This window comes from Miscanthus floridulus, chromosome 1, assembly GCF_019320115.1.
Source record: "Miscanthus floridulus cultivar M001 chromosome 1, ASM1932011v1, whole genome shotgun sequence".
Taxonomy (NCBI): domain Eukaryota; kingdom Viridiplantae; phylum Streptophyta; class Magnoliopsida; order Poales; family Poaceae; genus Miscanthus; species Miscanthus floridulus.
In genome coordinates, this window is record NC_089580.1 from 27,228,325 (window position 1) to 27,300,161 (window position 71,837).

The 71,837-nt window shown below is 46.8% G+C and overlaps 3 protein-coding genes and 1 pseudogene across 3 annotated transcripts; 3 read left to right on the top strand and 1 right to left on the bottom strand.

Annotated features, from left to right (window-relative positions):
* The first annotated feature begins 14,840 nt into the window (after window positions 1–14,840).
* On the top strand, window positions 14,841–21,704 carry LOC136468630 (mitotic checkpoint protein BUB3.3). The gene is made up of 9 exons (XM_066467153.1): window positions 14,841–15,017; window positions 15,271–15,401; window positions 18,210–18,292; window positions 18,827–19,081; window positions 19,465–19,537; window positions 19,960–20,040; window positions 20,174–20,252; window positions 20,655–20,752; window positions 21,337–21,704. Exons 1-9 carry the CDS (start codon window positions 14,916–14,918, stop codon window positions 21,401–21,403), a joined length of 969 nt encoding a protein of 322 aa, XP_066323250.1. The 5' UTR covers window positions 14,841–14,915; the 3' UTR covers window positions 21,404–21,704.
* Window positions 21,705–24,429: 2,725 nt separating this feature from the next.
* Window positions 24,430–27,212, top strand: LOC136468729 (eukaryotic translation initiation factor 5A-like). The gene is made up of 6 exons (XM_066467210.1): window positions 24,430–24,691; window positions 24,804–24,951; window positions 26,122–26,244; window positions 26,674–26,730; window positions 26,825–26,899; window positions 26,987–27,212. The coding sequence occupies exons 2-6, from the start codon at window positions 24,826–24,828 to the stop codon at window positions 27,089–27,091; spliced, it is 486 nt and encodes a 161-aa protein (XP_066323307.1). The 5' UTR covers window positions 24,430–24,691; window positions 24,804–24,825; the 3' UTR covers window positions 27,092–27,212.
* A 20,733-nt stretch (window positions 27,213–47,945) lies between these two features.
* LOC136453609 (uncharacterized) lies at window positions 47,946–48,862 on the bottom strand (annotated as a pseudogene).
* Window positions 48,863–51,684: 2,822 nt separating this feature from the next.
* Window positions 51,685–54,169, top strand: LOC136476626 (uncharacterized). The gene is made up of 7 exons (XM_066474547.1): window positions 51,685–52,252; window positions 52,363–52,457; window positions 52,663–52,783; window positions 52,884–53,002; window positions 53,086–53,281; window positions 53,374–53,520; window positions 53,857–54,169. Exons 1-7 carry the CDS (start codon window positions 52,016–52,018, stop codon window positions 54,145–54,147), a joined length of 1,206 nt encoding a protein of 401 aa, XP_066330644.1. The 5' UTR covers window positions 51,685–52,015; the 3' UTR covers window positions 54,148–54,169.
* The last annotated feature ends 17,668 nt before the right edge of the window (window positions 54,170–71,837 follow it).

Genomic DNA, 71,837 nt, shown 5'->3' on the forward strand with positions numbered 1-71,837 from the left:
CGTCGCTAGCGATGACCGAGCATTGAGGAGTGAGGAGTCTCCGGCGTCGCTGGCGATGACCGAGCACTGAGGAGTCCCTAGCGTCGCTGGTGACAACCGAGCACCGAGGAGCGAGGAGTCCCTGGCGTCACTGGCTGTGGGGGTATTAAGCCCTATACCCTTACGGCTAAGCTTGGGCCGGCCCGGATCGATGGGTCCGGTCCACCAAAAGACGACGTGCGGCCCAGCCAACCTAATCGCAGTCCCGCACAAGGAGTCAAGGCGAATTTGGCGATCAAGCAAGATCCTGGTCGGTTAGAATAGGAATCCTTATCTGGCCACATATGGCAATTGTAACTGGCTAGGATTAGTTTCTAGATCTGTAACCCTGCCCCCAGACTATATAAGGCGGGCAGGGGATCCCTCTAAAAAACATCTCTCATTGACATACAGCAATATAAATCAGACACAGGACGTAGGTATTACGCCTTCTGGGCGGCCGAACCTGGATAAAACCTCATGTCTGTCTTGCGTCACCATCTTGTTTGTGGCTTGCGCATCTGTCTGCCGACAATCTACTACCTTGGGCATACCCCTAGGTAGACTGCCGACCATATTTCGTTGACAGTGGCGCACCAGGTAGGGGGTGTGCGTACTGCTCTCCAAGCAAACAAGATGGTCATCGTCTCTGGCTCCATGGCAACGCCGAACGGCCTCATGTTCACCGTTGGCTAGATCACCTGGACCACCGACTCCGACGACTTCATCGCCATGACCACAGAGGAGGCGTGGATTCAGTCTACGCCGACCACTGCTTCACCTACATCGGCTACGGCTCCGACCACGATGGATCTGGCTCCGACCATGGTACATCTGGCTCTGACCACACCTGCATCATCTTCAGCCACGCTGATGACTCGTCGTCCACTTCCCCGCTACAAAGGGAAGCAGACTGACAACACCGACCTGCTCGACTCCATCGATCGGGTCGACACCAAACTCACTGAAACCCTAGCTCTGGTAAGTATGATTCAAAGTCAACCTAACGAGCAGGTAACCGCTCCCCACAATAGATCTACCCGACCAGCTCGGACCAGTCGTCCTGCATGACTTGGTATAGATCTCGTGGTCGTATCTACTCCTGAAGGGCGCTCCGCTTGTCGTCGACCAGCCTCCACGATGGGTCTCCGGCTCTCTGAGTACAAAGCCTTGATGGAGAACCACCAGGTCCAGCCCTATGGCCTGCGAAATGCTGCCTCCAGCTACGTGTATAACCTACAACGCCGCTTGGATCTGTGTTTTATGCATCAACCTCGGCCGAAGCCATGCAACTTCGTCAACATGATCCGGACTGAAGATTATCAAGAAGGATCCGTCCACACAGTCCAAGAGGGCGACTCCAGCTCCTCGTCTAGCATCGCATCTAATGCATCTGTCCACACCGAGCTTCAGCATCACGAAAATGACGGCGCCAAGTACGATCTGGATCACGAAAATTTGATCCATGTTGTCAGCAATGATGAACTACCAGCAGTTGGCAAAATAGAACAAGAAAGGACTGCACGCGAAGCACGCAATATTGACCGATTTAATCGCCGACAAATCGAAGCCGAAGCATACCAGGAGGCGCGACGCATAAGGGTCCAGCCATGCGACCTCAACGATGCTTTCGATAGGGTGGGGGACAAATAGGTCTTTAGGACTCCAAGTGCCAACGTAGCCGTCGCCATGGCGACAATGCAACGGCTACCCAACACCCCGGAAACCCAAGCGGTTCGCGATGAAATACAAGCCTATCTGACGGCTGCCATGGCCCAGACCGTAGAGATTGTAAATCAAGTCTGGGCTCCATCCATCTCAGTCAAGTCAAGCCACAGTCGCCAGCTCCCAAGTTGCTCACAGCCACTCAACCCACGTGGCTCGCACAATAATGACCCATCAGACAACCGTCAAGGCGAAAATGGTGACCATGATGGTGGTCAGGATGACAACCGCCGTTGGGAGGACAACCATCGCGACATCCGAGACGATAATCACCGAGACAACTACGACAATCGCCACGATAACCACGGTCACAGGGCTAATCCAGATGGCAATCAAGATCACCGCAATGGCAATAACGATCTCCGCCATTACCTCGGTGGACGCGATCTGTGCGCTCGCATCAACCAGAGAGCCGATGATCGAGCATCGTATGAAAGCTATCGCCGTATGGAGTATGACACTGCCCACGGTCTGCCGGGTTTGAAGCAGTTTACTCCGCACCTTCGCCAAGTCATATGGCCCAAGAATTTCAAGCTCGAGAAACTTCAGAAGTACGATGGCAAGGAAAACCCTGAATTATGGGTCATGCTCTACGAAACTGCGTGCAGATCAGCCATGGCTGACGAGCACATCATGTCTAACTACTTCCCAGTCGCTGTTGGCCATGCAGGTCACCAATGGCTGGTCAGCTTGTCGGTGAACTACTTTGATTCTTGGCAGGAGATTAAGCAAGCCTTCATCGACAATTTCGTCGCTACTTGTGAACAACCGGGCAACAAGTACGACCTGCACCGGATTCGAGATCGGAAAGATGAGCCACTGCGTGAGTACGTCCGGCATTTCTCAAAGATGCGCACCAAGGTCCCATCAATCTCCGACAACGAGGCAATCGAGGCTTTCATCACTGGCCTCCGCTTCCACGATGCCCTAAGAGACAAGCTCCTCCAGAAGAGACCTAAATCGGTCACAGCACTCCTAGCCACCGCTAATAAATATGCGGATGCCAACGACGCTAAGAAGATAATTATTGAAGAAGCAGCAAGGGTTCCACGCTCCGACCACCCCCACACCGCGATGACTACCGCAGCAACCATGGTTGGAACGACAATTTTGACCGCCACAACCAGCGCAACGACTCCCGCGACCACCGCGACCAACGTAATCAGCGACGTAACCACCGTGACGATTATAGGAGCAAGCGTGCTTGGGAAGACAACGACGAGGTCAATACCGTTAAAAAGGGTGGCAGACATCGTAATTACGAAGACGACTACGCCAAAGCATTGAAAGGGCCCTACCAGCTCCATCCTAAGTCAAACCATACCATGGAGAATTGTCACGTTCTCAAGTCTATCTATACGCGTCAACAGGCTCCGGATACATCCGACAAGCCCAACGACGCAGGGGAACAGCGCAACGAGGATAACGACGACGACGATGCAGACCCTCGTCACAAGTACGTCAAGCCAACCGATCGCGTGCACACCATCATCAAAGGCAAAGTGTCCATCGAGACCAAGCGGGAACGCGAGCTGCTCGCCCGTGCTTGCTTGAACATGGCCAACGCCGACAACCTCCTCGCCGATCCACGGCTCCCTCCGTGGTCTCACCATGAAATCTCTTTCAGCAAAAAGGACCAATGGGCCGCGATACCTAAGCCAGGATGTTTTCCCCTGGTCCTCGATCCTTGTATCAACAAGGTCTAGTTCGACAGAGTACTGATCGACGGTGGTAGCTCCATTGATATACTGTTCAAGAACAGTCTACCCGCCCTGAAGATAGCTCAGGTGGATCTCAAGCCATACGAGGCATAGTTCTAGGGTGTTCTCCCCGGACAGAACTCTACACCTCTCGGGCAGATCACGCTACCTGTGCAGTTTGGGACCCCAGATCACTTCTGCACCGACTACGTCAACTTTGTGGTCACTGACTTTGATGGCACCTACCATGCTATTCCAGGTCGACCGTCGCTCACCAAGTTCATGGCCATACCTCATTATAGGTATCTGGTACTCAAGATGCCTACCGAGAAAGGAGTCCTAACCCTCTGAGGTAACGTGTACGTAGCTTACACCTATGAAGACGACAGTTTCAAAATAGCAAAGGCCCATGACCTCTCTATTCGCATGGCCGAGACCATGCTCGACGCTAAGAAGACCTCAGCCGACCACCTGGAGATCCCAGAGCTTGAGGCTCCACGCAAGAACATCAAGTCAAAGGAGCATAAGGTGATCCAGCTGGTCGACGGCGATTCCAGCAAAATGGCCCTTATCGGGGCCAACCTGGATCCCAAATAGGAAGACGCGCTCGTCAGGTTCTTGAGGAGTAACGTGGATGTGTTCGCATGGAAACCTGCCGACATGCCCGGCGTACCTCGGAACTTGATCGAGCACTCCTTGAATGTCAACAGCAAGGCCAAACCTATCAAGCAGAAGCTACGACAGTTCGCTCATGACAAAAAGGAGGCGATTAGGGTAGAAGTTACACGGCTTTTGGCAGCCGGATTTATCAAAGAAGTGTATCATCCGGAGTGGTTAGCCAACCCGGTTCTTGTACGCAAAAAGAATAATGAATGGAGAATGTGCGTTGATTACACTAATCTCAACAAACACTGCTCTAAGGACCCCTTCGGCTTACCTCGCATAGACGAGGTCGTAGATTCTACCACCGGTTGCGAGCTCCTTTGTGGATGATGTAGTTGTCAAAACCAAGGAAGCACATACCCTTGTTGATAACCTAGAACACACCTTTGTAGCCCTCAATACATTCCAATGGAAGTTAAACCCAAAGAAGTGCATCTTTGGTGTTCCTTCTGGTATATTGTTAGGCAACGTCGTCAGTTACGACGGCATACGCCCTAATCCAGAGAAAGTTAAAGCTGTCTTAGACATAAAGCCTCCCAAAAAGGTTAAGGATGTCCAGAAGCTTACCGGATGCATGGCCGCTCTCAGCCGTTTCATATCAAGATAGGAAGAAAAAGGACTACCGTTTTTCAAACTACTCAAAGCATTCGAGAAGTTTGAGTGGTCGGATGAAGCAGACGCTGCCTTCATGCAGCTAAAATAATACCTTACATCACCACCGGTCCTCACTACTCCTAGAGAAGATGAGACTCTCCAACTTTACATTGCGGCAACCAATCGGGTGATTTCCACTGCCATGGTGGTCAAGCGCGACGAGCCGGGCCACGTCTATAAGGTACAGCGGCCGATTTATTTCATCAGTGAGGTGCTCAATGAATCCAAGACCAGGTACCCACAGATTTAGAAACTGCTCTACGCCATACTGATAACATCCCGCAAGTTGAGACATTACTTCGACGGATATCGTGTGGTGGTCATGACCGAGTACCCTTTGGGGGACATCATTCGCAATAAGGATGCGAATGGGCACATCGTCAAATGGGCAATGGAGCTATGCCCCTTCTCCTTGGAATTTGCAAGCCGTACTACAATCAAGTCTCAGGCACTCGTCGATTTCATCGTCGAGTGGACAGACTTAAGCACGCCTGCCTCCCCGGGATTCGACGAGTATTGGACGATGTACTTCGACGGCTCTCTCAACATTGGCGGTGCGGGAGCAGGAGTCCTCTTTATGTCACCATCCAAGGAGCAGCTCTAGTACGTCCTCAGGATTTATTTCCCAGCATCTAACAACGCCGCCGAGTATGAAGCATGCCTGCATGGTTTACGCATTGCGGTTGAGCTTGGTGTTAAACGTTTCTATGTCTATGGAGACTCGGCTCTAGTCATCAACCAACTCAACAAGGACTAGGATATGACCAGCGAAAAGATGGACGCATACTGCAAATCGATAAGAAAGCTGGAAGGCAGGTTCTATGGCATCGAGTACATACACGTGGTCTGGGACAAGAACCAAGCAGCAGATGCGCTGTCAAAGTTAGGATCATCCCGAGCCAAAATCCCACATGGTGTATTCGTTCAAGACCTGCTCACGCCTTCCATCGAAGAGGAAGATTCCACGGCAGACAAGCCTCCAGACCAGTAATTGGTGGCTATGGTTCCGGCGTCGAGCACCATCAAACTGCCTCTGACCACTCATGAGCCCAATTGGAGAATACCTTTCATCAAGTACTTAACAGATGGCAGTGGTTATAGTGATCAGACAGAAAACGAGCGCCTGATACGTCGCAGTAAGCAGTATCTGCTCGTCGATGGCAAGTTATGGCGCAAAAACACAAAAGAGGAAATCTTGATGAAGTGTATAACCCAGGAAGAAGGCGAACATCTCCTAGACCAAAACCACTCTGGCTCCTGCAGCAACCATGCGGCCTCAAGAACACTAGTCGGCAAGGCTTTCCGAGCAGGGTTCTATTGGCCATCAGCAGTAGCCGACGCAAAAAAGCTAGTCCGCCACTGTGAGGGTTGTTAGTTCTTCGCCAAGAGAATCCACGTACCAACACATGAGATCCAGACAATACTAGCCTCCTGGCCCTTCGCATGCTGGGGACTGGATATGATCGGGCCCTTCAAACCGGCTCCAGGGAAATTCACATGCATCTTTGTGCTGATCGACAAATTTTCTAAGTGGATAGAATACATGCCTTTGGTATAGGCATCCTCAGAGAAGGTTGTCACGTTCCTCGACCAGGTCATCCACCATTTCGGCATGCCCAACAGCATCATCACTGATCTAGGTACTCAATTCACCGGGAATACTTTTTGGGACTTCTACGATGAAAGGAGCATAGTAGTAAAATACGTCTCGGTGGCGCACCCTAGAGCTAATGAACAAGTCGAGCGGGCAAATGGCATGATCTTGGATGCTTTGAAGAAGAGGATGTACAGAGAAAATGACAAAGCTCTCGGAAGACGGCTCAAATAGTTACCAGCCATGGTCTAGGGCCTCAGAACTCAGCCCAGTCGTAACACCGGCGTCTCACCGTACTTTATGGTTTACGGCGCTGAGGCAGTCCTTCCAGTAGATATAGCTTTCAGATCAGCACGGGTAGAGAACTTCAATGAAGGAAGGGTCAATAAAGTACAGGAACTAGAAGTGAATAGCGCAGAAGAGAAACTGCTCGATTCTTGCGTACGTACGGCCAAATACCTTGCTGTTTTACGCAGATACTACAACAAGAACGTTAAAGAGCGGTTCTTCATGGTCGGGGACCTGGTCCAGAAGTGGAAGACGAACCAGGCTGGTGTCCATAAACTCGCAACCCCATGGGAGGGTCCTTTCATGATCAAGGAGGTCACACGACCAACATCTTATAGATTAGCTCACCTAGACGGTACTGACGTACCAAACTCGTGGCACACCGACAAGCTTAGATGTTTCTATTTTCTTAACTACTGAGATATGTACCCCTCTTATACTTTCAATTTACTTCAATAAAGCTGTTATGATTTCTCCGACCACTCTAATGCGTCACTTTGAATTTTATGGTTATTCTAACTTAGCCAGTAAAAGCCGACCACCACTCCTTCTATGGTTTTCGGAGCAGTCCCTGTCTCCGGTTCCTCCCAACATGTGCATGAGATCCGCTCTCTACGTTATGGGTGATCGGCAGGTCCCCCTTGGTTTGACTTGTCCGCGTCTACGTGTGCACAGGTCACAAACCTCACACTCCGACCACATGGCAAACTAGGGCCGCACAAACTTTTCGGGATGATGTGTCAAGCAAAATGGTACAACTAAACAGAACATTAACATGTTCTCACTTAGTTACACCAGCATAAGTTTCAAGCTTAAAAATGTTTTATACAAAGCAAACAAGCTTATAATGATATACAATTACATTATTACAAGCTTGCCTGAAGAGGCCCAAGTTTATAATAACACAACTATTCCCCTCTTCTACAGCTCTAAGCCTATTACATTGGCTGGTCGAGGTGCGTGGCAACTACTGCTCGCTGCTTTCGATACCCTACTTGGGTCTTGAGGACTCTTGTGCTGGTCGAGCTGAAGGGGATGGCCCCACCGATGCCTGGCTAGTCGAGACCGTAGGCTTCGTCGGTTGGCTCGCAACTGATGGCGTTTCCAGCTGACTTGTCGATGGCGTTCCCTATACAGGTGCTGTCCCACCTCCACACAGGTTAATGTCACCAATTATCTTTGACGATAGGTCTAGCTGGGCCATCCGAAGTTCCTCCGCCTTGTCTGGGTCTACCTCCTTCGGGTATCCAGCTTCCAGGCGCTTGAGATCGATCAGGGGGTAGTGGGCACGCACCATGCTTAGCACTTGGGCACCCGTGTACTCACCTGCCTCCTTCACAAACTCTTGGAACCATCCCCATGCTTGTCTACATCTCTCGACCAGTTTGAGCTGGGGCGTCCTTGACTCTTCCTCTATGAACGCCGAGTCGATAAGGTCAAGGATAGGCATAATGCCAGTGGCCACTTCCTGTCATCAGTTCTTCCATGTGTCCTGATCCTCGATGGCCTCGAGGCATCTTGCTTTCCAGCCGTCACGCTCTTTGATCACGGCTTCTAGATGCCTCCTGGCATTGACTTTTAAAACTGAACAACGCACAAGACATCAAATGTAATGGCACGACAAGACAAGGCGGGCAACATAATGAGAAAGGTGGTCTGGAATACTTACTTTTTAGTTCCTCCTTCATTTTGGTGGTGTGGTCCTAGAGTTGAGACTGGTTGCGTGCCAGTTTCCCGTTGTCCTCCTTTAAACGACCACACTCTGTAGTCACGCGGCTATTCCCCTCTTGGAGGCGGGTTACTTCAGCTTCTAAGCCTGCATTATAGCTGTCACTACCAACAACGCAACAATACGTGTTACACACCTGCTGTGATAAAGTGACAACTTACTTATTTTTTCCCGCTCTTTGTTATTAAGCTGGCCGACCAGGTTCCGGTTCTATGCCTCTAGCTCTGCCCTCTCCTGGTCGGCGGCTTCAAGTTGGCGGCGCAAGTGTTCCACCTCGGCCGCCAGTTCTTTATTATTCACCATGATTCCCTCAATCTGGTCGAAGCACCTCTTTCGGTACTTCGCGGTCTTCATCAGGTCCTGCATATAAACAAGCTAAGTCAGATAGATCGACTACATAATAGGGTCAAGTGGTCAAGCCAAACATACCTGGACTTCTGTCACCAGACGATTTGCCGCCTGTTCAACTCTTTGGGTCTCTTCGACCTCTAGGATTTCTTCGTGCATAACCCACTCGTCGTTCCGCCAGCGTGACACATATACACGTTGTCGTTTATCTTGGGGATGGCTTAGGATTTCTTCTACTTCGTCCTCTTCGGCCTCTTGTTCAGGGGGCGGCGCTGGTCTAGAGTCTGCAGTCACCGCGACCACCATGGTTTTCCCACGAGCTGTAGCATCAGCTAGCGTGCTCTGTGCCAACCCTGGTTGCTGCTCCTCGGCCTGGACTGGTTCCTTTGGTGCCAAGGTACTTGCTTCAGCAAGGTTTGTGCTCGGAGCACTTATACTCTGCTCGGCTGTCTTCTCGACCAGCTGCTCAGGGACTGACGTCTGGTCGCCCGTCTACTGAGGCTCCGGTGGAATTTCTTCTTCAGGTTCCTCCACAACTGGCCGCTGAGCAGCTCTCTCCGCTAGTACTGGCGAAGCCATGCCACATCCGGCTAGCTAGTCGAGATTTTTGGTGGACGCCGACCTGATACACCAGGGAAAAGTTTAGAAGACAATAATATTCAATACAAATTATAAGCTTATATTAAAGTTACAGATACTTATAGCTTGGAGGCACGAAATGACGTGGTGAAGGAGCGTCTCTTCGATCGCGCCTGCTCCACATGCTCGGCGGGGTCCACCGGGTCTTTTCCGATGACCAGCACTGGCGCCAGGGTTTGATGCTCGACACTTCCCTCGCTTGTCCTCTATGTTGTAGTGGTCGGTGACACAATCACTGCTGGCACAGAGGAGCCACCCTGCTCCGTCGACCCCATTTGTCTCCTCCGCCTTCGAGGGACGAACCGGAATATATCCGCATCCTCTGCTTTGTCATCTGAAAGGGGGAAGATGGCTTGGCGCCGTTTGTTGGCTACCGGCCGCTTGCCAGCAGCTCTGGTCGATGCATCCTCCACAACCTCGAGTGCCGCCCAGTGGACGTCTTCGGTCCTGGCACTGGTCTGGACGGCTGGGCCGGCAACTTGCGGCCAATCCACACCAGGGGGCGGAGACACGAACACTGCTGCCCGGTCACGACCATTACTCTGAGAAACATAAAGGAGGCAACAGTCAATTTCTTGTTACAACATGATTCTACAGGTACAAGGAAGTATCATTTACCTTTGGGGGAGGTCGGGCCAGCTTGAAGGCGTGCTCGATGTTGTTTAACCTGACATAATTGGGATTGGCCAGGTTGAATAGCTCCCCAATCCTGGCCTTGATTTCTATCTTGTCGAGCGCCTCTTTCCTGGTCCTTGTTGGATCTGCGCTTCCCTAGTACTCGAAGCCAGGATGTACCCTCTTCTGGTAGGGCTGGATTCTTCGGCTGATGAAGTTCCCGGCCACGCTTGGGCCATCTAGACTTCCCCACGGGATCATCCCAAGCAGTTCCGTGATCTGCTCCAAGTTCTCGGGTTTCTCCGACCAGCTGTTCTTCTTCTCCGGAATTAGCCCCACGTCGCACAGGGTGATTGTGTTCGGCTCTTCGCGGATGTAGAACCACTTCTTGTACCACTCATCTAGTGAGGTGTTCTAGGGGCAGTGCAAGTATTGGGCTTTCATACCATCGCGCAGATTGAGGTAGACGCCTCCGGCTATCTTCGAGCCGCCGCTCCCTTTCTTCCGCAGACAGAACAGGTGGCGAAAAAGGTCAAAATGGGGCTGGAAGCCACCATAGGCCTCGCAGAGATGGATGAAGGTGGAGACAAGAAGAATCGAGTTGGGATGCAGATTGCAAATCCCAATCTCGTAATACAAGCAGAGACCCTGAAGGAAAGGGTGCACTGAAACCCCAAAACCCCGCTTGAAGAAATCCTCAAAAACCACAATCTCACCTGGTTGTGGATCGGGGAAGCTTTCTCCTTCTGGCGCACGCCATCCCGCGAGTGCCTTGTTGTGGAGCACTCCCATGGCGACGAGGTCTTCGATGGTCTGCTCATTGCTCCTTGACTTCCACCACTCCTTCACCATGACTCTGCCTTTCTTCTGGGCGTCTCTCTTCGCCATTAGTCTATCCTTACTAAGGGGGTGGATGCGGTGGCGAGGGGATTGGTGATGATTTTCGGAGGAATAGGGTTCGGCAAGAGGAAGAAGAAGGTTGCGGCGGCGAATGACAATGGGGATCGGTAAAAGTAACTTACCAGATCTATATTATAAATAACAAAGAGCTCCATTGTTTCGTCCGCTTGAGATTCTTGGGAGACGTGCGCACGTGCCGCAGACGGTTGTTCACACAACCTCGAGATCTACGCCAATAAACGCGCCCCATCGTTACCAGTGTACGCGCCTCTTCGTTGATAGTGTAAGAGGGCTCACACTGATGCACCTCCATACAGGTGCCAAGCGACTGTTTGCCAGAAAAGAGCAAGAAGACAGAGTGATGTACTATACCCATCTGCTTTTTTGACCAGACGTATCAGACTGGACTTGACAGAGAAAGGAGATAAATAAATACACCAAATAATATTACAAGCGGCGTTCGTATTTTCGCTGCATGTTTTGTGCTTAAGGATAGATCAGACTACTACAATGCTCGGGGACTGCCCAGACCACTACAATGCTCGGGGACTGCCCAGACCACTGCAATGCTCGGGGACTGCCTAGACCACTGCCGTGCTCGGGGACTGCCCAGACCACTGCCGTGCTTGTGGACTGCCCAGACCACTACCGTGCTCCGGGATTGCTCCGATCACTGCCGTGCTCGGGGACTGCTCCGACAACTTATGTGCTCGGGGACTATCCCGACCACTGCTCGAAGAATGGTTCTCCTTGGCTACATGTGATTTGTACTCACATACAGTTGAGAGACATTTATTTAGACCTTGCTACAAGGCTCATACCTCGCCTTACAGCAAGCTCGGGGACTATGTCGGTACGATGCACCTGCCGGTGCATCTCGTTTTTGTTTGTACGATAATTGGGTTCTCAACTTAACTAGGAATTCTTTTTAGACCCTGGCACCACGTGCCTACGTCATCTACTACCAGGCTCGGAGACTAAGTGGGCACACTTCACCTTACGGTGAATGTGTTTTAATCGACCCCTATGCTTTGAATGATTGTAAGGATTATTAATGTGCTCGGGGACTGTCCCGACCACTGCTCGGAGAATGGTTCTCCTCGGCTACATGTGATTTGTACTCACATACAGTTGAGAGACATTTATTTAGACCTTGCTACAAGGCTCATACCTCACCTTCCAGCAAGCTCGGGGACTACGTCGGTACGATGCACCTGCCGGTGCATCTCGTTTTTGTTTGTACGACAATTGGGTTCTCAACTTAACTGAGAATTCTTTTTAGACCCTGGCACCACGTGCCTGCGTCACCTACTACCAGGCTCGAGGACTAAGTGGGCATACTTCACCTTGTGGTGAATGTGTTTATTTTTCGACCCCTACGTCTCTGACGTTCAAGGACGCTATGCTTCAAGACTGCTTACATTTCTTTTCAGAAATACAAGTGGGCACACTTCTCAGGACGGAAATCTTTTTCTTTTTTCTTAAGAGCACCATACATTCTTCGGACAACTTACTTCTCTGGCGATGACGGTGGTCAGAGGTATAAAGGACTCAAGCCTTACTTGTCGGAGAAGGTTAAAATGGCGTGTCACAGCATAATACATGGTGCTCGGGGACTAGCTGTGGGGGTATTAAGCCCTATACCCTTATGGCTAAGCTTGGGCCAGCCCAGATCGATGGATCCGGTCCACCAAAAGACGATGTGCGGCCCAGCCAACCTGATCGGAGTCCTACACAAGGAGTCAAGGCGGATTTGGCGATCAAGCAAGATCCTGGTCGGTTAGAATAGGAATCCTTATCCGGCCATATATGGCAATTGTAACTAGCTAGGATTAGTTTCCAGATCTGTAACCCTACCCCCCGGACTATATAAGGCGGGCAGAGGATCCCTCTAAAAAACATCTCTCATTGACATACAACAATACAAATCAGACGCATGACGTAGGTATTACGCCTTCTGGGCGGCCGAACCTGGATAAAACCTTGTGTCTGTCTTGCGTCACCATCTTGTTTGTGGCTTGTGCATCTGTCTGCCGACAATCTACTACCTTGGACATACCCCTAGGTAGACTACCGACCATATTTCATCGACACTGGCGATGATCGAGCATCGAGGAGCGAGGAGTCCCCCGTATCGCTGGCGATGTCCGAGCACCAAGGAGCGAGGAGTCCCCGGCGTCGATGGTGATGTTCGAGCATCGAGGAGTCCTCGGCGTCGCTGGCGATGTCCGAGCACCGAGGAGCGAGGAGTCCCCGACGTCGCTGGCGATGATCGAGGACCGAGGAGCGAGGGGTCCCCGGCATCGCTGGCGATGACCGAGCACCGAGGAGCGAGGAGTCCCCGACGTTGCTGGCGATGACCGAGCACCGAGGAGCGAGGGGTCCCCGACGTCGCTGGCGATGACCGAGCACCGAGGAGCGAGGAGTCCCCGGTATCGCTGGTGATGACCAAGCACCGAGGAGCGAGGAGCCCCCCGCATAGGTGGCGATGTCCGAGCACCGAGGAGTCCTCGACGTAGGCGACGAGGTCCGAGCACCGAGGAGTCCCCGACGTAGGCGGAGAGGTCCGAGCATCGACGTAGCTGACGACGTCCGTGCGGTGAAGTGTGCCCACTTAGTCCTCGAGCACGAAGTATCCGTGCACTGAGGAGTAACCGGTGTAGCCGGCGATGAAGCACGAGCGACGAACAGTCTGGTCAACTGGTCGTCGGTGAAGTGAGCATTGAGTAGAAGCAACCGGCAAATAGTCCGATCATCTGGTCGGCGACGAAGTCCATGAACCTAGTAGTCCGACCAGTTGATCGGTGGAGAAGTCCGAGCACCAGGTGGTCCGATCACCTAGACGATGATCCTACAACACAAACATGTAGAACGGGTAGTACATGATGTAAAAATAAATGAACTCGGTAGAAAAATCAACAATGGCGATGAAATAGCGTAAATAGCTGAAGATTTATTGAATATAAACCGCCCGAACAGTTAGTGTGTAGTTGAGTCACCTGTCCTAGCTAGCCTGTTAATCATAACGCGGAGCGCGGAGCCCGTGCACATGTAGGAGGAACAAGCGTCGCTAAGGAGCCACTGCGACCACCCATAACGTAGAGGACAGACGCTCGTGCATATGTAGGGAGGAGCAGGAGACATGGCCGTCTCGGGAGGCGTCCGAGTATCAATAGGACCGTTCGGGGGTTCAGAAAATCGTTTGGAGAGCAAACATGGAGAAAACAGTTCAGAAAAACATTATGGCGATATACGAAAATTAGAGAATATTTAGAAGAATATTAAAACGTGACTTAGCTTTAGACAAAAAGTCTGATCGGTGACGTATGGCGTTATCTGGTCGGCGTTGACGGCGAACACCCGGCGGGCGGTGAGTTGTTGGTGAAGACGACCTCGAAGGTGATTCCGAGATCGGATCTGCTGTCACGGGGGCTGGTGTAGCAGCGATGAATCGTCGTCGTGGACCGGCATAGATCTCCACGAGATTGGTGACGAGAACGCGCTGTTGATTTGAGGTCCATCTCACATTAAACCTTAAAACTAAGCTAAAGTGTTTTAAAGTTTTAGAGCTCTAGAGCAATTCCAAGAGACACTATATCATTTATAAATGCTAGGAATATAGATTTTGGTGAAAAACTACCGTCCAACAGCTTTTATAAATGGTTATCCAAATATAGCTATCTTCTATTCCAGATTTTTCGCTATAAAAAATATAAGATAAGAATGGCTCTCTAGAGTACACATGAGATATAAAAAAACTGTTGGAGAGTGAAAAGATATAGAAAATAATTTTTATGCAAATGAGTCTCCAAATAATAATTTAGCGGTAACTAATCTCACGGCTAATTATTATTTTTTAATTATTGTTTTTTTAGCAAAACTAATCATTGGTACCGGAGGCCCGGAACTACTGGGCCTAATCCGCTTCAATACTCGGCCCACGACGCAACGGGCCCGTTCGGATTTCGGAGCCTTCCACTCCCCGGTTCTGCAGTTCGCACTACCCAGCTTGCCGAGGGGCCGCGCCGCGCTCGAGACCGAGATGGCGAGGCGGAGCCAGGCGGGCGACGCAACTGCAGGCGCAGCATCCCGGGTTCGGTTCGCGCCCACCTCCAACAACCTGCTCGTCTCCTCATGGGATTCGGTGAGAGCTCTCTCCCCGCCTCGCGGTTCCTTGCGGCTTAGGCATCCTCTCCTTGCCACTTCTGGCTGGGTCGAGTTTGAGGGAGATGGGAACAGTTCTAAAATTTATTTGAGGTTGCGGGGTTGTATTTTCAGTAAATCGCCCGAGGTTTAGCTCATTTCGGATTCCAATTTGGGCGCGCTCAGGTCGATTTGAAATTTTGGGGGAGATCGTTAGCGGTGTCTGATAGGTGTTTCCGTCCGATTCGTCGCAGGGGCTGCGGCTGTACGATGCCGACGAGGGCACGCTCCGGGTCAACGCGGAGTCGGAGGCGGCACTCCTCGACTGCTGCTTCGAGGATGAGTCTTCAGCGTTTGCTTGCGGCTCCGATGGAACTGTGAGAAGGTAAATTTAAAAACGGTTGCAATTCGTTTCTGGATTGTATCTTGAACTCGCATGCCCTTATAGCATTTCCATTTACTGTCTCTGGCTGCATGATAGCAGGAGTGAGAGTATGCTTTTTGTACTGATAGCCAAGTTCCACATTGTAATTCTGTGCATTACTGATGCAAATAATGTAGAGTTAAATGCATGAGAGGTCCTTGAACTTGTGAATGGGTGTCACTTAGGTTCATGAACTTGCAAAATGCATTTCTGGATCCATAAACTTGATAAGTGGTGCATCGTAGGTCCAGATTGGACACGTGGGCGTTTCATCCAATGTGGCATTGCCACTGTGGCGGTGACAGTGTCTAACGCTTTTCCCTCATCTTTTATTTTTTTTATTTTTTTTCTCCCCTCTTCTTTCTTCTCTGAAACTCGGAAACCTGCCGATGCAATTGGCCGTCAGCCGTCACCGCTGTAGCCTCCAGCGCCACTATTGCTGTCGTCGCCTCCTCTCACGACCTCCTCGGCAACCTCCATAATCACCACTGGCGCCTCTCTCCTATGGGCCCCTCTGTGAAACCCATCTAACCGCATCGGCACCCTCGCGCGTTCCTCTTCAGTGTGCCCTACGCGGTGCACAACGGCTATGGACGACGACGACGACGGCAGCGAGGTCACGCTCGACTTCGCTTCAACAACCTCATTGGGCCATCTGCCCATCCTGCAGACGGGCTCCCTTGCCCCCGGGCTGCACGGCACTAGGCCGAACAACCGCACGTCAAAGTAAGGTCGCCGGCGAGAGCGTTGATGCGGTCACGAGCCCACGACCGGGGAAATCTTCGATGACAACAGGGCGTTCATGGAGTGCGTGGAGAATCCTCGACCTGGAGGCCGGAGTAGCGGTGGATCAGCCTTGCACCGGCACAGCGCGCGCTGGTTGACCGCTGGTGGGACGCCGAGCTCGTCAAGGAGCTCGGCAGCTCACCCCGTGCGACCTCTGGATCAAGGACCTGATCGCGCTCCCGTTCCAGTTCTTCAAGCAGATCGTGCAGGTGCTACCGCGGCAGGGCATGAAGGAGAACTATGTCAGCCCCATCGTACTATTTTACGCGACCAATTTGGTGCTCTCCAAGAAAACTCACAAGTTCTGGGCGACCACGGCCCATGGACGAAGCCATCAACGGCGAGACCGACGCGAACAGGAGGGTCGCTGCGATCCTGGAGGGCATGATCGGGCAGTCGGTCTGCTCCGCTGCTCCCGGCCGATTCAGCAGCAGTGCCTGCGTGCGGTGCCAAACCTGTGGCGTTCTACTTTGCTCGCTCGTGCAGTTCGCTGGTGATCCGAAGCTCCAGCCGGAAAGACTAGGTGAGCTGATTAGAGTCATTCTCGGCCGGCGACTGAAAGACCCACAACCACTTATACGAAGCAATCAACACATATTTAGCAGTAATACAGGTGTTGAATCCTCGATCATGTGACATGTTTGAATTGTTGGCTTGTTGCTAACAAAGAAGAGGATGCCATACTCTTTTTGTTATGCTGTATAGCAGCATCGGGGTTTCATTTGTTCGGGGAGAAGGGGACGTTGGGCAGCCACCTCGATTGCCGAAAGCTGTCTCATGCATGCATGAGGCCGTGGACAACGAGCGAATGCTGCTCGGAGAGAGTGTTCTTCCGGTAGATCCGCACGGGCGGCCATCCCACCACGGGCCATGGCACCAGCTGCGCTCTACACAGATCGACATTTGATTTGACAACACCAGTTAAGCCTAGCGATTGGGGCTGCCCGGCCTAGGGGCATGCGGCCAGTGTGCGGCCTCTGGGATTGAGAGAGAGCGCCTTTGCAGGATGGCCCGATGAGGTTGTTGAAGCCAAGTTGAGCGTGACCTCACTGCCGTCGTCGTCGTCCATAGCCGCTGTGCGCTGCGTAGGGCACACTGAAGAGCAACGCGCAAGGGAGCCGATGCTGTTTGATGGATTTTGCAGAGGGGGCCGTAGGAGAGAGGTGCCGGTGGTGATGGAGGTTGCTGACCAGGCTGCGAGAGGAGGCGACAACAGCAATAGTGGTGCTGGAGGCTACCGGGGTGACGGCCTGAGTTTCAGAGAAGAAAGAAGAGGGGAGAAAAAAAAAGAAAGGTGAGGGGTTAAATGCAAAGTGTTAGACACTGTCACTGCCACAGTGGCACTGCCACGTTGGATGAAACGCCCACGTGTCTGATATGGACCTACGGTGCACCACTTATCAAAGTTTATGGATCCAGAAATGCATTTTGCAAGTTCATGGACCTAAGTGACACCCGTTGACAAGTTCAGGGACCTCTCATGCATTTAACTCAATAATGTATGTCTTTTGATTGAAGTGGTTACAATTAAGCAAAGGTCTACCAGTTACAATCTGTTAAGAACTAATCACAAATCTACAGTTTGACCTTCGGTTGCTTTCTTCAGATGACATTTAATGCTAATGCATGACAATGCAAATAAGGTATGGTAGTTCCATTTATCCTTGTTTTGTTTGCATATTTGCATTCATGGCATTATTTCAGTGTGACATTTATAGGATAAACAATAATAGTACTTTTATTTGGGGCAACTGCTGATTTACTCCACTAGCAGTCTAGCACTACTATATGTGCAACTGCAACTACATTGAATTAGAGAAGATTGTTGTGTGCCTGCTGCTGCTACTGATTTACTCTATCAAGTACAGTCACATTCTCCATGTTAACTTAGTTTAACTTCCTTTAAAAAAAATCCTTTTAAAAAACACTTAGTTTAACTGGAACCGTATACCATGCCCATTACGTTACGGGCAACATTGTCAGGTACGACTTCCACTCAGGTTCGCAGGATACAGTGGGGCACCATGAAGATGTGCTTGCCTGCATTGAGTTCTCTTTGATGACTGGTAAGGAAGATAGTAAACAATCTTATATCTTGATGATTTTGTGTTTGATTCCCTGGTAGTTCTCTGCAGCACCAAATAGCTCTATAGAACTGTATGTACATGTTCTCATCACCTGGTTCTGAAGTATTTGTATTGACCTGACATTTTGTTTGCACAAAATATTTTATTGTACTCAATTTGAACACCAATGTTGTATCTGAGCCACCTCAAATGAGTTCACTGAAATGAGCTGGATAGATTGTTTAGGTGCTATAGCTTTAAGTTTATATTGCCTTCTATTTATATTAGTACAGAATAGCTAAGGTCGGTTGCTGTGGGCTGTGGCAGCCGACATATTACAGCCCAAAACTAGTTTGACTAACTTAGCAGCTAAGCAAATATGTGTAGCGGAAACAAGAAGTATACTAACACAAGCTTTATTTTATAGTGCCACATTTAGAAAGGATTTTTTTTTTCATTCTTGAATCTTTATATGTAATATCACAACTGCCAAAGTTTATGTTTACTATTAGTATTGTGTTATATGTTTTTCAGGTCAGGTTATGACCGGCAGCCTGGACAAGAAGCTAATGCTTTGGGATTTAAAAACAAGAAATGTAAGCCCGAGTGGGACTATAATCTTAGATTCAGATGTGGCATCACTTTCGATATGTGGCATGTATATATTAGCTGCAGTTGCGAGAAATGTTTATTTTTATGACATGAGGAATCTAACAACACCAGTAAATGAAAAAGACTGTCCTCTGGAATATCCAATTCGATGCCTTCATGCTTCTCCAGAATGGAATGGTATATGCCCCCCTACCCCACCCACCACTATCTTCTTTTAATATTTCTCTGTTGTGTTTCTTCAAAGTAAGGTCTTGAGTCTGTCTTCATGAAAGCACTCACAAGAATCACTAAATTTTTGCAATATGTCATTTAACCAAGAATCACTAAATTTTTGCAATATGTCGTTTAACCTTTGTTGTTTAGCAAAAACTAGTGCATAGTTAATCATTTTGGGATCTTGTATGAGTAAATTGTTGGGTTTTAATCCTTACCTTCCAATTTTTAACAAGTGACACTGTCAAAAAACTGCACTCTTTATTCAGCCATAGATTTTAGATCCAGGTTTGACACCGTATTAAAGTCATTAATGCTCAGTCTTTGTTACTGTTCTTTTTTCTTAGCTTATGTTGCTGGCTCTGTGGATGGAGCTGTGGCATTGAAGTATCTTGATCGTGGAACCGATAGAGATTTGGGGTTAGTATTGTTACATTCTTCCATCTCTTTAGGTTATTATTTTTTTTTCTGTATCTTCCTATATATAATGATTAAAGACAGGGTATGGAAAGCTACCATGTCATGGAAGAAAAAAATTCTTATATATTGAGGCGATATATAAATTGCAGTTAGCATTTTAAGTATATTTTCTCATATATCCTATCATTTCTTATTAACCTGGTGAATTGTCTTTTTTTGCATTCATGTAAAACCTTTTCATACCTATAGTTGATTTCTATTCATATGTTTTGTAAAAGGACCAATCAGAACCAATATAAGCTACAGCCTCAAATTTGGACATCTTAGAGGTAGAGGGAACAAAGTAAGTCCCTGGAGAAAGTAATAGGCATCAAAGTGCAAGTGATCCTTTGTAATTCACTGGGATACCTGTGTTCTTGCAGATATGCATTTCGTTGTCATCCAAAATCCAGAAATGGAAGATCGAATCTGGTCCCTGTAAATTGCATCGCAGTTCATCCCTGGTAAGCTTTGTGTAAAGAAGTTCTATAGCTTTCTCAAACAACAACAACAACAACAAAGCCAAGTCCCAAACAAGTTGGGGTAGGCTATAGCTTTCTCAAAGTAAAGATAAATTCATATGTTTCTTGTCACCAGCAAGAAAACCTTTGTTACTGGAGATGATGAAGGATGCACTATTGCCTGGGATGCTCATTCGAAAAAGAAGCTGATTGAGGTGATATCAAGTTTTTCTTGAAAATATACATTTATTTCTTAATCTAAAAGAAGTTTTTGTGAGTGGTACTTAGATAGATCATTTGAGTGAGACGACTCTACTCTCTACTCTCTACCCATATTCTCGCCTGCTAAATCGTGTGTTGTATACTCTCCTTTTTCATACTGATTATTTTGTACCTTCCAAAAAATACTATTACTATCTGTCCCACAGATTCAGGGGCAAAAGTTATTTCTTAGTAAGAAAAGGATGAAGCGCAACAACATTGACTCCCCAGTCCCCACCCCCAAGTCTTTTCTCCTTGCGCTAATGTTTTCTTTTTGCACTCATTTAATTATTCACAAGTGCACTTTTTTGTTCTTTGATTTAGTGACTTAAAAATAACAGTGTTTACGATCACAGCTTCCAACCTATTTGGGCAGTGTGGCGTCAATGGCATACAACCATAATGGCCAACTTCTGGCGGTTGCCTCAAACTATTTTTTAGAAGTGGATAAAGAGTGAGCGGCTTCTAAACTTACAAGATGTTTATTAATTTTACTCATTACCATCAGATTTATCTTGAATGTTGTAAAAAAGGCCACAAACCAACATAATGTATCCATGCTCACACTTGAATCGTAGACAACTCCAGCAGGGGTGCCTTTGAGCTATCAGCTATTTAAATACCTAAATAGGCGCTTTAACACAAAAGTCACTTTTTCTTGCCACATGCAGGATATACTGCGCTCTTATTTTGTTGTCTTCAAGTCTAAGAATAGCACACCCCATTAGCCATTGCTTTCTCTTCTCCCTAAGCACCCATTCTTTTGTAAGCATCTCGCCTTCTACGTTGGGGTATGTGGTAGTATTTGACAGTGCAAGGGTAAAGTAATAATAACCATTTCTGAAAGAGTGATATCCTTCAATTGTTTGGCGAATCGTTGGCTTCAATTAAGTCATGGAATGCACAGAGGAGTTTTGTTTCTCGCTTCTGCAGCAGATTTTTGCATCCTAACTTAAAGCATTATATGTCTTCATCTCAAAGAAATCACCGAGCGTGTCTGATATTCATTTCATTTACTTCCACGTTTTCTTTGGCCAGGGTGAGCGACCACCACCAGATATTCATTGAAACTGAGGACTTCAAAGGCAAGTCCCGTGTGGGATAGAGCCTTCTAACAAAAAATGTTCTGTTGTATTCTTTGTCTAACATACATATTCAAGGTCACGAAGATGTAACAGCATGTTGTATTATGTTGTATGGCGAAGTTTTTTTTTTTTGGAAAAATATAGTATGGCTAAGCATTAGTTGTATAGATTAGTTACATCTAGTCTAGCTAGTCTGAGACAGTTGTGGTGTGTTGTATCTCTTTGAGCTTTTGAACCTGTATTGCTGTGCTGTTACCGCAGCCATCCCTGTTACGTTAGTAAACTGTCATTTGCTTTCAATAGGACCTGCGATGATCTCCTTTTCTTTTTTCTTAAAAAAACTTTACCCCCTCGATTCTATTTATAGTTCACTTCAGTTTTGTATGTCATAATTTTCTTTGATCAAGTTTTCAGAAAGATTATAGTTCACTTCAGTTTTGTATAAGTCATAATTTTCTTTGATCGAGTTTTCAGAAAGATATATTACCATATACAAGATCAATGAACTATTATATCTCATGAATAATTTAATGAAAATAATTCATTGCTGTAGATGGTTGTGTATTTTTTCTGAAAACTTTGTCAAAGTTAGAAACATTTTGACTTAGAATAAAACTAAAAAGTGACTTATATTTTGAAATGGATAGGTATAAATTAGTTGTTTTGGCCTCTTCACTGTTTTAATTTTTGTACTCGACAAGTGTTTAGTTGGTGGGTGAGGTTATCTTGGTGCTTGATTTAGCGAGCTTTTTGGCTTGCTTTCTCAAAAGATTAAAGCTTGCTTTCTCAGGAGAGAGATCCTGGTTCACCTGGGCTGGTAAGGTAAGGATCTATTTGGTTTGAACCTAGGCAAGACATGAATCCCAGACGTCCAATCAGTGCCGGCCCTAAGGGTAGGCCACCAGGTGCGACGGCCGAGGGCCCAAGCGGAGGAGGGGCCCAAGCCCAGGTATACAAACCCTCAGGTCCTATAGTCCATTAGGCATTAGCAAACTAATAAGAACAGAGACATAGAACTGGCTAGGCGGTCCAAGAAGACAATATTGACATTTATTTCCTAGTTTTCTTTCTCCACGACCCTCGGGTAGAGAGGATGCGAGGAGTCACGCTGCACACAACACACTCTGATCGTGAGTTCGGGACGTACGCCTTACACGCGTGGAGTTGGCGAGCCACGCCGTCGCGAAGGGCTAGACTACCAAAGACACGGACACGGTGCACGAGGACGGCAACTAGGCATGGCTCCACGACGACGACATCTTGATTCTTTGCTTCTTATGAATTGCGATCACCGATTAGTTGTTTAGGCCCAAGGTATTTTTTTCTTTTTTATTTTTAATTCAAATTAATTATTTGTATAGTATTGCACACTTCTAGTACTTTGTACCCATATAGTCATATTTTTTCTTCTAATTTACATGTTAGAATTTTATAATGTTACCTAATAAATGTTTATCATGGGTGAGAAAAGAAAACGAATATATTATTTTTTTTAATCTACATCATTCCTTGATAATTATTATACATCTACAAATATATTTCTTAATCTATATTGTTCCTCAATAATTATCAGACATGTTAAATTAAAAATATGTTATTGAATTTGCTTTCGTTTTGCAAGTAAAATTAGCGCCTATATATTATAAGATTTTATATATGATCAAGAGGGGCCGTTACGACGAGATCGCTGGAGGGCCCTTAAAATCCTAGAACCGGCACTGCGTCCAATTTTAGAGGCCTAAGGCTGAGATTGCTGCTGGCTGGGCTAGCCCTAAGTCTTGCTTGCACGGGCGAGGCAAGGCAAGCTCCAAACATGCCCTTAGACTTACACTAGGGCCTTGTTTAGATTGCTTCAAAGTTTTAAGTTTTTTCACTCTCTCTCCATTACATCGAATCTAGGGACACATGCATGCAGCAGTAAATGTAGATAAAAAAAATAATTAATTACACAGTTTGATTGTAAATTACGAGACGAATCTTTTGAGCCTAGTCCATGATTGGACAATAATTATCAAATACAAACGAAAGTGCTACAGTGCTAAATTTTTCTAACTCTTACCATCTAAACAAGGCCTAGAGTGTTTTTTTAATGAACATGCTAGAGATTATGGTTGCGCTTAAAAAATTAGGAGTCGAAGCTAAGCTATGACTTATGATTCTTGTGCTGAATCATAGAAAAAAAAAGATGGCCGGTAGCAGGACAGTGGCATAAAAGGAATATTGCTCATTTGCTCTTTGGAAGATGTTGTCTGGAGTCTTTGTCGCGTTTCGGACTTCCGGTGCAGTGGGCATCAGGGCATCCGCATCCGGCAGATGTGCATTGGGGCTGCCCTGGCGTGCGGCAAACTGCTGTTTTCAGCGATGAAAGCACGTTCGGCTGGTATTAAAGTCGACTGATAAACTGGTTGAAGTTAGTTTGTTGTGAGAGAAAAACATTATAGATTCTAGCTGATAAGTTACATTGCCTTGTCGCATGCGGAAGGGATTGGATTGTTCTCAGTTGTGTTTGTGTAGGTTGCATAGGGAATGGATTGGATTGTCTGAGCTCTGTTGCTCTCTTTATATAAAGGATTATGTACATCCGAATCTCTTATTTAGGCCACGTTTAGTTGCAAAAAGTTTTTTTAAAAAGTGCTATAGTAGCTATCACATCGAATCTTGCGATACGTGCATGGAGCATTAAATGTAGACGAAAAAAACTAATTGCACAGTTTGATTGGAAATCACGAGACGAACGTTTTGAGCCTAATTAGTCCATGATTGAATACTAATTGCCAAATAAAAACGAAAATGCTACCGTAGCCAAATTCCCAAATTTCACCCAGCTAAATAAGGCCTTACACAAATTTATGATATTGCCTTGTGAAACTTGTGATTAGCTACTTATTTTCTGGCTGATAAGTGCGGCCACAGAAGACTCACAAGTCACAACTCACAGGTCAGTTCTTGTACAGAATCAGATATTTGCATGCTTCTCCGATACGCAATCTCAAAGAAGATAATGGGCGGCTTCTCCGTGCCGCGAAAAGCCGGTGGTGCACCGGCACCGGCACCAAATTGCCGGAAGCGTCCAAGTCAAGAAACGTGCCGCCAGCCGCCACTGACGACGCACGGACGCAGCCGTTGACGTCGCGACGAAAGGGAGGCCCGGACGGGCCGCCGCACTGGGCTGCGCCGTGAAGCCCACGATCGGCACGCGCAGCCACGCCAGCGTCGCCGCATATAGGACTCGCGTGCTGCGCCCGTGCGGAACCCTAGTCAGCCGCTGCGCCGCCCCTTTCTCCCACCTTCGCGCGGCGCTTTACTCGGTGAGCGTCTGCCCTCGCTGTCCTCCTCTCTCTTTCTGTTCCCCTCGATCTAATCCGGTGAGCTGGGAACCGAGGGGTTCTGATGTGTGTGAGATTCTGGTTTTGGTGGCAGGGGCTTCGGTCGGTCTTGGGAGATGTCGGATTCCGAGGAACACCACTTCGAGTCGAAGGCCGACGCCGGCGCGTCCAAGACTTATCCGCAGCAGGCCGGCACTGTGCGTAAGAACGGCTACATCGTCATCAAGAACCGTCCGTGCAAGGTACATATCCTGCTTCTCGTCTCCCCCTTAAGTCCTCACTGTCGTCAGATTCAGTACATTTTGGACATGCTCCGTTTCAGCGATGTGCTGCTCTGCTTGCGTTGCTTATTGGTAACGCTGTTTTGTGCCTTCAGTGTGCTGGTTGTATTGGGGGATGTGTCGTTGCACTGGATATCTGATTGATGGTGCCAGGCAGTAATTGTGTGTTCCGAGTCAAGTTCCGTGGTCTGGTGTTATCTGTTGTGTGAGCCTTTGAGTTGTGACTTGTGAGGTAGCAGGTCAGTTTATTTCAAGCACCAAAATAGTGGCGTCTCGTTACTAATTTCCAACCCTTTTTCTTCCACGTCCTTAAATTTGAATTTCATTTGTCTTTTGCTTACTATGCCATGTGATTCCTTAAACTATTCATGTTCTGAGATCCTAGCTTCTATTGCGATGTCCTTTCTGTGCCCACTCTGCATTGAAAGGTTTAGTACTACCTTTTTTTTTAATCTTGGCTGCCATATTATTATATAGGATTTGTATTCTGTTATGATAGTTCGGATGATTATGTTGTCTCTTGGCTCCATTGTAATTGACATTCCTTGAGTTTGACTAAGTTTATAGAAAATATTATTAACATTTATGACTCCAAATAGGTATACTATGAAAATACAATTCATGGTGAATCTAACGATAATTATTGGGTATCATAACTAATATTATTTTTCATATATATTTAGTCAAAGCTGAGATAGATTGACTTGGTAGAAAGTTATAATTTTATCCTTTTTGGGACAGGAGTAGTACTCACATACCGTTTCTATCACTATACTTCGTTTCTGAATTGCCATGTTCTATATGTTCTGCTGATGTCATTCACATGCTCATGTTGGTGAATTGTGAGCTTGTAATTCTGTCTTGATCATTGGTTGGTGTTGACTAGTCTTTTGGTTCCTTAATTCTTGATAATTAATCAGTGTTGCTGCTCGATATCCCATTTGCATTTAGGACCTGTTTGGCACGGCTCCTCCTGAGGGGCTCCTCTGTTTTTTACTGAAAAACGGCTCTTTCAAGAAAACGTTTGGCAGGGCTCCTCTGGAGGAGCCGGAGCCGGAGCCGGAGAGGAGCCCTGCCAAACAGGTCCTTACTTGAATGTTGTAGAATCTGGACTTAAGGTCTTTATTGCAGGTTGTTGAGGTTTTAACTTCCAAGACAGGGAAGCATGGGCATGCCAAATGTCACTTCGTGGCCATTGACATTTTCAATGGAAAGAAGCTTGAGGATATTGTGCCCTCGTCGCATAACTGTGATGTAAGTGTAAACCATGTTTAGGGGGTGTTTGGTTCCTACAGGAAAATTTTAGTCCCTGTCCCATCGGATGTTTGGACACATGCATGAAGTATTAAATATAGACGAAAAAAATAACTAATTACACAGATTGTGGCTAATTTGCGAGACGAATTTTTTAAGCCTAATTAGTTCATGATTTGACAATGTGGTGCTACAGTAAATATGTGCTAATGGTGGATTAATTAGGCTTAATAAATTCGTCTCGTAAATTAGTCTCCATCTATATAATTAGTTTTATAATTAACTCATATTTAGTTCTCCTAAATAGCATCCGAACGTCCGATGTGACATGGACTAAAATTTAGTCCATGGAACCAAACACCCCTTTAGTGTTGTTTGTTCAGTTCTTACAATGTAATGTGTTTGACCATCTTTTATTGTACCATGTAGATTCCCCATGTCAACCGTACCGACTACCAGCTGATTGACATATCTGAGGATGGATTTGTATGCTTCTTTTGACTCTTCTAGTCACAGATGAAAATCTGCTCGTATTGATTTCTTAACTCTGTACATGGTCCATGGTCAACACATAATGCAGGTCAGCCTGCTGACTGAAAGTGGAGGCACCAAGGATGATCTTAAGCTCCCTACTGATGAAACTCTGCTTACCCAGGTTAGAGCTCTGAATCATATTTGGTTGTCAGCAGGAGCCTCTTGGCAAACTGTTTGGTCAGTTACTCCCCTGCTTTGCTAAGCACAGATTAAAGATGGGTTTAATGAGGGGAAGGATCTGATCGTCACGGTGATGTCTGCTATGGGCGAGGAGCAGATTTGTGCTCTGAAGGATATCGGCCCCAAGAACTAGAGCTGAGCTGCATTGCTTCTGCACTGGTTATTTATCTTGTCGTCTATTTATTTGGGAGGTGGTTGAGTTGATATATAAACGTTTTGATTGAGGGTAACATGAGACTTCTGTACTGTCGCTTTGTCTTTGTTCTCAGCGTTCATTTACATGTGATGAGTAGGCTATTCGGGCTTTTGTGTTGTCCAGTTTTTCTTTCTCTCTCTCTCCATCACATCAATTCTTTGACACATGCATAGAGTGTTAAATGTAGATAAAAAAATAACTAATTACATAGTTTGATCATAAATTACGAGACGAATCTTTTGAGCCTAGTTAGGTCATGATTGGACAATAGTTGTCAAATACAAACGAAAGTGCTACAGTGCCAAATACTGATTCCTAACCTCAATCTAAACAAGGCATCAGATAACTTTTGGGAGCGATTAAACTCTTGGTCTCTTGTACGATCTGTGTTAGACTGTCTCCAACAAGGAACTTATGTGGACATTTAAACCTAAAATGAGTAGCAAGAAATCTAAAATCAGCCTTCAACAGAGTACCTATACGGGAGGTCTATTTTGAGTTGCCTGAGAGGCACAACCTAAATATGGTCATCCTCTCTTCTGGAAACCTATTATAGAAATAATTCTTTTTTGGGTCTTGTTGGAGAAGATGTTGAATATGTATTGAATCTTTTGTCTGTAGCGTTATCAAAAAGATGAATGAGTCTTGTATTTTGGGTGGTGTTAGCCTTACCTGTTGGGGATGCCAAATGCCATGTTCACGTTTCCATTTGTGGCCCGTACGATTTCAGCCTGTTCGGTTGGCTGGTTCGTATCATTGCTGGTTCATAAAGAAGTACTGCTGACTGGTTTGTAAGAAAAAATACTATTCTAACTGGAAATTTACGATTATTTACGATAAGCCACAATCAAATGAACAAGCTGTTTGCTTTTCTGTCAGAAGAGGTCGACAGCAGCGCGCACAACGGCCTTCTAGGCTCACGCCCTTCCTTCAGACCACGCTCTCCCCTTCTTCATCCCACGTGATTACGTGAGTATTGTTCTAAATATACATCTTTTGATACTCATCTAGTATACATTATTATTATATATTTTGATACTCATGTAGATATATATTATTTTTAGATATATAATTTCTACTACTCTCTTTAGTGGGGGATCTAGGATTTCGTAAAGACGTATCAAATTCTACATCATACTTATATGTGTGTGTTGTATATAGAAAACAACTATTGTAAAGGAAAGTTTTCAAATTGAGAAGTTCAATTACCTGCTTAATAGTGCGATAGAAAGAACGTAACATGAAATTATACAATAATAAATACCTAGTAACGATCCCAATCTAGAAAAAATTGTGACCGGGGTCAGACTCAATCCTCATTGGCTAGTATTTTCTCCATTCTAAATTATAAGATGTTTTAATTTTATTAGATATGTGAGTTTTGGTATGTACTTAGATATATACTATGTCTAGCATAATAAAAGTAGTGTATATAGCAAAGCTAAAATATTTTATAATTTGAAATGGAGGAAGTATAAAAAAACCCATTCTATGGTTTGCTTTGAATTCTCAATTTTGATTATATTAATCAATTGGAAAAAAAAAATACTAAACTATAACATCCAACATGAGCTAGTATGGGCATGCGTCCAGGTGTATCTATGTGCACAAACGAAGATTTGCTGCGTGGCAGCGAAGAGGATTAGAGACAGGAGACTCGAACGTCACGCCGGCCGGGTGTATCCATGTGCACGGGGTTGTTTGAATTTGGAGGCTATAGAAGTGTCATATTAGATGTCATATGGTGATATCATATTGAGTTTTTGGATAGGAATAGTAAAATAAATTATAGAAATCTTCAGTAATCCGCGAGATAAATTTATTAAGCCTAACAAATTCGTCATTAATACATGTTTACTGTAGCACAATATTGTTAAATCATGAACTAATTAGGCTTAAAAAATTCGTCTCGTAAATTAATATCAATCTATGCATTTAGTTTCGTAACTAGTCTATATTTAATACTTCACGCATGTGTCTAAACATCCGATGTGACAGGAGCTAAAGTTTAAGGGTGGAAAACGACCACATCCAAGTGTGTAGCGATGAAGAGGATTAGAGACAGGAGTCTCGAACGTCACACCGGCCGGGTCGGCGTTGGTACCCATGAGAAATATAATAACAGGCTATAAGCTAGCTAAATGCTGAGGTAGAGAAGGGAGAAGAAGAGATAGAAGAGAAACGGACGGTAAGGTTTCAGCCGGCTTAGGTAAAAGAACTCAGAAACCTTATGAGAGAAAGACATGTGAGCCATTATTAATAATGAAAAGCTAACTACTATATGAATAAACTAAAAAAAAACTATCAAAAACTTTACGGCCAGCCAGCCGGTTATATTATTAGCGTTGCTGGAAGCGAGACGACGAGAAGTTGAATCGGAAAGACCAAAGGACAAGGGCACCGTGTCTTTTGTGAGTGCCTGAAGAGCAATCGATCGGTTATTTTTGGGTTTGTGTTGGCTGCTTGAGTCAACCAAGTGGGCTTTGCGACCTGCTCGTCTTTGCCAAATACGATACTTCCTTAGTAAAAAAAAAATACAATTCTTGTTTTTTTAAAAAATCAAACCATTGAAACTTTAATTAAATTAATATAAAAAGGTATAAATATTCGTGATACAAAATAAGTATTATTAGATTAGTTATAGAATATATTTTATAATAAATTTATTTAGAGACATAAATGTTAATATTATTGACTAAAAACTTGATTAAACTTAAACTTGTTTGATCGACACGAATCTTATAATTGTATTTTTTTACGTATTCTCTCTGGACTAGCTCCAGCTGCTGGGATGCATCTACTTTTACTGGAGTCTAAGCTGGTGAGAAAATAGATGATATAGGAGAAGCTATCTGAAGGTCATCGAGGTCGACAGACCCCGACAAAATACTGTAGTTTTGCCTCTAACGATTTGGTGTATTCGTTGTTTAGAGGAATCGATCTTCTTTGGTGAGGACTAAGGTATCTAAATCGTTGCTTCGACCTTCGTTAGCAATGTGTACGTGCGTTACAACAGTAAGTACAACCCATGTGTTGTAAGGGCAAATGTAGTAAAAAAACATCATTAGGGTCGTTAGGGCCAGCTTCATTATTTGACAGAGATCTTAAGTTAAACTAGTATTATGCTAAAGTATTTACAAATTTTGTCGAGTCGGCAGACCCTGACAAACCCCATCCACCCTAACCGTTACAACAGTTCAGAGTTCTATTTAGTCGGGTTCATAAACCCGGGGTCCCTAATGGGCCAGCTTCCCAGCAAAAGCTCGGCCCAGCAGACGACATTACAAACGACGCGCAACTCTTGGGCCGGCCCAGATACCTAACGATAGGCCAGAAGAGCGATCCAGTCTCCGACCGGAAGGCCTGGCCAAAGGAGGGGACGTCGCTCGCTTCCGACTCCGACCCGCTTCTCCGATCGGAAGGTCTGGCCAAGGAGGGGACGACTCTCGCTTCCGACTCCGACCCGCTTCTCCGAGGCCTGACCAAGGAGGAGACGACGTTCGCTTCTGACTCCGACCCGCTTCTCTGACCGGGAACACATTGAACCTCTGCGTATGGCTCTTCTCCGACCGGCGCAGTCGGAGCCAACTGGGAACGACCGGCCGGGGACGTCCGCTCGGTGAGGGCCCAAGTAATCAGGCGGAGCAGATAAGGTAAGGCGCTCAAGTCAACCGTAATACCGAGGACCGTACCCTGCATACCTGCGGGACAGTATTGTCAGGCCATGCCAGAAGGGTGCTTTACAGCCTTCCAGACATGTCAGAACACAAATAGTGTTGTAGGCTCCGACATTTGTCCTACAGTATGGTAGGCGTCGACATTTGCCATACCAGAAGAACACGCCACATGCATCTGGGCAGCAAACAGTATTATGGGCGCCAACAAACTGTCTTGTACCCGACGGTGTGAGCAACAAGACTAGGGCACACACTCTCTCTCTCTCTCTTGGACTTGTAAGGTCGTCCCATTCATCTATAAAAGGGGATGCGCTCTCTCCCAACAAAGACGGTCATTCTGACTCTCTCTGCTAGCTTTAGACATTTTGAGCACCCGAACAGCTTCGTGGCTCTAGAACTCTAAAGCTACACAGAACTCACATTCCAATACTTAACGCACGTAGGAGCTCCCGTCACTCTCGGTCTTTCAGTCCAGAGTCCGATCGGACCTCTAACACCTCTATCTTATTCCTACTCGTTTGTAACCCCACAACAAACTTCCAGCACCTGGGCTCAGGAATAAAGTCACCGACCGACTTAAACTGGACATAGGGCACGTTGCCTGAACCAGTATAAACCCTGTGTTATTGAGTGCTAGGTCACATCCGATCACAACATACGGCAAAATGACAAATATTTACTTGTTGGTCACTTTTCGTACCAATAGTTGGCACCGTCCGTGGGGAGGACGCCGTACGTTCACGCTTTTGGTCATCGGATGGCCCATCTTCCCACCATCTTCGACATGGCGGGCTCAAGCGACATGACTTGCTTCGGCTCGCTGGAGTTTCCCACACTCCCACCTGTTGGGATGTGGATTTCTCCCGTGTTCAAGCCGTCCCAGACCTTCCTCTTCAAAAGCCTAGACTTCGTCACCGACCAGCTCGGCGTGCTTTGCCTTCGCGAGGAGGCACTTGTCCCAGCGTCGGTCAGAGGAGGAGGGCCCTCTATCGGCTCTGGGACACCCGGCGATCTCAACGACGAGACACCTACGCTTCACTCTGAGCCCACGCTGGGCTCAAACCCCACTGTGAGTAACGGACATATTGTTCTTTAGTCGCTATTTAATATTTTCCACTGACTCTCTGGACGGACCCCGTTGTCCCCACCGCGACCACCATGTGACCGGTTCCCCTACGGTCTCACGTCCCCCATGGATGCGTACGTGGGGGGACTTTGAAAGATATGGACGCCACCCCCTCCCACATCTGAATTTATGGGGATGGCGGGCTACGCTCCCACCTCTTTCCACGACCTCATGGATGACGAGGTTGAAAGCGACGGCTCTAGCATCGACGACGTCGTGGCACCTAGCCACCCTCTGTCCCGAGAGTGTGCTATGGCGGACACTCTAGGATAGGCATCAGTGGTAGCGGAGTCTCTACAGACTCACACCCCTCTGGACCCTCGTGCGGAGGTACTCTCGCACGCATAGGAGCACGGTGAGGAGTTACGACAAAGGCGACTAAGCCAGCCACCACCTGCGTCGACACGCTCGGCACAGCACGCGACGCCTTGCATGCGTAACCCGACGAGCGGTGCCCGAGGTCGCGCCCGCCTTGTCCAGCGTAACATCATGGATGGGGGGAACGATCCCCCACAGTTTGCTCGGGCTGGCCAGAACATCACCGCTGCGACAATGCTTCTGCGCGGCCTTCCTGAGCCTATCGACCTCTAGGAGCAGGTGATCCACCAGAACCTCTGGGGGCTAGTAGAAACCACCGACGTTCAATAGGCAGAGAGGTCCACGTCACGACACCAACTTGCGGCCTCTCTCCCCATCGAGGGAATGGGGGCGCACCAGTCGAATCGCTCCATCCGCTCACCACTACAGTCACCGAGTGCGGAATAGGAGGTCGTAGCTTCACCACGAACTAACCTAGCACCCGCTCTACGCTGACCACCTGTGCGCGAACACCTTGGGCCAAACTGAGATGCTCGTAGCATCATCAACAATCAGCGTCAAGCCTGACGTGATGATGACGTCCATTAAGGGGTGGTGAGAGCAAGCGGCATGGGCCCTAGCTAGACCATCGAGGGGGGCGAGGAAACGCACCCCAGGCATGGTCGCTGACCAGACGACCGAAGCCCCAACCCGGACGACCCGGGACCATGGGCCTTTGGCCGTCGCGTCCAGTGAGCGCCGTTCCCACAGCACTTCCGACAACCTACCAACATCGCCAAATATATCGGGAAAACAAATGAAGACTTCTGGCTCGCCTGCTGAGCCAGAAGGGTGGATGATGACCACTTCATCATTTAGTACCTCCCCATCTGCATGGGGGAACATGTTCGAGCATGGCTCGAATTTCTCCCACCTGACAGCATCTGCGACTGGGCAGATCTCAAGAGGAACTTCATCGAGAATTTCCAGGGGATGTATGTCCGCCCTAGGAATTCCTGGGACCTCAAGAGCTGCTAGCAGGAGCCCAATGAGTCCCTGTAGGATTACATCTATAGGTTCTGAAAATGATGCAACTCTCTTCCTGATGTCGTTGACGCGAACGTCATCAGCGCGTTCCTCTGTGGGACAACCTGTGAGTCCTTGATCCACAAGCTCGGCTATCTGAAGCCCCGTACCACCCATGACCTGCTCGACGTCACCACGAACCACACCTCTAGTGAGGAGGCGGCCGAAGCGATCTTTAGTGGAGGCTGACACAAGGGCAAGGCCAAGCACGAGGACCAAGACAAGGGCTCCTCCACACAAAGTGGCAAAAAGAACAAAAAGGATCGGCGCCGATCGGCTAACTCTGCTCTGGTCGCTGCGGCTAATCACGCGGGCAAGCAGGCCCAGCAGGGCCAGCCCGACCACTTCGACAAGCTTATGGAGAGTCCATGCACCAACCACGCCTACCCCGTCAAGTACCTCTACAAGGACTGTGAACTCCTCAAGCGCTTTCTGTGATAGGCTAGCGGACCAAAAGAAGGAAAGGGCAAGGAGGTAGCGGCTAAGAAAGGAGGCGTGGTGGGCAAGGATGGGGATGGCTTTCCTGACCCCAAGGAATGCCTCATGATCTTTGGTGGATCCGATGCCATCTACTCCAAGCGCTAGCACAAAGTGCGCTACAGAGAGGCATGCATCACTAAAATGTCGTCCCCTCCTTCCTTAGCTGGTCAGAATCTCTGATCACTTTTGATCAGAGGGACCATCCCTCCCATGTTTATAGACCAGATCGCTACCCGCTCATTGTCAACCCCATTGTCTGCAAGAAGCACCTCACCAAGGTGCTGATGGATGGAGACAGCGGCCTCAACATCCTCTACGTCGACACCCTCAACGCCATGCGCATCCCCTGGTCGAAGCTCCACCTGGTGAGCTCTCTCTTCCATGGCGTGATCCTAGGAATGTAGGCATACCCACCTAGGCAGATTGACCTGCCCATCACATTTGGCAACCGAGCCAACTTCTGCTCGGAGGTCCTCACCTTTGAGGTGGTGGACTTCCTAGGGTCCTACCACGCCATCTTGGGGCGGCCATGCTACGCCAAGTTCATGGTGATCTTCAACTACACCTACCTCAAGTTGAAGATGCCAGGACCGAACGACGTCATCACTGTGGGTAGCACCTTTTTCGCATGCCTACATGTGCAACCGCGAGCATTATGAGCTCTCCACTGCCATTATCAACTCAGCCGGGCTCCCTTGGCTCAGAGAATCATTGACCCCAGCAGTCTCGGACTACAACAAGCCAACCTCCTCGACTGCCTTCCACCCACTCGAGGAAACTAAGGCGGTGGGGATCGACCCCACCGACCCAACCAAGACAGTGCAGATCAGGACCTAGCTCCTGACCAAATAGAATGCAAGCTTATCGACTTTCTATGCACCAATCACGATGTCTTTGCATGAAAACCTTCTAACATGCCAGGCATACCATGGGAGGTCATCGAGCATGCATTACGCCTCGTTCTAGGCTCAAAGCTCGCCAAGCAACGCCTACATCACTTTGATGACGAGAGGTGCAGGGCATAGGCGAGGAGGTCACCAAACTCCCAGCAGTCGAATTCATCAAGGAGGTATACCACTCCGACTGGCTAGCCAATCCTGTTCCTATTAAAAAGAAGACTAAGAAATGGAGAATGTGCGTTGATTATACAGGCCACAATAAGGCATGCTCGAAGGACCATTGTCCTTTGCCATGCATAGACCAGATAGTTGACTCCACCTTAGGATGTGAAATCCTCTCCTTTCTGGATGCCTACTTAGGCTATCACCAGATCGCGATGAAAGAGTCTGACCAGCTTGCAACCTCATTCATCACCCCGTATGGTTCATACTACTATGTAACCATACCTTTCGGTCTGAAGAACGCTGGTGCCACCTATCAACGGTGCATGCAGCAATGCTTCGCCAACCAAATCGATCCGCTCGACCCACTTGATCAAGTTGAGCGGCCAAAACCAACAATCGCCGTCTATGTAGATGACATAGTGGTCAAAACATCTCAAGCTTGCGACTTGATCGTGAACTTGGCTACAATGTTCATAAACCTCTGAAGGTTCAACATCAAATTAAATCCCAAAAATGTGTTTTTGGGGTTTTGAAGGGGAAGCTACTTGGTATCGAGGCCAACCCCAAAAAAATCATGGCCATCTCCAACATAGGCCCTATACGCAACGTCAAGGGTGTACAAAGGCCCACTGGCTGTTTGGCTGCCCTAAGCCGGTTCATCTCCTAGCTAGGTGAGCAGGGGATGCCTCTCTACAAGCTTCTAAAAAAGACAGATGCGTTCATCTGGACTAAGGAAGCACAACAGGCTTTGGAGAGCCTCAAAGCGTCACTAACATTGGCCCCAATCCTCATCGCTCCCGAACAGGGAGAACCCCTCCTCCTCTATGTCGTGGCAAGCAACCACGTGGTGAGCACTGCCCTGGTCATCGAAAGGGAGGAGCTGGGACACCACCTTAAGGTCCAACGACCTTTATACTTCCTCGAGGAGGTACTCACCAACACCAAGGTTCGGTACCCCTAGGTGCAGAAACTTCTATACGCCGTACTAATGGTGACCCAGAAGCTCCTACACTACTTTACCGACCATGAAGTCTTGGTCGTCACTTCATTCCCGCTGGGAGACATTGTCCGCAACCGCGACGTCATGGGACGGATCTCCAAGTGGGCACTCGAACTAATGGGCCACAACATTAGGTATATTCCCCGCATCGCTATTAAGTCTTAGGATCTTGCGGACTTTGTCGCCGAATGGATGAAGGTCCAGCTCCTAACCCTAGATGTCACCCATGAGTACTAGATGATGTACTTCAATGGGTCGGTAATGGCGCCCAGTTTGGGGGCTGGAGTGGTTCTGATCTCCCCGGATGGGAGCAGGCTCTGCTATGTGGTCCATCTCCACTTTTTGGCCTCAAACAACGCTGCGGAATATGAGGCCCTCATCAACGGACTACGCATCGCCATCAAGCTCAGCGCTACGCAGCTATACATCCCGTGGCGACTCAGAGTTGGTCGTCCACCAGGTCATGAAGGAGTCCTCTTGCAAAAGCCCCTCATGGTTGCATACTGCTAAGAGGTGCGCAAGCTCGAAGACAAATTCTAGGGGATCAAACTACATCATGTCCCCCGAAAGGACAATGATGCCGCTGATTTTCTCGCAAAATTGGCTGCCAGGCGGGTTCCGTCTCTAGATGGGGTCTTCATCAACGACCTTCACGAGCCGTCCGCCCGCATCCTAGAAGGTCCGATCTAGACACACCCCGATGCCAACCTAGCGCTTGAGGGCTCCAACCTCGGTGCCTCCATGATGACGCCGCCCGCCAATGTCGCCGTGGTAGCACTCGCTCAAGCCGACTGGCGACCACCGCTACTCGCCTACCTCCTCGAGGAGATTCTCCCACCCAAAAGGACTAAAGCGCGATGGATCGCTCAATGCACCAGGACGTTCATCACATTCGGTAATGAACTTTACAAGCGAAGTCTATCAGGAATACTCATGAAGTGCATCCCTACTGACCAAGGGAAACAGCTCCTCCTCGAGGTCCATGCCGGAATCTGCGGACATCACATGGGCCTGAGGTTGCTGGTTGGAAAAGCCTTTTGACAAGGTTTTTACTAACCCACTACGCTACGAGAGGCAGAGGAGGTCATCCATGGGTGTGAGGATGCCAGTTCTACGCTCGATAAACTCATTTGCCAGCATAGGAGCTTCAAACCATCCTCATCACCTAGCCATTCGTAGTCTAGGGCCTCGACATGGTAGGACCCCTCAAAAAGGGCTCGGACGGCTTCACTCACCTACTCATAGTAGTGGAATAATTCACCAAGTAGATAGAGGCGAAGCCCATCACCAACATTCGCTCGGAAGAGGCGGTCAAGTTCTTCGTTGACATCATCTACCATTTCGGTGTTCCTAACTACATCATCACTGACCACAGAACTAACTTCACCAAGAAGAAGTTCCTGGACTTTTGTGATGGATACGGCATTAGGATCGACTGGGCCTCGGTCGGACATCCACATACTAACGGTCAGGTCGAATGGGCTAATGGCATGGTCCTTTAAGGACTCAAGCCATGCATCTTCGACCAACTCAATAAGTACACCAAGCGATGGGTTGCAGAGGTCCCAGCGATGCTTTGGAGCCTAAGAATGACCCCAAACCGATCCACAAGGTTCACACCCTTCTTCCTAGCCTATGAAGCTAAAGTAGTGTTGCCCTCCGACCTTGATCACGACGCCCCAAGAGTGAAGGCCTTTGACCGAGACTGAGACCGAGCCATGGAGGCTCAGCAGGACACGGTCGACCTACTCAAGGAGGCTCATGAGACGACCATCATCTGCTCTGCTCGCTACCAGCAAACTCTTCGTAGGTACCATGAAAGAAAAATTAGAGGGAGGATCCTCGTGGTCAGAGACCTTGTACTCCAAAGAACCCAATCAACCAAGGAGAAACATAAACTCTCTCCACCATGGGAAGGTCCCTATACGGTGACCGAGGTGATCTGACCGGGTGCCTACCGGTTGAAGGACGACAACGACAACATTCTAACCAACACTTGGAATATCAAACAATTATGTCATTTCTTTCCCTAAAAATTCAGTCTTACCGCTTTCTTTCATTCAACGTTTGCTCCTACAAGCACCCCAGCCCGAGTACTCTTGGCCTGGGTCGCTTGGGGCCTCCACAAGGGTGTGATACCACCTCTCTTTTTTACTATCATATAGTAAATACTTTTCACCTAAATGAAAGGGTAGTCCGTTCCTTTAATTATCCTACGTAACTTTGTTTTAAACTCTCGACCGATCACACCCAACCATGACCTATGGTTATGAGCAGCTGAGCCTCACGGGCCACACCAAGGTTCTTAAGGTTACAGCCTATGGGTCAAACAGGTAGGTGCGAAAAAGAAAGGATAAAAAACAAAGCAATGCTAGGATAAAAACAAGGAACGAATGGGACATGCTTCCCCTTACGAAGCGATTCCATCACAAAACAAAATTAAAGTATTCATCAATACAAAAAGCTGTTCACATGGGGGCTCCCCCATGAACATATCCTTTACATATACTAGCTGTTTCTACTCTAAAAACTATTGTGGCCGCCCGGCGGCATCGGCTGATGGCACGGTTGACAAGGATAAGGGCTGCTCACTCGTCAATGGGACAACATTCGGCTCGATCGAAGGTAGGATGATGCTCATTTCCAACCCTGTCTCCACTCCATCCATAGGCTAGATGATGTCTTCCTAGCGCACACCTTTAGCCATGCTCACACGACGAGCCTCCATCACCCACTATGCAGAGACTTGCTCGGCAACCATCTGTGCGTATGGCACCAAGCTCTCCCCAAGCGCATGGATGGCATCCGTGCTCTAGCCATCGGTGTACCCTCTATAGATGGTGGCGAAGTCTAGGTCCGGGTGGTGGGTCACCACTGAGGTCAGCACCCCTGACGTCTTGTAGAATATCCCATCAAAGATGAGCGCCCAAACCTCGTTCGGGACCTCCGCCAGCTAGACGGTGGGCGTGCTAGTGCTCGGTGCTGACTCGAACACCTCAGAAACAACCACCTGGGTGACGTTGCAGATCTAGTTGAGCTCCCCCTCGAGAGCACGTCGCTCTTTGAGGGACTTGGCAAGCATCTCCGCACTCCGATCGATCGCCGCCTTGGCTGTCTCTAGCTCCCGCTCCAGAGAACCAATTTTTCCGCCCAGTTCTAGAAAAAGGACGACAAGCTTAGAAGCAAGGGAAAGGAAAAACTAAGACATCAACCAAAGGCGGAATAGATACATACCGAGGTGGGTGCCTTCGAGGATGAAGAGCCCTTCCTCTTGCTGGGTGACCTTCTCGAGCAGTTGGGTGTTTGACTCCTCCACCCCAAGCACCTGCCCCCAGAGCACGAGCACTTCTCGATCGGCCTTTGACCGAGCCTTCTGCTCCACCTCTAGATCCACCAAGGACTTCTATAGAGCCGCCTTGGTCTCCACCAGGTGGACCTTCGCTGTGTTGAGTCCCCACTCGGAAGTAGTCGCCCGTTCCACCGCGAGCAGTTCCGCCACCTGCACTCCCATCACCTCAGTCGCCCGGTCTTGTTGGTAGACTCCAGCTAGCGCTCAAGCTCATTGACCCACCGTGACATCATGGCTTCCCGCTCCATCCGACCATGTTCCTCCTGAAGGAAATGGGACTTGTAGATTGGCGTCGCCTCTAACTCCTGTAAAAGCAAGAAGCAAGCAGGCTGAGACAACCAGTGGAAGACCAAGGAGTTGACGACAAACACTAAAAACATAGAAGGCTTACCTCGATGACGCATGGCAGGTCAACTGAGACCGCCTGATGGATGAGCCCAACCCTCTCCAAGGCCTCCTTGAGCTTTGCCTTGGTTTGGGCGAGGTCAGACTCCATCGATAGCCCTCTCTCCTCCAGGAAGTGCTAGAGCGCCACCTCCTTCCCATCGCAAAGGATGAACCGAGCCTTCCTTGGGTCACTGGGGCAGGGCCACACCAGCTCGCTAGTCGCCCCTAGCCCACTAGAAGATCCAGCCGCCACAACATCGTGTGATGACCGGACCACCGCTAGCTCTTGCCATGACGGGATGGCTAGCGGCTCCACCCTAGCGCCTGCCTCGTTAGACCGGGGATCTCGACTATCTTGACTCTGTGGCCTATCGGCAGATGTTCTGCCTCTGGCCTAGCTGCATCTCCTCCTGATCCCTCGAGCTTCGACCAGGAGAGCGAGCCGTGTGTTCCTCCGTGGGGCGAGGCAGGGAGCCCGGTCTCCCTCCTCTCTTCTACCATGGCTATTGGGGGAGGGATCGCAAGGGTCACCTCCGACCCAACCTCCACCATCGCCATGGGGATTGCCACCATCATCATCGCCGCCGCCGCCGCCGTACTCACTACCAGCCAGGAGGGCACAACCCCTAGAAGGTAAGGTCGCACCACTGCCGGTTTGCTTTCCCCACCACTCATCGTGACTCACTATAGGCTAGGCCTCCACTCGTCTCGCACAGGAGGCGGGGCGATGCCCAGTCCCGTCAATCCCTGGTTATTGTAAAAAAAGTACAGGTTAGTCGCGCAAAAAGAACCCAACTATGAGATAAAAAAGAAACAAAGATGCATACCTAGATGAAAGCGGTAGGGCCCTAAAGCCCCGACCCACAAGCGACAAGCCCACCGAATGAGGACTACTTATGGGTCACGACCCATGCCCCCTCGCATCGATCGAGGGAGGAGCCGACCCGGGCAGTTCCTGATTGGCCCATGAGTCGCCGCGACTGCCGGCTCATGACGCACCCACCGGGGCAACTTATGGGGCATCTCCCCATTGTGAGTCGTGCGCACGCACCGACCCTGAAGATACAGGGGTACAAGCATGCTCCTCCGGCCGGCCGACACGCCCCGCCATGCTCGGAGCAGCGAGGGACGAAGCTAACGGCACCTCCGAAGGGCGCAGCGACCGCGCCCGCTTCACCTCTTGCTCGACGATGGTGTCCGAGCTTGTGGCGTGCTTCCTTGACATAGGAACATCGATGCACCTCTCCACATCCCACCCACCGCTAGCAGACATGGCCATAGGCTCATGATGCTCCACCAAGGTCTCAACGATGCCCTAGTCTCCTTCATCCTCGGAGGAGCTTGCATTACCACCCATCTCCGTGGGCTCCTCTGACTCAAGCTTGACCTCCATGTCACTTTGGTTTTCACTGACTCGCACCCATCAGGTGATCTCCTTCTCCTTCTCGTGCCTTCTTCAGGTCTTCTCAGCTCTCTTCTTCTTTTTGGCAACCACTGCCTCTTTTAGAGCGGCTTGCCGAGCTACGCCCTCCGCCCCCCTCGGAAGATGTGGCCAGGCCTTGTAACCCGCGAGTCCCTATGAAACGGATGACTCGAAGTCAAAATATAGGAGAGCAAAAGGGAAAAGGACACAAAATGAGAAGAGGGGAGCATACCAGATTGGACAGCTTCGCGGCGTGAAGAGGTCCGGGCTTTCCTTCAAGGGACTCTTTGTCCCTTAGTTGCAGCACTCGGTCGAGCCGACTCTAGACTTTGTCCTTCACCAACTCCTCCGGTGACGCGTGGTCGGGATCCATTGGGCCAGAGTAGTTCCACATCGGTCGCCTCCTCTCCGCCAGCGGGGTGACTCGATGACGAAAGAAAGTGTGGAACACCCACAACCCATTAAGGCCATGCTGCACTAGCTTCTGGAGCTCGGCCTCGATGACCTCTAGCTTGTTCTACCAACTAGAGGGCCCCCACGACCAGCTCTCCCACCTCTCCGGCCTTCTTCTAGGGAATGGCAGGAACGACGCCTCCGCTGGGTTCCTGATGTAGAACCACTCCCCATGCCACCCCCGATTAGAGTCGCTGGGGGAGTACGTGGGGTAGGAGCTCGATGACCTCGGCTTCTTTTACAAGGCGAAGCCCCCAACCAGCATTGTCCTAGGTGGCTTCCCCTCCGACAGGGCTCGCTCGATGAAGATCCACCAGAATAGATCCACGTGTAGCTCCATCCTGAGGAAGCCCTCACAGACGGTGATGAAATCGGCTATGTGTAGCACCCCAATCGGATTGAGGTGCTACAGCTCTAGGCCCCACTCATTTAGGAGCCCACGCAAGAACCAGTGCACATGATATCCTAGCCCGCACTCATGGAAGGCGAGGAAGGAGACAACCTCATTGGCTTGGGGTCATGGAATGGCTTCCCCTAGCGCAAGAGCCTTCCAGTGTGCCACCTCTTTTGGTGGAAGCAGACCCTTCTTGGCAAAGGCGGCCAGCACCACCTCATCTACATTGGATGGTCTCTAGTTCAACATCGCGCTCCAAATTCACAAACAAATCTATGAGTTCTCCTCTCCCTCGCTTTACCCCCTCTCTCTCAGAAACCGCCGCGGCGCACGAACACGCTTGGTAAAAAGGAAGGAGGAGGAGAGGCGGCAGATGGAGAAAGGCGATGGAATGGGACGAAAACCCTCTCCCTTCCCCTATTTAAATGTGAACAAGCATGCGATGGGACATGTCCTAACTGATGGGATGCACCCTGCCCAATGAAACATCACCCGGTTAAAGCAGGACATGGCCTGGGTTGGGCCCACCACTACCACAACCTAGGCATAGGAAACAAGGTGCAACTGCATGCAAATGACCCTCCGCCTTCCTAGGTAGGGTTTGGAAGGGCCCACCGATAGGATCTCCATTGAGGGAAGACCAATGGGCTACCTGAGTTGATCAGACGGCACAGGCGACTACCAAGAGATAGGTAAGGAGCAGTGGGATGCCCCATGCGGGCTACGCCAACTCCATCACGAAGGACAAACACGGATCCCATTCGAACATGTCCGATAAGAGCTCCTCAAACCCATCACTCAAGGCATCAAGGTAGCTTTACCAAATGTTCTTACTTTATTTTCTGATGCATGATCATTCATTCATCCTTTGTCATACACGCATTCACACATTCATTCATACAATCATTCATTCATCCCATACATCCAAAGCATCGTATATGCAATTAATGCATCACAACGCTTCATGTTGCATCACGAAGCGGTAGTTGCCTCATTCAACATGAGCAACCACCGACCAGGGTTTGAAGGTCGGCCCATGAAGGGCTCAAGGCCGCCTCATGTCAAACAAAGCTAGGGGAGAAAACACAGATGAGCCCCAGCAGCCCTTGCTCGGTATGCTCAGAAGCAGACATGGTCGTCTCGACCTTCTCATTCGATCCTAACCTTGAGCCATGCCCACAGAATCTTCATCGAGGGGAGTCTAGCAGGCCACCTGAGTCAGTCTCTGGAATGACTCAAGCATCTGCCAGGAGCACGGGGTAAGGAGTAGTGGAATGCCACATGAGGGCTATGCCAACCCCATTACGAACGATAGACCTGGCTTTTCCTCGAATGCGCCCGTTAGTGAGCTCACTGAGCGCGTCACTCAAGCCATCGAGGCAAGCAATGTTAGCTCAGCCCCTCCGATTGTGGAAACCATGGACGGGGTAACGCACGGAACTAGACCAACCCCTACCAAACCCAATGGGGCTTAGGGGCTTAGGTCACCCGATGCCGACTCAGGAAACCAACCAACCGCATAGTTCGTAGGCGGGACAAACAAGGGCAAACACCCCGACCGATAGAAACATAGGAGTCTGCAGCTCCAAGAAGGAGTACCAAGATACTTAGCCTCCAACTGACTCACCAGTCGGACATAGGCTCGAGGGCTACACCCACGAGTGCGCTCGCGCACACCCACTGGCAAAACAAAAAATCCCCTCGATGATTCTACCCGAATCGCCCAGGGGCTCGGGGGCTACACCCACCGGGTGCGCTTGCACGCATCCGCTGACAAAACAAAAAATCCCTAGAGGATTCTACCTGAATCACCTGGGGGCTCGGGGGCACTTGTCGGGTTCATAAACCTGGGGTCCCTAATGGGCCCTCTTCCTAGCAAAAGCTCGGCCTAGCAGATGACATTACAAACAACGCGCAACTCTTGGGCTGGCCTAGATACCTAATGATAGGCCAGAAGAGCGATCCAGTCTCTGACCAGAAGGCCTGGCCAAGGAGGGGACGACGCTCACTTCCGACTCTGACCCGCTTCTCTGATCGGGAATTCATCGAACCTTTGCTTACGGCTCTTCTCCGACCGGTGTGGTCGGAGCCAACTAGGAACAACTGGCCGGGGATGCCCGCTCGGTGAGGACCCAAGTAATCAGGCGGAGCAGATAAGATAAGGCGCTCAAGTCAACCATAATATCGAGGACCGTACCCTGCACACCTATAGGATAGTACTGTCAGGCCATGCCAGAAGGGTGCTTTGCAGCCTTTCAGACATGTCAAAACACAAATAGTGTTGTAGGCGCTGATATTTGTCCTACAGTATGGTAGGCACCGATATTTGCCATACCAGAAGAACACGCCACATGCATCTGGGCGTCAAATAGTATTGTGGGCGCCGACAAACTATCTTGTACCCGATGGCGTGGGCAACAAGACTAGAGCACACACACACACTCTCTCTCTCTTGAACTTGTAAGACCATCTCCTTTATCTATAAAAGGGGATACGCTCTCTTCCAACAAAGACGGTCATTCTGATTCTCTCTGCTAGCTTTAGACATTCTGAGCACCCGAACATCTTAACGGCTCTAGAACTCTAAAGCTACACAGATCTCACGTTCCAATACTTAGTGCACATAGGAGCTCCCATCACTCTCGGCCCTTCAGTCCAGAGTTCGACCGGACCTCTAACACCCCCATCTTATTCCCACTCGTTTGTAACCCCACAGCAAACTTCCAGCATCTGGGCTCAGGAATAAAGTCACTGACCGTCTCAAACTGGACGTAGGGCACATTGCCTAAACTAGTATAAACCCTGTGTCATTGAATGCTAGGCCACATCCGATCACAACGTACGACAAAACGATAAATATTTACTTGTTGATCACTTTTCGCACCGATACATCCATTCTAATTAGTTTTAGAATCGGACTCTATACCATGTGTGTAAGGAAAATGACACCTAGCTATGGTCATGTGTAATTTTGGTGGTTGATTGATAACATGATCAATTGAACTAATGTGGTTTGCTAGTATATGAGGTATTTAGTTAGGATGCAAAGAATAGACTTAGACAGAGACAACTTGAAGATCAAGTGATCAACACCTCAAGCAAGACAAAGAGCTACTATTGAAGATCCTAGAAGGCATACAAAAAGTCAAAGACATCAAATAGAAAAAGCCAAGATGAGAAAACGCGAAGAAATGAAGCAAACATGCAATGCATAGGACATGAGCACCGAATTTCTCCGGTGGTGTCATGCACAGTGGCATCGGAGCAAAGGTCACCAGACCTTAGCCTAGTCCGATCTAACATGCACTGGAAACCTCCGGTAGTGTTGGATAGCTTAGGATCCAAGCCAATACTTGGGCAGAGTTTCTGCATAAGGTTTCATCAGGCAACAAAAAAGTCTAATGACCTCATGAGAGGAGCATTGGAGAAAAGGGCATCATTCATATGTTTTTGTAGAAGGTTTGGAGGGGCATTGTAATCCTCAGGTGGTGCTCCGAAGAAAACACCAGATAAAAGGGTGTCCAATGATCGACAATGGCTAGTCCAACAACTAGTCTACGTGGCAGGCATTGGAAAACTCTTGTAACCTCATCAGAAATTTTGGTGGGCACTGCTTGAGGGCAGTCCTTTGCCGACAACTATATTCAGGGTGGAGGCTATATATAAACCCATGGACGACCATTTTAAGAGTGTTAGATTATGCTGAAGTGGTAGAAGAGTTGAGGATCTATTCCAAGCGCTCTAGCCACACAAAGTGCTTAAGACATATTAGGTGATTAGAAGTGCTTAGGATAGTTAGACCATCAAGTTGGCACTTTGCTCTAGGCTTAGGTTTAGTGTTTAGTGAGTTGTACATACCTCTTGCCACTTCGTGCTTCCATGCACCATTATTATACACTAGGGGCTTGTAATCTTGCGAGATCACGCCAACCATATTTGTGGTGTGGCCGCCTAGCTTGTATCAGAGGGAACGAGGCCTGCGATGTTTGAGTTGGAAGCTTGATAATGAAGACAGCAAGAAGCGATCCAGGAGAGGGCATCTTAGACACCCATTATCGCGTGGAGAAGGCCAGGGGGCTATCTATGGAGTTACCCGGCCAAGAGCTTAGCCCTTGCGAGAGGCTCCAATAAGGACGAGGAAGGAAGCATGGGCTTCTAGATACCTCAGTAAAAATCACCATCGCTAGAGTTTGCATATCTCTAATATTATTGTAGATAATATAAAGGTATATGTAAATACTATTCTCCCTGTGCCTGTTATGGTCTCTGCATATACAAGATTCGGTACCGACTTTTAGTCATTTCATGTGTTGTACTACCTCCATTCCAAAAAAGTGTTGCTTTGGGTTCTGTGTGGGTCAAACTTTATTAAGTTTGACTAGATTTATATAAAACATTATTAACATTTGTATTTCCAAATATGTTTATGATGAAAATATATTCATCTAGTATATTTATTATGAAAATATATTCATCTAATGATACTTAATATTAACAATTCCTCGCTACTTCCAGATGATGATTTAGACAATGAACGTCGGAAAAGCCACCTCCAAGGATCGGCCGAACCTGGGCCTTGTGGGGGTGGGGGTGTCGGTTGATCCTTCATTGAGCTCGATCTAGCCCAAAACTTTGTGAGCGTGTTCTCCACCACCCCCAGAAGCCATCCAAGGTGGTGAATCCCAAGAATATGATGGTTCAACATCAGTTTGGAGGTGGAGAATAAGGAAATAAATAAATGGGAGGGAATATTCTTTGGAATACTCCACCTCCTCAAGGCACCCCCACCTACAAATAGAGGGTCACCCCTCTCATTCTGCAACAAACAACACACACAAGACATACCTCTCGAGTTCAGCTCTCCCTCATACATGTCATGAGACATAACTCTTTGAAGGACGCAAGAGAAAGTAATGTGAAAATGTTTCGTCAAAGCATTATCTCGTTATCTCAAAGTTTTTAGCAAAGATTAATAAGAAGCCAGGCATAGCCTTCCAAAAATCTATCCTCAAGTGCATGATCTGCATATCTTTTCTCTTATAAAACAACTCTTGTAGTTTTTAGATACATGATTAAAATTGTACATAATAATTTTTTTGCTTTCTGTCTCTTTAGAGATTAGAGAATAAATTAGGGATGTCAATTAGCACATGTGCTTGGTGCCCTGATGAAAAAAATACTTGCTATAGGAGACTGCAACTCGAGAGTAATACTCTGGGAGTACAACGAGGATAAAGGCTCATTTGAATACATCACAAAAATAAATGTAAGTTTTGGAGCTAATTAATAAATAAGAAACAAAATTAGAACTTTAGATAAAAAAAAGTTAGAAGTTTAGACTTTTTGTTATAAAACTTAAACATTTATCCTATCCTTGTTGGTGACTAAATCAGTATTTTTTTACATAATAATGGGGTCCATGGAACCAAGTTATAAAAAGTGTTTCTTTGAATAAAGATGGTTACATTTTTACACTGAAGTTCTTTCCATTGCTGCAAAGTCGGGTGCTGAGAGCACTCGATTTTGTGGACATCTCTTGTAGTGTATGGCACCCAAGTAAAAACCATTTTGTTGTGTCAAGCTTCCAAAAGTTCAAGGTAATGTTTTTCCAGATGTATGGAGCAAGTAAATTCGGATTGAAGAACCAACAGATGACATTAGTCGAAGAATTGTGCGCAATTAGCGATATTTCCATTTTTCTTAATCAATGTTTCGAAATGTCTAGTTTTCCTTAATATTATATTGGTGGTGTCGCTGTCTACAAGATAGTCTCAACTTTAGCCATAGTCTCAGCTTCAGCCATTTGGGCTCCCACGAGGTATGAGAATTCAGGGATTTCGCGTATTGTAAAAGGAAAAACTAATATTCATAACTTTAGAGCAATAAATGCTCTTCAGGAGCATGCCTAGACATTCAACATGTTACAAATGCTCTTCAGGAGCATGTATGGCCAAACTTACTGGTACATGCAGGCATTGCATTATGACTAACATGATATCTTAGATATTACTGCAGGTCCCTAAATATATCAAAGTCATCATTACGAAGGTTGTCCTCACTTTCGTCCATTTGGACGTGGCACCATTTCCCTTCGTATCGACAACATGTCATCGCTTTCCTGAGCTTCAGGCTCGATGGTCAAGTGAGACTTTTGTTGACTCTCCTTATCCTTGCTTCTGGAAGGACTTTGGTAGAGCTCAACTAGGTGTTTCAGGGCACTACAATTGTGGGACCAATGCCCTGTGCCTTCACATCTACAATAGTGATCCTACTGCTCAGATGTTTCACCTGTGACTTTCTTGGGTTCACCTTTACCTCGAGGCTTTCCCTTTCCATTACCTTTGAACATGGCACCGCGTTTTCCCTTCCATTCTCCCTTTCCACAACCTCTTTTGCGGTTGCGAGAACTCTCAGCAACATTAGCATGTGCGTCGGCCACAACCATAGAACTAATGGGCCGAGTAGAATGATCATTCATGAGACCTCATTCTGTTGCTCTACAACCAATAATACTGCTGTCAGCTCAGAGTACTTGGAGTACTTTGAGTTCATGTATTGTTGTTGCAGTACTATGTTGTCGGGATGGAGGGTAGAAAGAGTTTTCTCGATTATATCAGTGTCAATGATCTTCTGGCCACATAGACGCAGTCTCGACATAATCCTGTGTAAAGCAGAGTTGTATGCTACCACAGACTTAAAGTCTTGGAAGCGTAAGACGATCCAGTCTTGTCGTGCTCTGGAGAGCACAATTGACTGCTGCTGGTTGCAGCGGTCGTTCAGGGACTGCCATAAAACCAGTGGATCGTCCTCAGTCGTATACTCAGACTTCAGGTCTGGGTGTAAATGGTATTGTAGAAAGTGCAATACCTTTGCTTTATCAGGTTTTGTGTGCTCATCATTGAGTCACATGCCGTCGAGTTTGATCTCGACTACGATGGCCCAAGTGAGGTAGTTGTTGCCGTCCACGACATTTCAAGTAATAATTTATGATAACCAATTCACATCTTTAATGTATAGCACATTTGATAATTTATTTAAGATATTATAAGTCGTAAAAGATGTGAACTGGAATGTTCTTGAGAACAAATGTTACAAAACTCAAATAACATGTATTAGGAGAAACCTATGAATGTTACCTTGACATTTTCTATGTTGGAGTTACGTGAACATTTATATTTATATCAATACATTGCAGGATTGAATGTCATCTCGGCAGGATAAGTGCGATTAGCTACTCAAATACAGGAATAGTAGTATCAGCAGCGTAAAACTCTTCTGCAAATTCAATGGGTTCAAAACAAGCCATGTTATAAATATTAAAGCAAATAATCCACTGTGCTGCAGTACGGATGGTAAAGTGTTCTTTTGGGAATTTGAAGACCAGAAGCCCATGGCTTCTTGTGAAGGACACCGTAAGTTCTGCTACGAAGAAATCGCAGTCCACGGAAAACGGAAAACGGAAAACACATATGGAAAGCGAAACCATCCCACACTAATCTCATCAAGACGTGGTATATATACTATATCGAAAGGATCAAGATATCCAAGAGGGAAGGTAAATTGAAATAATCTAAAATTCTTGAAAAATTAAAACATATCACTTAGCCAATTTTACTCCTTGTGCCTAAAAATATTTGTAGCTTACGCACAAGAGTTTTGTATCCTAGTTCCAATCCTACACTAGGATGATAACTATAAGAATGTAAAGGCATCAAAGTAATTTCACAAATGTAAATGCGTAATGTAAGAAGAGCAAAATGAACATGGTGATATTTTTCTGAGATATCGAAGAGTCGGCACTAGTCCTCATCAGAGCACCCGCGTAATGGTGTAGCTTCCCCTTATCCGTACAAGAACCAAGTGCTCTCTGCAAACCGATTCTCTGCCTCTTCCACATGGAAGTGGTTGGTCTAACGTACAAACACTCAATATTATAATATTATAGTAGATAATATAAAGATATATTTAAATACTATTCTCCCTATGCCTGTTATGGTCTTTGCATATACGAGACTTGGTACTGATTTTTTGTCATTTCATATGTGTTGCACTCTCTCTCTCTCTTTTAAAAAAGTGTCGCTTTGGGTTTTGTGTGGGTCAAATTTTATTAAGTTTGATTAGATTTATAAAAAATATTATTAACCTTTGTATCTTCAAATATGTTTATTATAAAAGTATATACGTCTAGTATGTTTATTATAAAATTATATTCATCTAATGATACTTATTATGCATTATAAATATTAATAATTTCTTGTATATATTTGGTCATATGGCTGAGAGGAGCTCATATGTAAATGTTCTCCGTCCAACTCGAAATGTGTTTTTCCCAACCTTTGCTGGCTTATTTTTTTAACAGAGTTGCTGGCTTACTTTTCATAATATACAACGTCATAAGTTGATGGTTTGATTGTTTTGTGGAACTATAAAACCGCCAATACAATAAGCTCAAGTTAAAAACAAGTTTTTTAAGCTATTACTGAAGGGCATAATAGCGTGGTGGTATGCAATTTGTGTCCAACCACTGAAGTACAGAGTTTGAACCTAGTATAGTTGGAAGTTGCTCGCCGTATTACTTTTGTGTAGAGAATGGGATAATTTCGTCCTTTAATATGGACAAATCTACTATTTATCTTCTTTTCTTTTTGAAATAATTCTCTATAGCTAGTCTGTCCACTGGCCTATCTTACTTTGGTTAAGGTGATTGGAGATTGCTCAATCAAAAAAAAAAAAACATTAGATCCTTGCAAAGCTTCACGATATGAATTGGAACGAAAAAGAAATGATTACTTCAAACTTTAAGAGAGCTTCATTAAGTTCATTGAATCGTGAGAAATTAAAAAAACAAACGTGTTTTATGTGTTGTATAGAATTCAATATTTGAAGTAATATTGCTGGACATATGAGTTGTTCTAACTTGTACGGACACAAACCATGAATCCAGATCACATATGTCATGAACCATGAATCCAGATCACATATGACATACGGTATGTATAAGGGCAGTTTGAGAAGTTAAAAAAGTGAACAAACAAGGGATTAAAAAATCCGCTTCACTCTTTAGGGTGTACTTGGTTTCCTTGCTAGACACTATGCCGTCTCGCTCAACAAGTTCACACGAGACAGAGGTTTGATTTCTAGTCCAAGGCACATAAGGCCCCGTTTAGTTCCCAAAAAATTTTGCATAGCACCCGTCACATCAAATCTTGCGGCACATGCATGGAGTACTAAATGTAGACGAAAAAAAAACTAATTACACAGTTGGATGAGAAATCGTGAGACGAAACTTTTGAACCTAATTAGTCCATAATTAGACACTAATTACCAAATAAAAACGAAAGTGCTACAGTGCCCAAAACCCAAAAATTTTTGGATCTAAACACACCCTAAGGGTCTGCGTTTCCAAAAAAAATAAAATAGAGAGGCAGAGATAGAGATATTAGGTATAAATATAGAAAAATTTATTGAGTAGTTGGTAAAATCAAAATCAACAAAATAAAACAAAATAATGAATTCACATGATCACATCTTTTCCCGAAAGACACATTTTTGCTGATGTTTCGAATGTCACAAAACCTAACATGTTTTTCTGCTACGGGAGCAAAAAAGACATCAATACGTGGATAGCCCGATAAGATTCCGCAAATCAGCTAGACACCGGGCTTATTTGGTACAGTTTAGCTTCGTTGGTGAATCAACTTTTTTTCTGGAGAGGTGAAACTGTACCTGTTTTGATGAATCATTTCACAAAACAACTCTGGTTCGTTGGAAAGAGTGAAATACCCATCATTTTTTTTCTTCTCTCTTTTCCCTCTCCACCCTTATCTCTTCTCCCACAGCGTGCTAATCTTCTTCCCCGGCTGCTTGCTCCACGCGCGGCCACGCGACGCGACCCGCCTGAGCTCCTCCTCGCGCGGCCCACGCCACCGTCGACCTGCGCCGCCATCGTCGCGCCTCCGACCCGGCGCAGCCGTCGTCCCGCTCCGCCGGCCTTGCCCGCGACGACGCGCGTCGGGGGTAAACCGGACAACGGACACGCGAGGGCCCACAAGGACGTCAAGAAGCGAGGCAAAGCTATAGCACATCTATCCCGCTTCCCTCTCGGCCTCTCCGACTCCACTCGCCATGGCAGAAGCCCTCGTGGGCCTCCGCGTCGCTGCCCCCGCCGTCCCGCAGCCTAGGAGCCACCGCAGCCGGCTTCTCCCCACTGCACGCCTCGCCGCATTCCGGCGCGACCGTCTGTGCACCGCCCGCGCGGCCGTCGCAGGGCCACCGGAGGTGGACGAGGACGATTCCATGAGCATCGACAACTTGCATCGCTTCTTCGACCTCAACGTCGGGAAGTGGGATGGCTCGTTCTACGTACGCTCCGCCCTCTTTGCCAGTTGCCTCTAATCTTCGAGCCTTTCTGCAGTTTCTGGATTCGTGATTTGGCTGAGTCTTGTGCGCGCCTGTGATTGTGTTCTGTGTAGCAATTCGACGCGCACGGGAGGGTTCTTCAGGAGATTAGCACGCGGCTGTCCGTGAGCACATACGGGGAGGACAACCTCATCAGCCTCCTGCAATCGTAATATTCCTTCCCAGGGTGCCAGTGAATAATGATAACAATCATCATTATCCATGTTAAATTGGGAATGTTTTCGGTTGTCATACTATTTTTCAATCAGCTCTTATGTGTATATGTCTAGTTTGTGCAAGGTCAATAAATCAATCATGATGCTTTTGCTTGTTGCATTTGCCTGAATCATTGTATTTACATATTGAGATTTTAGGTTGTACATTAAGCAAGCATCCTCTGCAATATCAATTGTGGACGAAGAGGATTCTGAACCTGAATGGGTGGAGTACAAAATCAAAGAGACGAACATGTTCACTGTGGACAAATATCAGCAGGTGCACTGAAATCTGTACTTTTCCCTTGATCCAATCTTTCTCATAGTTGTAAACTCTGTACATCTGGCTTAGTTAATGAGTGGTATTTTTTAGTGTACAGATAGGGTTCTTTCCTGAAAAAAAGGCATTTGCTCTGAGGTACCAGACTGCTGGAATGCTGGAGACTGTCCTTCGGGTTGGTGTGCTTGGAGAAGATGATACTGGTGAAGAATCCCCCAAGTAAGTGATAGCTACGAATTTAGTTGCTTATTGCCCAGTGAAACTCTTATATGAGGTGTAACATAGCTACTTTTCTTCAACAGAAACTTGAGGATACCTTCTCGTAAGCCATCTATTGTATGTGAAAATTGTCTTTACTCTCTTGAAGGCAATGGTCGAATGAGGGCTTTCCACATAATGGATCCAAAAGGAGTGCTTGACACACTTCTTGTTTTTCATGAGAAGAGGCAGGGATCTAAAGTGCCACAGTCACTTAAACACTACTCAGTTGGTACCAAGGTGAGTTCAGTCATTGGGACACTGAAACCTCCATGTATAATTATCTTATGACTGGATCTTGCTGAATTAGCCCCAACCTTTCATTCTTTTAGAGTGGCAACAGTGATAGGATAAATGCACTACTTGGAAGATGGGAGGGGCATTCTGTGACTAAGCGGAGTGGGGTGTATGGAGCAACACTTGCTGAGGCAGATACAGCTATTGTTCTCAAAATGGACAGTAATGGCCAATTAATTCAGGTATGTTTCAGAGCTTCTTGTTGCAATTTGAAATATAATCCCACTGTTTGAATTGTAAAATCCCACTGTTTGAATCGTAAAATTCTGACTAATATTTTGGCACAGTGGACCCAATCAGCTGTTCCTCCATTCATGCGTGCATAAAATGATTGTACTTTTGCTTTATCTTAATCAAACTTCTACTTTACAAGAATTACCAAAAAATATTGAGCAAAGCTTTTGCCATCTACCCTTGGCTCTGCATCAGAACATGTTTATAGAAAAAAAATGCCCATTTACAGTAGTATATTTTCTTCAAAATAGTGTAAATAAGAATTTTGGTATTTCTGTTCGTAGGATACTTTATCAACTAAATTCGGAACTGGCACAACAACAACGGTCAACTGGACAGGATCAACAAATGACGACTTGCTTCAGTTTGATGGAGGATATGAAATAACATTGCTACCTGGTGGTTTGTACATGGGATATCCGTCAGACATTAGCAAATCTGTTGCCCAATTAGATTCTTTTCATTTGGAGTTTTGTTGGATGGAATCGCCTGGAAAGAGGCAGCGGCTTGTCCGAACTTACGATTCAGCTGGTTTGGCTGTTTCGTCGACCTATTTTTCTGAAACCAAAGTATGAGTCACAGTTTCCTCTTACAAAATGTATCACAACGAATTTTGTAAGTCATCCAGTAATCTCACTAACTATTTGTGTTGTTCGGTGCATGATACTTGAGTGTATACTCTCAGATCTTTCTATATCCAAAAGGCAGAAATTTATTAACCAAGCAGCATATTCTTGTTTTGCTCAAATTCTACTGCTGTGCTGCATTCGTCCCTGTGATAACAGTATATCACTGAATACCTTGTGCCCATGAATGAAAAATATCACCTAAACTTAAATCCATCAAACCACAAGCTGTTCAAACTTCCAAAAACAATATACTTGCGTCAATTAGTTCACTAGGACACCAAAGTCCATCTCAACATAAATGTATCAAAGGACACGCATATGCCTTTAATGCCAACTCATCCATACAAGCAACCACTTCATATATGGAACAATAGCAAACAAGATGGTGAGTTGTGTTTTTGGTTGTCCTTGTGTTTTGTCATTCTGTGTAGCAATTTGATGCGCACGGAAGGGTTCTTGAGGAGATTAGCACGTTGTTGATGGTCCCTATACCTTAATAATTCTAAACATCAACGTACCAACAAGTTGAGCATAAAGACAACACATAAAGCAATGTTTTTGTTATAATTTTACTTGGTTCCACCTGTGCTTAGAGAAGTTATGTATGTGACGAGAGTCTAACATAGGGACAGTGTTTTCCTAAACGCTAAACGGTAAACAGTCGGTCACCTACCGTTTAGCTATTATTCGGGCTAAACGGTCCACTAAACGGGCTAAACGGTCAATTAAACGGGGTAAACGGACGATTAAACGGAAACGGACGGAAACGGTGCACCACCGTGTAGCGTGTACACGGCGTGTACACGGGCTACATGGCCGTGTAGGCGAACAGTGCATAGGGATATGTTAAATCCCCAGATCAAGGACGCAACAGTCTGGCTAACTGCCCGACTTAGCCAGAGGCTCGGGGGCTACACCCATCGGCTGTGCTCGCGTGCACCCTCTGGCAAAAAAAGGGATGGCTCGGCAGCCCGCAGACAACCCTCTCCTGAGGAAGTCTTCAATACTAGAAGGGCGAGCCAAGGAGGACCGAGCCCCTACTCAGGACGCCCTCGCTCGGGGCTCGGCCACAACATGGGGATTCCCAGCTAGAAGGGAGTCCCGGGCAAGCAGCGACCCCCGTAGCCGTCCAACCTTGGCTCGAGGTGAACACTCGTCCTAGGCCAAGACAGAAGCCAGCTCCGGAATCTGTAGAGGTTGACAAGCACAAAAGCACGGTATGGTGTCCCGTTCCAAAGCCGTGAGGCATTGTCGGTCACTCCCTCGGTAGGGTCACGCCCGGGACGTGACGTGTTAGGATAAGAAAGTCTCCAAAACCCACAAAGTGGGGGGCTCCGGGCCTGCTTGGCAGCCCCTCCGGGTAGGAGTCTGGTGAGCAAAGGAAGCCAGGAGAAGGCACACCCAGAGAAGGCACTGTTGTGGCAGATAGTACTTGGCAGTCAACACCGGACTGCAGCAGAGTCGTCAGGGAGTGGTTGCGGTTTTGGTAGCCCCCAACTACACAACAAAGGAGGACCAGCGGCACTAGGAAGAGGAAGATCGAAGCCCAAGGCGAGAAGCCCTGGGTTGAGAACCATCGCTCTGTACCCCATGCCCTCCTCGGTATATGAGGGGAGGCATGGTCTCCCATAGAAGGGGATGGGATTGGATTCGACCCGATCGGACCACTAGAAATTAGAATAGGGCTAGACTCCAACCGAACCCTAGATAAGCATAGCGCTACCCCCTACATGTCTCTCTCTTGATTCCTCCATTGTAAGAACTCTCATTTGAGCTTTCCTAACACAAAGAACACCAAACTGCTAGACGTACTGCTTAGAGGTCCGAACCAGGATAAATCTCTCGTGTCCCCCTTAGTGTTTAGAGTGCTTAAACCACCAGAGCTCCACACATCGACCCTCATCGAACAACATGATGCTTGTCGTGGTTACAAACCCACGACAGCTGGCATGCCTGTTGGCAGTGCTTAACCCACATTTCTAACCGCCAACTTTCATATAAAAACTGCTAAAATAACACCAATCTTAGACATAGGGCTTTGGAACTAATAATTTCCACAAGTTTTGGTGTTTAACCATTTGCAGGAGGACATTCATGGAATACATAGAAAATACATTAAAAAGACGCAATAAGACAAGGCATAACATCACCCATCATGAGCCCAAGGGGAGAAGGCACACTTACTAGGCAAATCAGGGCCCAGTCACATGGAGTAAAAAGGCCAAAACCGAAGCAAACCACCTCCAAATCATGTCAAACTTCATAGGCCCAATCAAGAAGCCCACAAGAAGACACCCACCAAAATTGGGGTCAATCAGAGTCCATTTGGGGTGAATGGGACCCCGAGGTTGGCCACCCCCCCTAGTGGCTCCGTTTGGCCCAATCTTTGGTCAGTTGCTTCCCACCGCCTCTCCAAGGTCGGTTGCAGCGGTACTTCCTAAAAATAGCTAAGCAAACCGCCCTATGAGTACTATAAAAGGAGGGGGAAGGCTCCCATTCTAGACACACCACACCAAGAATCAAGAGCACCACACTTGAGTTTCATTCTAAGGGCTTAGGCCCTAGATAGCTAGTAGAGTTAGTCAGGAGAGATGTGAGAGAGAATACGGGGAAGAGCCGGACTTGTCGGTGTCTCCCCGAATTTGTACCTCGATGAACATCTGTGCCTCAACGGAGCTTTTCGCTAAGTGAGTGTTCGTGATTCCTTTGGTATAAAGTCTATTGATTAGTTAATCTTTATCCTTGTTTGCGGGATCGTCGTTCACCCTTGCAGCGAATGCTCTAATAGAAGGGCCCTGATAAAGACGAATAACCCTTGTTAACGCACTAGAGTAGTAGTCGATAGCGTAGACGTGGTGTCTAGGCTAGAGGCAACCTTCGTTTGCCTCGTACTCCACGGTTGAGGGGTAGGCAGTAGGTGGTGACAGCCCTGTTCGTCCCTCATAATCCCTCACGTCCGGGTATGACGTAGAGCTATAGGCCAGCCTCGCCTAGCAGACCAGGTGTGATCCGATGCCCGAAGTAAGCAAGTAGAAGTAGAGTTTATCTATCCAATAGACCCTAAAGCCATAGGAATCCATCTCTACCCTTTCCAAATTTACCCCTTGTGTTGTACTTGGATGAATTAGGTAGAAGAAGTACCTCTGTTCCCTGTGGAAAATACGATACCCTGAATACTTCTGGGTGAAAGCTACAACGGTAATTCCGTGCGCTTGTGGATTCTTTCTGTTTGTGTTAAGAAATACCAACAATGCCAAGTAGGGAGCCATGTCGTGTGTGATCGCCACCGTTCGGTGGCCTGAGCCACCAACCTCACTGCCAGAGTCGGAGGCAGAGCCATCGCCCCTAAAGGCGACGTGCGCTTCTCCTATGAGATCATCTCCATCGGCAGCGCCTTTGCCCTTGGCCAGGCTCTCCACTTTGGGAGTCTGGCCTACATCGCTGACCACATCTGTGAACTCCATCTCTTCGGGGAAACTTCATTGGAGGACAGCGAGTCCCCGATGTCGTCCCCCCTAGTAGACCTTTGGCTCACCAACTAGAGGTTCGGTCCCATCAAATCCACCTCAGTCTAGGCCCGAACCCCTCCATGGTGGAGCACCACCGGATGTTCTACACACTAGCGAATGTCCACCATCATATTGTCATAGGAAAGGGGCTCCCGCCTGCCCACCGTTTGCAAAACACCTTTCCAGATCTTCTCTATGCGATCCGGAATGCCGCGATAATGTTCAACATCAGACTAGTGCAGCCCATAGGCCAAGGTAAGCAACACAACACCTTCCACTTGGGTGCCCCCGAGGTCGTCCCCTGGCGTGAGACTAGCATCAACGACAATTCCCTCTAAGGGGAAGGCTGCCACTTGATAATCGTTGGAGAGTAGGCCCATGAGTGTTGACGACGATAGAAGCTCAACGAGCGGGAGGTGAATGTGGTCAAGGTCGCAACACACTCACGCCTGTTGTGGACACTCTGAGGTGCCGATCACCTTCGGCCAGGACGATTACCCTGACCACATGCCTATCCTAGGATATTTCCTAGTCTTTGTTAGTCTGATTATTGGTCTCCCTTGTCTCTCGAGGGTGATCATGGATGGCACCAATGGGCTGAATATCCTCTATGCGAACACCCTAGATTGAATGAAGATCCTGAGGAGCCGTCTTCGCCCGAGCGTGGTGCCCTTCTATAGGATCATCGCGGGATTGCAGGTTGTGCCCCTCGGGAGCATCCAACTACTCATCACATCCGGGGAGCCAACCCACTTCCATAAGGAGCTACTCACCATCAAGGTGGTAGCCTTCCCGGGCACCTATCATGCATTGCTCAGGCTTGCTACACAAACTTCATGGTTGTCCTGCACTATGCCTGCATAAATCTCAAGATGCCCGGTTCTCACGGGGTCATAACCGTGAACTCTAGCGCCCAGGAATCCTACCTGTGCGAATAGGAGATAATGTTTTATTAAGAGGAAAGAAATTTTCTGGTAGAAAAAAATGTTAGGGGGTGTGACCCATTTGCCTTTCCAATATCTTATGGAATAGGTAACTTCCACGTGAGAAACTTTCTAGATATTTGGTGAGTATGCATAAGACATAATTATCGTACTTCAGCAATAGAATACTCTATATCAGGATATTTGGCATGAGAAATATCTAGGGAATAAATAAACATCGGCGAGATTCTACATGAGATACTCTAGATCTAGATATTTTATATAGTGATAAATATCTAGTGAATCGAAAAACATGAGAGACATTCTAAAAATATAGAAAAGTGTGGAAGGTTGCCGCTATAAAGCCATAAATACCTATAGATTTGAGTGTTCATTCCATACGTACCAAGTCACCAATTGAGTTATCAAAAGTCATGAAAGTAGCCATCGCATATTTAATATGAAAATACTTCATGGTTATTTTAGAGTTTGTAAGTATGCATGAGTCTTATTTAATAGATGTTAAAAGTGTGTTTATAATGAGTTATACATGATTTATATTTTGCATACCCAATATCATAGCATTGCATCTGTCACTGTCCAGAATATCCTCTCCTTCAATCTCTTTCAATAACCACTCAAAATAGTTAGCAACAACAATATATGATATAGTTTTTGGTTATTAGTTTACCATCCACTTTTTCACACAAGTGATGCTGTTTTGGAATTAGTAGCATAGATTCGCATGTTGTTGATAAAATCACAATATTTACTTGATGAGTTGATGGGGCAATACAATAGCCACTAGAGTGGTTCCCATCCACAATTCGATTCAGCGATGAAATAAATCTCTGGCCAGCTGAAAGGATGCATTTTGTACCATCTGATATTTTGACTAATCTATGATTTGATGTAAAGTGTATAGCATTATTGACTCTAAAATAGGCAATAGGATCTTGACAAATTTTGATATTGCAATCAAAATTCCTGTGAACTCTACGATAAATGGGAAGGTAAAATCATTTTACCAGGTTAATAAAATATTGTTATTACATAATAATAATAATAATAAATATGTATATGAATTGTAGAATTGGTGATGGACTATCATAGCGGCGATCAAGAGGAGCCTGGTCGAATCTTTGAAATCTATAGGGCAATAATTTAATATAATGATCACAACTGAATGAAGTCTTCTTGACATCAGTACTATGTTTAATCAGCACAAGGGCAACCTAGAATACAATAGTCGGAACAAAAATTAGTAAAAATCTATATATGCAATCTTTATAAAGCAACCTTTAAATAAGTAAGTCTACACTCAATCAAACTTTCAAAGCTCTCGTCGAGCCAAAGACGTAGTTCGGTATTTTCGACGGCCAACGTGTCAATGTCGTCGAGGAGTCACTCATGGACCTACGACTGTCCTCGAGGCGTGAGTTAACATTTTTGTAGCTCGCCGAAGGTGTACGTGCCTCGGAGTGATCATCGTCGGCCCCATGGTGATCCTAGGACCCGATGTCTTGTGTAGTGGCCATGTAGCACTCCCTGAGGGGCGAGAGGCCATCTCTGATCCTGTCATTGCAATAGTTTGCCATGTACTCTTTGTAGTCAGCTTCGTCAATGATGTCAATGAATTCGATATTGTCCACCTTGTCTTCAGTGAAGTTACCTGAAATCACATACAGGTCATATGCAATGAGTTCCATGTCTGTGACGAGGTTGGCACCTACGCTCGCATGATCATCAAGGCTATGGATGCTAGCCGTTGCGATGAATTGATCTAGATTGTTGTCGCAATGCTCGCCATCCCTGATCGCATTGTCGAGGGCACTGGGAGCACCAACAGCCTTCATAGCTTGGAGGAACAGGTCCTGGTAAGAAGCTACCGCGTTCTTGAGGCCGATCTAGAAATCGGTCAAGATGCAGCAAGGTAGTGGTGCCAGATCTATTTAGGGGATCTAGCGTGGATCCAATAGGACCTCACAGACTTTGCTGAGGACAAACTCCTAGCTAAATTCAGTAAAGATCTCATGAGCATAGAGGTCAGCATGGCATCCTCGAGCCATGCGAGGAATATGCAGATGGAGGGCGACTCCTCCTACACAGCTGGCTTGAGTTCCTACAGATGTAGATTCCTGAGCTGATCAGCGATGAGGTCTAGACTATCGAAGGTGATCTTGCTGTCTAGCTGCATCTTCTCAAGATCATTGAAGTGGAAGATGATCCCCATCTAAAACATGAGGAAATCTATGTGCAAAAGGCCCCTACCTAGTTCACCAACTGCTGGAGGTTTTCGGCTTCGGTAATGCAGGTCAACATAACACGCACATGGAATCAAATGGGTAGCACACAAGACACGAGTTTATACTAGTTCACGTACATGGTACCCTATGTCAGTTTAGAACATATCTCTTATCTTGTATGCTCGAGTTTACAAGGTTCACTGATTGCTAGTTGCCTATGCAATATAGCCTAGAATATTGTGAGGTACTGATTTGGGACTCCCTAAACCTCCTTATATATTCTTGGGGGTAGGGTTACATGGATCTCGATCGGTTTACAGATATGTTTCCTAGTCGGTTACAAGGAAATCATAACAGAATAACTACCATATCTTGTAGAAGTCGGTGTGAATATGTTTCTTGCTCGCCACGTCTGATGATATGTCCTGGTTAGATTGGGCCACAACTTCGCCAGCTATGGCCCACCTAAAAGCCCTAGTTTGGTTTTGGCTAATTGATGAAACCTAGGTACTAACCTTTGTTATAAGTGTTATGCAAGAAAGGTTAGTACATTTCAAGTAATGGAGCTAGATGATGGAGTCCATGGTGATGAAGATGGACATGTGATGACAGTGATCAAGCTCCAACTTGGAATAGAACAAAGAGAAAAACAAAAATCTTATGGAGATCAAGGCAAAGGTATAAATAAGATTTTGTTTTGGCACTCAAGACACCATAGAGGGTGTGAGTGTATTTAGGATTGATAGCCGTACTATAAAGAGGGGAGAAACTCTTAGTGAAATGCGGTTATCAAAGTGCCACTAGATTGTCTAACTCATTGCATATGAATTTAGAGTCTAGTGAGCTAACAAACCCTTGGAAAATGTTTTTGAAAAATGCTAACACACGTGCACAATGATGATACACTATGTGCTTAGCAATTGGGAACAAGGGTGAAACGATTGGAGTTGAAAATAAGAAGTGAAAAGGGTTTTAGGAGTGACCAGACTCTGGCACCGGACATGCCAGGCAAGTTCGGTACTCAACCCTAGGCCTCGGTCAGCCTTAGTGGCTGGACCAGACTCATCGAAGCACAACGATCAGACGCTGGCTGGTGAGTCTAGTCAGACATAGCAGGGGCAGAGCAGCAAAGGAGGCTCGACCGGATGCTGGCTTAGGGGCTAGATCAGACACACCTGTAACACTATTCATGGGCAGGCAACGCACAGGGTAGGTGGACCGGACGCTGGGTGAGTCCGGTCACCATTGAACAGACGCGTTCGGTCGTGAAAAACATGTTCTGGATCTCTCTGGATCGTGATCGGACATGCGACCTAGCAATTCTAATCATTCTAGCATTAGGTCTGGTCAGTGGCAGTTGAGCGACCACACGAGGACCAATTAGGCTCCAACAGCTCTATTCAAATGGCTAGTGCCACGTGGCGCATTTGGAGGGACTGGACACACTCGACCAGATGCACCCGGTGAGTCTGGTCAGTGTGTCTGGTGCAACATAAAGGGGCCAACGGCTATTTCATGGCTCACCACTCTATTTAAGCTAGTTGGCCGGCTTGGGCTCATGCTCTTTGCCATTTTCACTGAGCATACAACCTTGTGAGCCTAGCCATTCACTTTAACTGACTTCCCTTGATTGATTCATCATCTTAGTGAGATTTGAGAGCATCCAAGTGCATTGCTTGAGTGATTTCATCTAGTGGCACTTGGTGATTGTGTTTCACTATGGATTTCTCTTGTTAATCTTGGTGGTTGCCGCCACACAGATGGCTTGGAGTAGCGGATGACCATTAGGATGAGTTGGTAATTGTTCGTGGCCATGTCCCGGTGATTTGTGAGGGGTCTTATGCCTTCCCCTGTGAAGAGCTAAAAGGTAACTCTAGTAAATTGCTCGTGTCACTGAGTTACCCTCACTTGTGGATAGGTTCTTTTGGCACCTGATGAGATCCTAACATATGGGTATGTTAAGCCTCAGGATCAATGGTTTTGAACTTAAGAGACCCCCCGACCGACCCCTCCTGGATCACACAAGGGATCAGGGGCTATACCCATCGGGTACGCTCGCGCGCACCCTCAGACCAAGGAACCTACCTAAGCCTGAGCATGCCATGGCCTCTGCTCAGGGCTCAGGGGCTTGCCCAAGCCTTAGGCTCCTGATCGATGGGAAACCTCAGCCTGACCCTTGGCTCCTACCCGACCTATGATGCTAGCCGAGGCCTAGGCACTAGAAGACACACTCGGGCCATCGAGGCTCGGGGGCTCCCCAACGCAATACTTTGGGCATGGATTTGCCAGCCACTCCCCTGACAGGGTCACGCACGGGGCGTGACACAAGAAGACAAGCTCTCCTTAGCCTTAGGGGGCTCAGGGGCTTCTAGGCCCACACGTTAGCCCCTCGAGCCGACCTCCCTTAACACCAAGAAGACTCTAGAAGGTGCACCAAGGGGAGGCCAGTCTAAGCCAACATAGCCTAACACTCAGTGTGTCAAAACAGGCTAGCCGGATGATGCCCAAGGCTTCTTTAGCTCCACAACACCACCACGGTCCATAGACCACCACTGCAAAACCCTCCTAGACTCCAACGCATGTAGACCATAGGCTCAACCCCCAAATAGCCATGTACCCGACCTATCTCAATATATAAGGGATAAGGTCGGATCCTAGAGGGGGAGGACGATCCCAGACATATCATTCCATTCCTCATTGATCCGCTCCTACTCAGCACCATGAGCAGAGCAACCCAGAGAGGGGCACCGAGAGCTCCTCCACCGCACCCATCGTCTTTCTCCTCTCCGATGAGGGGAAGGCTCTACCGGTGGTGAGGCAACCTCAGGATTAGCACTAAGCTAACCCCCTACCAAATCTCTCTCTATCTTCTGTACACTCTATTTTAACCCCCCTAATTTTGGGTGCTCTTGAGTATAAGGACCATCAGTTGCTGGATGTAGGACATTGATTGGCCTGAACTAGGATAAACCGCTGTGTCATCTCAATGATTCTTATGTTATTGAGTCTACCTGAGCCACTGAAGACATGTACTCTAACACCAACTAAAACAATAATGCTTGCCATGGTTTTGATCCCACGATAGCTGGCGCGCCAGGTAGGGGGCAGCGTCAAGTGTGATTTAGGATCTACGGTGGCCGGAGCCACCTGCCTCATCGTTAGAGCAGGCGACACCACCCTAGATGGTGGTGTCTCCTTCCCTAGTGTGTTCTTCATCATAGTAGGCGCCTTTGCTCTGGGCTAGGTCCTCAACTTTGGGAGCCTAGCCTACATTGCCGACTGCTACGATGAGCTTCGTCCGTTCAACGGGGCTATGCCGGCGGGCAATGAGCTCTTGTGGCCGCCCCCTTCGCTGGGCCTCCTAGGAGCAGATCTCGAGGTCCTAGCCCAGTAGATCCAATGTGGTCTGGGTTCATACCCCACCGTGTTGGACCATCACCAGATGTTCTACATGCTGGCCAACATCCACCACATGATCACCACTAGCGAGGTGCTCCCACCACCCAACTGCTTTGAGCACTACCTCCTAGACCTACCTTTCGAGATCCAAAATGCGGCGACGTCCTTCTAGCTAGAGCTGGAGCACCTCATCAGCCATGAGGCACCATGGAGCGCCATCCTCTCCAGTGCCACAGGGGCTGACGTCCCTTCGCTGCGCACCTTCCTTGAGATCCTATTGGGGAATGGCCCAGAGTATGACTCTGACAACATCGACTGCTATGCCCCGCCATGCATGTTCCCACCGATGAGGCGCCTGAGCTCACGCCACCGGACCAGAGTCCCCATAGCCATGCGAACTACCTTCGGGAGAAGGCAGCTCGCCTATAGGCTCGGTTGGTGGACCTAGAGGCCATCGAGGCAGAGCTCGAGCGCCAAAGGCAGGACCTTGTGTGGCAACATGCTGTGCAGCCTCCTAGCAACAATGACGATGCTCGCATGGGGGCTCCTAGCACCCTGTGCTTCCCCCGAGCAACCTACAACATGGCATCCACTGCCTGCCAGCTGGAGGACATCTCCGACACATTAGACCCAAAGACCAATGAGCGACTGAATGAGGTGAGGTGGCTTCTCCACATCGCCTTTGAGCAGTTGGCAGAGAGCTCTGCTTCCCGCCATCCTGCCGCACTGTCCGGGCCATCCCAGCCGACGACTACCACCAATGGGGATCACTCTGACGCTCATGCCCCACCGATAGGTAGGGGCAGTGGTGACTCCTTTGGCAGTAGCTCTGACCATCTACAGACAAGGGGCACCAAGCCTCGGTAGGAGCGAAGGCGCGAGCCTTCCCCTCAAGGTCCCCCCACGTATCACCGCATCGGCGATGACCACGACATCCATGACACCATCGAGGCTAGGCATCATGCTCAGGCATAGTCTCATACTCTTGAGCGGAGGGGTGGGGCACTGCCCCAGATCACTTTGGCCCCTAGGCATTTAGGGCAGCAATTCGGGTGGCCCCCCACACTAGGCGATTCTGGTCGCTGACACACATCTCCATGTACGATGGCGAGACCAACCCAGACCATTGGCTTGAGGACTACCACCTTGCCATGAGGGCTGGGGGGTTAGATGACAACTCTGCTATCTAGTACCTTCCTCTACTTCTAATGAGCTCGACCAGAGCTTGGCTCGAGTAGCTCGAGCCCAGCAGCATCCACTGCTGGAACGACCTCTGTTCCATCTTCGTCGATCACTTTTAGGGTACGTACACCCATCCCAGAAACTCATGGGACCTCCACAACTATAGGCAAATGACTGACATGACCCTCTGGGAGTACATCCAATGCTTCTCTAAGAAGCACAATGAGCTCCCCAACATCACCGATGCTGACATGATCAACATCTTCATCTGCGGCATGACATGCGAGGCGCTCTTCCACACGCTGGGCCATGAGACCCCGCTGTTGATGGTAGTTAACAACCATTATAAACCATCAAAGAAACATGAATAAGGGCATAAATATGATAACCAATAAAGATCTAGGGGTTTAAACTAATAAATCTATGTTTTCTGTAGGGTTTAACCAGAAAACCGTCAAGGTGGACCTACATGTTAGATTTAATTATGCTTATCCACCGTGAAATGGACACGAGAAGGTTCTAGAGGACACAGAGGACACCACGCTGAGGCAGAGAGGTAGAGGCTGCGAGGTGGGGCTGGCCGGCCCCACTTGCAGGCCGCTCGGCCCCTAGGCCCACCTATCGGTCTCCGTGTCGCAATGTTAGTTCTCCACCACCTCCTAGGTTGCATCTACAATGTTTCTTAAGTCGGTTTGATCCAAGGGCTCATGTTTGATGCTCTGGGCTTGTTTACACCAAAATTTGGAAGAAGAATTGCAGGGGCTCAAAAGCTCCCAAGATCATGTCATCAAGGAATCAATTGCATGCAAGTCTGTATCAACTGATTCGAATGCAACACTAGAATTGGCTTTCTTCAGATAGCGCCAGCAGATAACGACAAAGGCTACGATCAGCGCCAGGAAAAACATGTTGGACTCTACAAAAAGGGAAAGATTAGGGTCCAAGTTATCTTAAATTCAGAAAATGTTTTCTTTTAGGCCAAAAATTGTGATGAGTCATGCTTAAGTAGGAGTCATGCGTAGATTCTAAGTATAAATATCGGACCCCGGCTATTTTAAAGGACACACAATCAATCAAATATAAGTTACTTACTTTTTTCGGCTCCGGCCACCCCTTAGGAGTAGGAATAGAGTAGATCTCGATGACTTCTTCAGCGAGCAAGGCTGCATCGGTCTGGCCAACCTCCGGCTTGTCTATAAGTACCATCATGGCTTATACTTCTGTTTGTACGGCTGCATCGATCCGATCAACCTCCACTGCGACTCTAGTATAAGCTAGTTATCTACTCTTGTTTAGTTCAAGTATGGCTGCATCAATCTGGTTGACCTTCACTGCTCGAACTAGATTAAGGTCAAGTTATCGGCTCTATCTAAGGGTGGCGTCCTTCGAATAGATTCATTAAGTTACCAATGTTGCTTATTGCTTTCATTATTTATTTAATTACAGTAATATCACTTCGCCCGATTGGGATTGATCTAGATCGGCCTTATATCCTATTTAACCCATCGTTTGTTAATCTAAACTGATCTAATCTAAATCTTAAATGATGAGTTATGTTTTATCGGTTGTTTTATGTCAATCTTGATCGTGCATAGTGTGCGGTTAGGGCATGTTTGGTCTCGAATAGATCTATTGACTAACAAAAACCATTCCATGGACCGTTATCACGGCTTGTGTGATTCTGCCTCACACCCCACTATTAGCACCATGGAGTGGGGATCGTTATTTGCTAGATCTGTTCCTAATAGGGCATGACTTTAACTGTGCGTTATGCCTGAATCGACTGTTTTAGCCGATATCGAGTGCTTTCACATATGCAGTTCGCATCACGAGACCATTGGAGTAAAGATAGGTTGAAAGATGTGTTAGCCCCATGGTCTTATTATTGTATTATGGCATGCATGATTCTGCCTCATGCCCCACTGATATTAGTAATAAGTTAGGGTCGTCAAATTTATCGTTGTTTCTACGGTCTGCATGATTCTGTCTCATGCCCCACTGGTCATAACGATAGATGAGATCTAATATGTTCATTAGATTTATCTTTATTAAATAGTTAAATGATAATGAGCTACTTCTTTATATAAAAAGGGATTCAATTACTTACAGTCATTGGCTTAGCATAAACTGATTATTATTGATATCCTATTGCCATTGACTAATATTTGTCTGAATAACGATATTCATCCTGAGTGATAACTGATTTTCCTTCCACAACCCTATGAGCTTTAACTGATTTATTCTTATGAGTATGCTAGAATCGACTATCTAGTTGATCTCCTTCCACATCGGCTCTTAGAGCCATACATTCAGGACTGTCTAGCAACACTAGCATGTTTCGCCTTAAATTATTGATTAGCTTTCTCTCCTTGTCAATTGCAGGGTCAAATTGACTAGCACATCTCGGGAGGAGTACGTAGGATCAACCACCCCTGCGTTAAAGCCAGGCGGATCTACAGCTCCATCGAGCAGACCCTTCTGGCTTGCTCGTGTGCCCTCGGCACGGGACAAAATTTCGTGCCGATAGGGCTATATATACCAGTCCCTGCCACCCCCCTGAGGCATCAAGTCATTTGAGAAGATAGAAATCCTAATCATCCTCATAGCTCCACCATATTCTAGGGCATAGCTAGTTAGGTTAGATCTAGAGGGAGGCAAGTAGGCTTTTCTTGGATTCCTGATCGTGTCAAGTGCGTGGTTTGGTATAATCCCTCTTTTGTATCTCTATTATTTTTATATGCTTACTGCAATTGTTATGACAATATTAGTATTCATCTTATTCATGTTCTTTGTTATAATATTTATCGTGTACTTTGATTATATACTTAGTATAGCTAGTTTGTTATTATGTTTATGCATAAGTTTGCAAAGCGCTTGCTCCAAAGTACATGGGGTGAGTGGTCGACATTGTGTAAGCATGGTGCTTATACGTTGTTTACCTGTAGATACACCCTATATTCTGGGCCATGTAGTAGATCGTGGATGTGACACTCCTGTTGAGTCCTTTGAAGTCCACTCCCCGAATATAGGTATACAAGTAGGATCTAGTTATGAAGGAAGACAAGCTATGTTCTTAATCTTCCTTAGTAATATCCCATATGTGTAGATATAAAGATGGTCTTAGCCATGATTACTAGGTGTAATTGCACTAATCAATGTATGCTTTGACTTCTAATTAAGAATGACTTAGGAATTATTCCTCTAATATTCTACCTGACCATGCTAATGCCATAGAAAAGAGTACTCTGAGTGATTTATTATTATCATTGATCAAGACTTATCATATATATATCTTATCCTATGACTTACCCCTGTTATGAGTAGAATATTGGTTATGGTTTACTTCTCCATCACTTGTGTAAGTTATCAGTACATGCCCATGCTAGACCTTCTCCCGTGGTAAAATATAAATAACGATACTTGGAATATCCTCGGGTGAAGTGCTACAATGGTATAATTATATGTGCGCTTGTAGATTTCTTTTTATTCATATATCTTTATATTCTTTCTAGTCACATAAAATGGTAAAGAACTACTTAGTATTAGGGATGACAACCTAGTAAAGTAATGTTAGGAGATGTATGTACTTAATAGGTGGCTACTAAAACAAGTGATAAATTAATAAATACCAACACCCGAGCATGACACAGGAGCTCCTATACATCGCCACCTAGTACGCCACCGGTCACCTCAATGGCGGGGACCACTACAAAAAATCTAGGTTTGTATGACATAAGTACACTATCATGGTAAGTACAAAATTGGTCATAAAAAGTGTCTTATGACAAAAAAGCAGTGTCATGCCAGTCGTCATATAACCACCGTCACATAATGTACCTTGTGACAATAATATTGAGAACCATCACAAAATGTTACGACCTTTTGTGATGGTTGTGTCTTTTCGTCACATATTGTTATCTTTTATGACGACTGTAACTGTCACATATTGGTCAGTCAACGCGTCGCCTAATGTACGAAACATCATAAATGGTACGTGCGAGGATAGTCTCAGATAAGTTTTTTTGATGACATAGAAACATCATATATAAGTATGTGGATTTTGTGACGCCTAGATTTTGTCTTGTTTTGTATGGTAGTTAGAGACATTTTGAGACGACTGTATGGCATCACAAATTGTCCTCTCATTCATGACGAGCATGGCAGCCATATTCAGTGATGACACACTGATCTTTCATCACAGCTCATAAAAGCATAATACACATATATATCAGCCAAGCCATCATCTACAACATTCTCATCACAAGTCATAAATCATACATAATTCAGTTAAGCCATCATGCATACACATAAATTCAAGACCAGAAGATAGTGGTTCAACATGTTCCAGCACACTTGTTCCACCACATAGTTCTAGGTTCCATCAGGCATGTTCTACCACAAGAGGTTCAAACATACAGAGGTTCCACCACAGAGGTTCAAACATACAAACAGATTGCACATAGTTCTGACAAAGTGCCAACCACAGAGTAAGTTCTAGCAAGGTAGCAAAAGCTTAGGCAAAGGCATCATCCTCAGACACTGCATTCATACCTACCTCAATCTTTCTGAAGTTTCAGGATAGCTCGTAGCAGTGCATTAGTCTCTTCAAACTTGGTATGCATCCCCTTCACTTCCTCTTGGGCCTGATGCAGCAAACTTTGGTTTTTTTCAAGTGTGGCCTGTTGAGCTTGAAGTTGTGCTTACAACTCTTCCTGCTTCCTAGCAGCTTCCTCTCTTTGTGCTTGGAGTGTTTCCTCAAACTGAGCTTGCAAGCATGCTTGTGCGGCTGTTGATGTGGACCGGTCAGTCTTCAATGGTCGAGGGACACCAATGTTAGGAAGGAAGGTGGATGAATGACTGATCTGGCTGACATAGTCAGCAACAATCTTGGAGGGAGACTTTTGTTCTTCTCCTTCTCCTAGCTCTCTTTCCTTCTTTGCAACCATTTGTTCCTACATAAAATGAATCCACTTAATAACAAGGCCATACAACAGTGTTGAACCAGGCATTTACTTGAGTGCAGTACATGCATGTATCCATTGATTTTGTAACTTATATATATTTCATTTGCAAGAGGAGTACGACCATTTTAGGGACTACTCATACATTCCCCAAAGAAATCAATAGCATCTAGCTCCATGTTGTTGTACTTAGTCCTCTGCAGCATGTTAAAAACTTGGGATATAAGATTAGCCATAGATTATTTGTACATGCCAACAGCAAGATGCCAAAATATGTATGCACTACAGATCATACAAGTATTTGCCTCTAGATTTTTTATGCCAACAACAAATACAATCACTAGCAAAGTCAACTAATTACTGATAGTTCAAGAAAAACAACACCTAAAAATGCATCAATGCAACCAGGACAAATCAAGAATAATAACTTGGCCTAAACAACACCTACTACTGATGATGATCATCTCTGATGACATAGCAATTCCTCTTGCATATTTCAGTTTGAAATGGTCACCATAAATGAATTGGAGCCTAAACACCTACTGATTATAGCTCACTCGGCACAGCGCAAATATTATGAACATGGGAGCTCATCTCAAAAATAATTGGAGCACATGCTAACTTGACAGTTCAAAAGCACATGGTAATTACTAAGTTATAAATGTACAAAAGACATAGTATCCATACCAGGCTATATTGATGGGCAATATAGGACCTAGCTCCAGTCCTTTGATGAAGCTGCACTTGGGCTCAGTTTACTTTATTCTTAGCACATGTTTCCTGCACCACATGCAATACAGAGTTGTCATTCACATGCACAGTTTGCATTGCATATTAACAAAAGCAGATAATTCAGGCATGGACCTGATTCTTTGGGTCACACCAGTACTCTACCAGCTTGGTCCATTCCTCTTTCTTCATTTTAGGTGGAGGTTGCTTGGCCAGCAACTGTTCTTCTATCAGTGACTCATCGAAGTACTTCTTTTTCAGGTGATACCTCATCTGCCTTACTCCCCTCTTAATGATATTAGTGCATGCAGCTTTACTTGGTGCCTCATTCTTAACATCCACATCCAACCTTGACTGAAGCCACACAAATCATTTATTAGATACAATTTTTCACATGGGAGTAGAGTAATGCAAGAGAGTATTTGGAGGAGTGAAATAGCTATCTCACCGCCACTTTGTCAAGCACTTTTTTTACTTCTGCCTTTCCTGCATTATTGTCATAAAGCTTCCATGATGTGTAGATGGACATGTTGTTTCTAAGGGCAACACTAGTTTCTGATGCCAGCTTCGCTGCCTGAAGTGGGACATTAGGTCTTTTCTTCCCTTCAGCCACTTGGATAGCCGGCTTCTTTTCTCTATTTAGCATCTTCTCTAAGCCATGACCCATGGTTTTATTGTGGACATTCT

What these genes read in the sequence shown, in the direction of transcription:
- LOC136468630 (XM_066467153.1), top strand. Translation starts at nt 14,916, where the DNA reads ATGGCGAGGCGGAGCCAGGCGGGCGACGCAACTGCAGGCGCAGCATCC. An exon ending in CGAAAAAGAAGCTGATTGAG is followed by an intron (nt 20,253 to 20,654) that starts GTGATATCAAGT and finishes TTACGATCACAG; the next exon opens with CTTCCAACCTATTTGGGCAG. An exon ending in TTTTTAGAAGTGGATAAAGA is followed by an intron (nt 20,753 to 21,336) that starts GTGAGCGGCTTC and finishes TTCTTTGGCCAG; the next exon opens with GGTGAGCGACCACCACCAGA.
- LOC136468729 (XM_066467210.1), top strand. Translation starts at nt 24,826, where the DNA reads ATGTCGGATTCCGAGGAACACCACTTCGAGTCGAAGGCCGACGCCGGC. An exon ending in TCAAGAACCGTCCGTGCAAG is followed by an intron (nt 24,952 to 26,121) that starts GTACATATCCTG and finishes TCTTTATTGCAG; the next exon opens with GTTGTTGAGGTTTTAACTTC. An exon ending in ATGAAACTCTGCTTACCCAG is followed by an intron (nt 26,900 to 26,986) that starts GTTAGAGCTCTG and finishes TGCTAAGCACAG; the next exon opens with ATTAAAGATGGGTTTAATGA.
- LOC136476626 (XM_066474547.1), top strand. Translation starts at nt 52,016, where the DNA reads ATGGCAGAAGCCCTCGTGGGCCTCCGCGTCGCTGCCCCCGCCGTCCCG. An exon ending in CTGTGGACAAATATCAGCAG is followed by an intron (nt 52,784 to 52,883) that starts GTGCACTGAAAT and finishes TTTAGTGTACAG; the next exon opens with ATAGGGTTCTTTCCTGAAAA. An exon ending in ACTGGTGAAGAATCCCCCAA is followed by an intron (nt 53,003 to 53,085) that starts GTAAGTGATAGC and finishes TTTCTTCAACAG; the next exon opens with AAACTTGAGGATACCTTCTC.